Source organism: Choloepus didactylus, chromosome 17, assembly GCF_015220235.1.
Source record: "Choloepus didactylus isolate mChoDid1 chromosome 17, mChoDid1.pri, whole genome shotgun sequence".
In the NCBI taxonomy this organism is placed as follows: domain Eukaryota; kingdom Metazoa; phylum Chordata; class Mammalia; order Pilosa; family Megalonychidae; genus Choloepus; species Choloepus didactylus.
The window spans coordinates 37,777,193-37,838,140 of NC_051323.1; the positions used below are offsets into that span (position 1 = coordinate 37,777,193).

Genomic DNA, 60,948 nt, shown 5'->3' on the forward strand with positions numbered 1-60,948 from the left:
CAAGGGACTTCTCTGTCCTGGGAGGGGGAGCCCAGAAGACCGGGCCTATCTCTGGCCAACAGGTGAAACTGGGGGCCGTGGACTGGCCCTGTAAAGGGGCTTTCTGTCCCCTTTTCTCTCTCTCAACCTGAGCGGCTTAGTGGAGAAAGCCTCAGCCATTTTCAGCTAGCAGCGCTCTGATCCAGACAAGGGTGGAGACAGCAGACTCAGAGAGACACAGAAACCATATAAATGCAGGTGAAAACTCCCTAGGGAGTGTACCTTCCCTAAGAGGAAGGAGGTGATGTCCAGCTCTACTACCCGCCTTCCATTCAGAACCAGACCCCAGAGCCTCCAGGAAAACAGCCAAACAGAAACTAAGGAGGCCACACCTTCTTACACCAGTCAGGAGCTACAGGCTGACAGGTGCCACCTGCTGGGCAGGTTAGGAAAAGCACAGAGGCTAGAGATCTCACAGGTGTATCAATCTTCTAAGACACACTCTCAGGGAAACCTGATACTGAATATATCCCCCTTCTGAGACCTGAGCCCGTTCTGGTCTAGGAAAACCTAATTGGGGTAACCAAGGAAACCAGATGCCTAGATAACAGAAAACTACAACCTATACTAAGAAAAACAAAGTTATGACCCAGTCAAAGGAAAAAACTTACACTTCAACTGAGATACAGGAACTGAAACAACTAATGCTAAATCAGTTCAATAACTTTAGGGAAGATATGGCAAAAGAGATGAAGGCTATAAAGAAAACACTGGCCATATATAAGGTAGAAATCAAAAGTTCGAAAAAACAACTGGCAGAATTTATGGAAATGAAAAGCACAACACAAGAGATGAAAGACACAATGAAGACATACAACAGCAGATCCAAACAGGCAGAAGAAAACACTCAAGAACTGGAGAACAAAACACCTGAAATCCTGCATGCAAAAGAACAGATAGGAAAAAGAATGGAAAAATATGAGCAATGTCTCAGGGAACTGAATGACAACATGAAACACATGAATGTATCTGTCATGGTCGTCTGAGGAGAAGAGAAAGGAAAAGGGGCAGAAGCAATAATAGAGGAAATAATCAATGAAAATTTCCCATCTCTTATGAAAGACATAAAATTACAGATCCAATAAGTGCAGCATATCCAAAACAGAATAGATCTGAATAGGCCTACACCAAGACACTTAATAATCAGATTATCCAACGTCAAAGACAAAGAGAGAATCCTGAAAGCAGTAAGAGAAAAGCAATCAATCACACACAAAGGAAGCTTGATAAGACTATGTGCAGATTTCTCAGCAGAAACCATGGAGGCAAGAAGGAAGTGGGGTGATATATTTAAGATACTGAAAGAGAAAACCCCCCAACCAAGAATTCTATATCTGGCAAAACTCTCCTTCAAATATGAGGGAGGGTTTAAAATATTCTCTGACAAACAGAGAATGACAGAGTTTGTGAACAATATACCTGTTCTACAGGAAATACTAATGGGAGCACTACAGACAGGTAGGAAAAGATAGGAGTGAGAGGTTTGGAACACAATTTTGGGTGATGGTAGCACAGCAATGTAAGTACCCTGAACAAAGATGACTGTGAGTATGGTTGAAAGAGAAAGGTTAGGAGCATGTGGGATACCAGAAGGAAGAGGAAAGATCAAGACCAGGACTGTATGACTCAGTGAAACCTAGAGTGCTCAACAATTGTGATAAAATGTACAAATATGTTTTTTCATGAGGGAGAACAAATGAATGTCAACATTGCAAGGTGTTAAAAATAGGGAAGTACTGGGGAAAAATACAATCAATGCAAACTAGGGACTATAAATAACAGGAAAAAAAGTGCCCTATTGCTAATCATTGAAGTTGTCTTCAATTATTTGCAATTAAAATAATATAACACATGACTAGCCTTACAAATATGCTCTTTTTACTTGTACAGTTATTTCTGTAGGATAGATACCCAGAAGTAGAATGGTAGAGTAAAAATTATGTGCATTTACAATTTTGATAACTTTTTCAAATTGCTTTTCAAAAAGGTTTAATTTTTTGTATTCCCACAACATTGTAATAAAGTACCTATTTCCCCCTCTTGTCTTTACCAACATTATGTATGAGCAATCTTTTTCATTTTGTCCATCTCATAGGTGAAAACTTGTATCTTATTATTTTGCCTTTACTTGTTATTTGTATTTCTTGTGTGGATTGTCTGTTCATCCCCTTTGCACATTTTCCTATAATTCAATTGGATTTTATTGATTTGCTGGAGCTCCTTATATAGAGCTTTTTATATTTATGTGTTAGAAATATTAGTGTTTGTTATGTATTATAAACATTTTCTCTCACTCTTCCATTTATTTTTTAACTTTAAGTTATGTTTTGGTCATATCTACATTTTATATTTTTCTGAAGATAAATCTGCTGATCTGTTTCTTCATGGCTTCTGGATTTCAGGTCTTGTTTTGGATATTCCTAAATGCTGGTAAGGTAGCTGGAAAGTCTTAAGGAGAAAAAGAAGCCTTTAAAGTTTGATTAATTTAACATTATAAAAGGATAATCAGCATTTACTTGAAACTGCACTAGACATTCTACAATGTGTAGAAGCAAAACAACAAAAAATGCTTTTCCTGTAAGATTCACAAATTTTTGCAGGTCAGGGGGACAATGCAGTGTAGAAGCTGCACTGAGCCTTCCGTGCAGGCAAACATACTTGGGAGCACACGGTGGGGGCCAAACAGGAAACTGAGAGGGTGTCTTGACATGTTTATTTCATCATTTGCTCTGGAGCCAAAATCTAGTACTGGCTAATTCTGTCTTCCTTTATCTATTCAAGAAAAAGAAAAGAGAAATTAGAAATCTGTTGAGCACTCTGCGTTGGAAAAGTCAGTACTAATTCAAGCTCAGGTGTACCCCAGCTTCTTCTTTCTTGATGCAGCACACATTCTGGAAAGTGTGTGTAACATTCCTCTAACAGAACCAAACTACGAACCAGTTAACGTTTAAATTCTTTCAACAGAAACAAAATATCCTGTTAGTTTGGAAGGAATTAATTATTCCCTGAGAAAATAGGTGTAATTATTGGTTTTGTAAGCATTATTTTACCTTTATTTAAATGAGATAGTTTTCCTTTTTACTTTAAAATGCCATCAATGGCATTTTAATAAAAAAAAAGCAATTTTTCTTATCTCTACTTCTCAACCAGATAACTCAAATTTAACTATTCAAAATACTTTGTTTTAAAAAGACTTCTAGCACATGGGTATATAAGTACGTAAAATATCTCATAAGGGACTGAATGAAAAGAAAAAGAAACTTCCATTTTCAGCAGTCTCTTTCAGCATTTTAGGATTCCATCTATAAGAATTACAGAGAGTTTAGAGCAAGAAGTGCTCAGATTAGATGGCAAAACCAGTTAGTACAGAGAGTATCAAGTCTAAGAGAGAAAGGAGTGCTACAGGAAGCATGTTGGATACAGTGTAAGATAACGGAAAGGAGGCAAGAAACATTACTTCTGATCTCAGGTGTCTGTATGCCAATGCCTAGGTAATGGGTATTAAATGAAGTGAACTTGCTCACTCAGAAATAAATATGATCTCCTAGGCATTCCTGAGACTTGATGAAGAGACTCAATCACAGAACATAAGAATGGAAAAATACATTTTATCCAAGAGAAATAGACTATTAGGAAGATAAGTACATGATTAGAAATTAATAAACTGAGAATGATGCCATGCTGGAGACTATACAGGTACAGACAAGAGGAGAGAGGGTCAGAAGCAGCACAGAAGTGGGCAACACACTAATTTGCTCAACCAACTGGGAGACTAACTGCTTGACCACTGCTCCAAGTAACCTTGAGCCCAAAAGCATTGGTGTGGGTCACTGATGCCATAATAAGGAGCTCTGTCTTCATTCTGTGGGGAGTGTTTTAGTTTCTTAGCTGCTAAAACAGTGTGGGTTGGTTTAAACAACAGGAATTTATTGATTCATGGTTTTGAAGCAAGAAGAACTCCAAAACAGAGGCTCAGCAAGGCAATGCTTTCTCCTTGAAGACTGGCATTTTGGGGCTGGCTGCCAGAGATCCCTCTTCCTTGATTTTTCCATCACGTGGCAATGTATGTGGCAGTGTCTTCTCCTTTCTCAGGTTCTGCTAACTTCCAGCCTCTGGCTGCTCCCTGTGGCTTTCTTTCTCTCAACTTCTCTATAAGGCACCCAATAATAGGATTAAGAACCTTCCTGATTCTTTAGGCCACACATTAACTGAAGTAACCTCAACAAAAGATCCTGTTTACAATGGGTTCACACCTATAGAAATGGAATAAGATTACGAACATGTTTTTCTGGAAACATACATAACTCCAAGCAACCAAGGAGCCACTTAAAGTTTTTGAGGGGAAGATGACCTGATGGAAGCTGTATTTTAGGGAGATAAATTGTATTAGGGTGAAGATTGTTCTCTGAATTAGGGCAGCAGCAGGGGAAATTCTAGAAACTTTTATAGAGGACATACTTTATGTCTTGAAGCCCCCAGTAGGCCCTGGAGATACAAAGTGTAGAGACAAGTATAGTTAAGTGCTACAAGAGATATGCAAACTGGAAAACAATGGGATGTACCAGAAGGAATAGCTCATTCTGCTTGGGGTTGATGGAAAGGGAGCTTCAGAGAGAGTGCTATTTGAGCTAGGCCTTGGAGGAAGAATGAAACTGTATAGACATGGAGGAGTGAAAGGGTGGGCAGTCCGGGCAAAGGAACTCGGGGCATGAGCATGCCTGGCATTTCCTAGGAAGAGTGAGTAGCTCCCAGAGTGAGCACAGGGCACTGGGCTGAGGATGCAGCTGGCTGGGGAGAGGCCACCCAACCGTGAAGGTTTTGTAAGTATTTCTGGCAGCAATGAGAAGCCTTTAGAGAATTCTAAGCAAAGGATGAGGCTGATCAGACTTAGGTGAATTTGGAAAGACCAATTCCAGCAACAGTGCAGAGAATGGATAAGGTGTGAAAGGCTAAAAGCAGGGAGACCAGTTAGGAGACCATTGCCTGCAGATAAGGAGCAGAGTAATAAGCCTCTGAGCTAAGTAAGGCAGGGGCAGTGGAAATGGAAAAGAGCAGGCAGATGGAAGAAATGGAACTTGTTAACTGATTGGAGATGGAACATGAGTGTCTGAACCACTGGGTGACCTATGATGCCATTAATTAAAAGGCAGAAATATAAGAGGGGGATTTACAGGAGTGAGATGAGTATGATTTGGGATATAATGAGGTTCCAGTTATCACAGTACAATAAAATACCCCAAACTTAGTGGCAAAAACCAACAATCATTTTACAATGCAGTGGGTATGGCTTTGTCTGCCTCACAATCTGGAGTCTCAGCTGGAAAGACAGGATGAATTAAATGGCTAGAGCTGGAATGACTGGAGTTAGAGGATCCACTTCCATGATTTTTCACTCAAATGTCTGGCACCTTGGTGGGATGAATGGAAGGCTGGGTCTGCTAGTTGGAATGCCACCCTGTGGCCTCCATAGTCAGATTTCTTACATGTTTGCTTAGTGTAATGGGGCAATGGTCTTTTATGACCTGGTCTTGGAAGTCTCATGTCATCACTTCTGCCTTACTCCATTGGTCGCAGCAGTCACAAGCCCACCCAGATTCAAGACAAGGAGACACAGACTCCCCCTCTCAATAGAAGGGTAGAAAAGGCCATGTTTTAAAATGTCACAGTGAGTTTGAAAATAAAAACACAAGAGAAAATACGAGACACTGATAGAATCAAGAGATCTCAGCAACTGAATAATTTAATTATTAGGTTAAGGAGATGGTCACAGATGAACATGCTATACTGTTTTTGGTGCCTGAAAGGCTGCTAGTGCCCTGAATCGATGTAGGGATCATAGGAGGGGAGCAGATTTTGGGAGAGGGGAAAGCAGTAAGTTTGGATGCTGGTGAGATTCAGAAGGGACTATGCCAACAGTAGGAAAAGTGAGTCTGAAGATCAGAGGAAAGGTTTATCTGGAGATGTAAGCATGGGAATTATAAACAGGTGATAAGAAAAGCCATGGGAATGAAAGAGATGAGATTGTTCATGAGGGGAGTGTGGAAGGGAAAGAGAATTGCAAAGAATTCTGTGGCAGAGGACACACAATGGGAAGGATGAAGTAATGTACACTGAAATTTCCCCCATTTCCCACCGTTGCTGGTGATGAACAGGGTAGGCTCAGAGTGAGACTGCCTGGGTTTGAATCCAAGATCCTCTGCATATTAGCTGTTTGACTATAGGCAAGTTGCTTCATCTCTCTGTGCCCTACTTTCCTTGTCTTTTGAGGGAATGGTAATTGTCACCTACTTCAAAGGGCTGGTGAGGATTTGAGTTAAGGCATATCAAGTTCATGGAACAGTACCAGGTCCACAGTACCACTCAATAAATGTTTGCAGTTATCATTATCCACCCCCAACCCCCATGCATTATCTCATGTATTCCTAACTACGCCCCTCTGATGTTACTGTTAGCATTATCATCATTTAACAGATGAAGGAATCATGACCCCGAGGGGTTAGGTAACATTTTCGAGGCCACACAGCTGGAAGGTGACTGAGTTGGAACTCGGAAACCTAGTTTCCTGCTTCCACAGACTCAGCTCTTCCCACTGCATTGCAGCTGTTCCCCAAACACAAGCATACTCGGGACCCCTCCTGTGCCCACCCACACTATGGGATTAGTTTCCTGGCAAAGTCACTCTGTTCCTGGCGCTGATGCAGCCCTCCCAGGAGGTGCTGCCTCTGCCCTCGCCCACCTCCAGCACGTCTGAAATTTACCAGAAGCAAGATGTGGACAACTGTGACAGCAGGTGTGACTCCTGCGGGCACTCAGCCTCCGTCCCTGAAACCCGTGTCTGCTGCATTTGCCCTGGAATGGGTGTAGGGTGGGGTATAGCCCTTTCCTTCAAACCAAACAGAACCCAGGACTGGACAGATCCGTGTGTGCCCATGCCGCCCTCAAGACTTGAGCTAACAACAAGCCCAGAAGTTGCTGCTTCCTTTCTGGAGGGAGAGGCCAAGACGGTTGAGGGAAAGTGCCCTTTGCAGCCGGAAAATCCAAAAGGAACTGGAGTCCCCACGAAAAGCATCAACCACCAGCGGTGGCACCTTGCTCTGGTGTGGTGTCCTTCCTATCTCACCTGCCTCATCTTCTCGTTGGGTGATTAGAAATAAAAAAAGGAAATATTCAGAGCAGTGACATGCTTTTTCACTTCCTGTTTGAACAGCTTACAACATTGACATAACTGTGAGAAAATTAATTTATCAACTTATCAGAGACCCTGAAACTGCCCAGAAAAGAATGACAATATCTGCTGCTTTCTGTTAAAGGTCACCCTTCTAGGCTCTGAGGAATTTTTTCCTGAATTACAAAGAAGGAACAGATCAAATGCCTATTATAACACACTTCAGAAAACAAGGAGCAATCAGAAGTTCCATTCAGCTAAAGAATCTTTGAAAACCCTGCCTTGGGTGGAGCGACATTTGCTAACAATAAAAACAATTCACTTGGCATGCAGCCCTGGGTATGGCTGGAGCTGATCCTTCCCTCCAGGGACTGTCTCACCTCTCAAGAAGTTCAGGAACTCTGTTCTGGCCTTGGTGGGTCAACCCCACCCCCAAGATTTCCTTTCCACCCTCATTACAGAAGCTCAGAGGCTCACAACACAACAAACTTTCTCCGATGACCAGTGAGGCTACTTCGCCTTTTCCCACTATCACCAGGCAGAACTGCTCATGGATTTGTCTGTTTTCAACAATTTTTGGGGGGTGGGGGGAAACTGCCCAATTCAGATTCTGTAGGGATGGAATTTCTGGAAGGCAGACCCAAAAATCATCACATCCACTATGTAGCAACAAGTTAGAAATTCCAAATTTACTAGCCTTTACATGGGTTTAAAACAGAAAAAAACCACTAAAATTTTAACTGTTTGTAATGCACCTTTAAAAATTTATTCTGAAATAATTTCAAACTTTAGGAAAGCTGCAAACCTAATACAAAAATAGAATTCCAATATATCCCTACTCAGATATCCAGATTTACCAATTTTCAACATTTTGCCACATTTATTATATCATTCTCTCTCTCTTCTCTTTCAATCTCACCCAGCTAGCTAGCTATCTAATCTAAACCTTTGAGAGTAGGTTGCATATATCATGCTCCTTGACCATCTGCATTTCCTAAGAATAAGGATATTCATTTATTTAACCACATTAAGTACAATTATCAATTAAAGAAATTTAACATTAATAAAAAGCATACAGTATATATTCCAATTTTTTTTTCAAATGTCCCAATAATGTTGTTTGGGGCATTTTCTCCTCCATTGTTAGATCTAGTACAGAATTATGTATTGCACTTAATTGTCATTGACTCTTTAGTCCCTCTCTTTTAAATTGTTGTAACATATATACAACATAAAATTTCCCATCTAAACCACTTCCAAGCATACAATTCAGTGTCAGTAATCACACTCACAGTGTTGTGCTACCATCAGCACCATCTATTACAGAAACTTTTAAAGGAATTGGAAAGTAGTTTTTATAATTAACAGCTCAATGCTTTCCACCACACAGGTGGTAGGTACTTTACCTCCTTTTCCTCTTCTCCAAAATGTGATTTTGACTTATAAAAAAATAGCTGGTAACACCAAAATAAAATAAAGGAAAAAAGTTGGATAGAATTACTGTGTTTTCTTAATGTGTGAATTCACTGGTAATAATGTTAGAAACAAGATGAAAAGCAGGAACATCCCACTCAGCCATTTCCCAGTGGGAACACCCTTCAGTCACTGCTAGCACTGAATTCTTTTAACAATTCCAGCAACTTACTAGAGTTAAAGTAGTAAAATCTTTACTAGAGTAAAGAGAAATGTCAGCATGGCATTGATTTACAAACCGTCCTGTGGGCTTGGGAAAGCAAAATACATATATTTGAACACAATGCACCATTTAGTGGTATTCTTTGTCCTCCCTTCAAAAAGGTACAGCACTGTAACCAAAGGATTGCCCTAGCTATTTAAACACCAGTTTTTATTTGCATGTTAAAATTTTCGTAGAATCATGACTTCAAAATAAGATAACGAAACCCTAACTCTTCCTGTTGCCTCACAAATATTAAAGTATTTTCAAATCAGTTTTATTTTCCAATTTGGTCCTTAAGATCATCCATCACATAGGCAGAGCTGGTATAATTGTCCTCACCTCATGGACTAGAAAACATGTTTATCCAGATGAGATGATCCACTCCATGATCTGCCTGGGGATTAGAAATCAGATTTTTCAGCCTTTGGTCCAGTTTTAGGTCCAAGTTGTCCCTCCAGATATTTTTAGCCTTCTCAGAGGGGATTACTGTTAGATATGAATCAAAACGTCTGTATGTCCAAGACTTGTTTCACTTTAGACACATACACAAATTCCTGAAAAGTTATACTATACTATAACAATTTTCTTTTTGAAAACTGAGGATTTTAAGTACTTATGATGAGAGGAAAACTGCTTTGTGACCCAGTGTGACAGCTGAAGGGTCTTGTGACCAGGTGTGTTTCTTCATATGCATAATGTACGTGGCACCACACAGTAAGTAAGGAACATGAGAGTGATGGGGCAGCTCCTGGGAAAGTTGAGCTTGTTTTTTTATCATTAATTTTATTTACATACACTCCATATCCACCTTCCACCCTCCCCTGGTAACCTTTAATCTACTTTCTGTCTCTGAAGATTCGCTATTTCTAGACATCTTCTGTAAGTGACACAATATTTGTCCTTATGTGTCTTGCTTAATTCACTGAGCATTATGTTTTCAAGTTTCTTCCATGTTACAGCATGTCTCGGAATTTCATTTTCTTATGGCCAAATAAGATTCCATTGTGTGCATGTAACCATATTTTGTTTATCCATTCATTTGTTGATGGGTTGTTTCACCTTTTGGCTATTGTGAATAATGCTGCTATAAACACTGGTACAAAGTATCTTTTTGAGACCCTCTTTTCACTCTCTTTGGGTATATACTTAGAAGTAGAATTGCTGAGTTATACGGTAATTCTATATTTAACTTTTTGAGGAAGCACCATCTTGCTTTCCACAGTGGCTGCCCCATTCTACATTCCCACCAGCAATGCGCTAGAATTCCAAATTCTCCCCATCCTCTTCAACACTTGTTATTTTCCATTAAAAAAAAAAAAAATTAGCAATCCTTCTGGGTGGGAAGCAGTATCTCAGTTTTAAAAGATTATTTTTCATTGTGGTAAAATATATATAACATTAAAATCATTTTAACCATTTTAAGTGGACAATTATTTGACATGAAGTACACTGACAATACTGTGTAAATTTCACCCTGTTTCAGAATATTTTAATCATTCCAAACCGAAACTCAGTTTATTTAGCAATAATACCATCCTCCAATCCCCCACACCCCTGGTAACCATTACTGTGCTTAATGTCTCTATGAATTTGCTTATTCTAAATATTTCATATAAGAGAAATAATATATTTGTTCTTTTGTGTCTGGTTTATTTCACTCAACATGCTGTCTTCCAGGTTCATCCATGTTGTAGTGCTTTGTTTTACACCTCAATAATATTCTATTATATGGCTTAATATTATATTATATATAACCATTCATCAGTTGATGGACATTTAGGTTGCTTCTGCCTTTTGGCTATTGTGAATAATGCTGTGTACAATTAACTGTCTGGACCCCTGCTTTCAATTCTTTGGAGTATATATCTAGGAGTGAAATTGCTGGGCCATATGGTGATTCTATGTTTAACTTTCTGAGGACCTGCTAAACTACTTTCAACCATGGCTACACCATTTTACATTGACATTACCAATATGTGAGGGTTCCTATTTCTCCACATCCTTGCCATTTGTTATTTTCAGTTTTTTTTTTTTTTTTTTTTCAATTTCTAGTCATCCTAGTAGGTGTGAACTGGCATCTGACTGTAGTTTTCATTTACACTTCTCTTATGACTAATAATGTTGGACATGTTTATACATACTTATTGGACATCTAAATACCTTCTTTGTCTACTCAAATTCTTGGCCCATTTAAAAAAAATTGGGGTGTTTGTCTTTTTGATGTTGAGTTAGAGGAGTTACAGAAAAGTTTGGATATTGAACCTTATCAGATATATGGTTTACAAACATTTTCTCCCATTTTGTGTGTTGTCTTTTCACTTTATTCATAATGTCCTTTGGTGCACAAAAATTTTAAATTTTGATGAAGTCCATTTTAACTGTTTTTTCTTTTGTTGCTTGAGCTTTTAGTGTAAAGTCTAACCATCTATGCCTACTACAAGGTCCTAAAGAAATCTTCCTATGTTTTCTTGTAAGAGTTTTATAGTATTAGCTGTTATATTTAAGTCATTGCTCCATTTTGAATTTTTATATATGGTGAGAGGTAGGGGTCCTCATTCATTATTTTGCATGTGGATTTCCAGTTGCCCAGATATATTTGTTGAAGAGACATTTCTTTCCTAATTTACTGGACCTGACACCTTTGCCAAAAATCAATGGGCCATATATGTGAGGGTACATTTCTGAACTCTCAGTTTGATTCCTTTGGTATCTTTATCCCATCCTTGTGCAAGAAACATACATTTGGGTTACTGTAGCTTTGTAATGAGCTTTAAAATTGGGAAGTTTGAGTTCTCCAACTGCATTTTTCTTTTTGAGATTGTTTCAGCTATTTGGGGCTCCTTACTTTTCCATATGAATTTGATGATTGGCTTTTCCAATTCTGCAAAGAAGGCTGTTGAAATTTTTATTAGGATTGAATTTAATCTGTAGATATCTTAAGATGTAGAATTGACATTTTAACAATATTTAGTCCTTACAAGGACATGGAACATCTGTCCATTTATTTAGGCCTTCTTTGATTTCTTTTAGCAATGTTTTGTAGTTTTTCATGTCCTTGGTTAAATTTAATACTAGATATTTTATTATTTTAGTTGCTATTGTAAATATAATTTTTCTTGATTTTCTCATTTATCATTCCCCTCTAGCCCCTGGCTCCTTTCAACTAGCATAAAATAATTTCAACATTAATCTACATTGTAGCATGTATTAGTACTTCACTCCTTTTTTTTTAACTAGAGAAACTGTAAATTTACAAAACAATTATGTATAAAATAAGGATTCCTGTACACCACCCCACTACCAACACCTTGCTTACTATTGATGATAGCACTTTTTAATAACTGTGCTATTTTTTTAACAGTACAATTGTCTGTTGTCTGTTTCATCTTTGTCACAATTGACAAAAGATTGTTAACGTACTCCTATTGTTCATTATTTACATTGAGTGAATAATTTTTTCCAAATACCACTCTATTATTATCAGCTTGTATTAGTTTCATACATTTGTTATAACCCATGAAAGAACATTCTTATACCTGAACTATTAACTATAGTCCGTTTTCTACAATAGGGTTCACTGTGTTGTATATACACCCTAAAGTTTCCTCTTTTAACCACATTCACCTGTATAGTTCAGTGCTTTTGATTATACTCATAATAATGTGCTACCATCACCACCGTCCATTTCCAAACCTTAACAATCAGCCTAAACAGAGATTCTGTACAAGTCAAGCATCAACTCACAATTCTCTAACACCAATTTATTGCCTGGTAACCTATATTCTATATTCTAACTCTATGAGCTTGCTAGTTATAATTAGTTCATAACAGTGAGACCATACAGTATTTGTCTTTCTGTGTCTGGCTTATTTTACTCAACATAATGTCCTCAAGTTTCATCCATGTTGTTGCATACATCAGGACTGTGCCGGTTTGATATATTATGTCCCCCAAAACGCCATTATCTTTGATGTAATCTTGTGTGAGCAGATGTATCAGTATTGATTAGATTGTAATTCATTGAGTGTTTCCATGGAGATGCGCCCCACCCAACTGTGGGTGATGACTCTGACTGGATAATTTCCATGGAGGTGATACCCCACCCATTCAGGGTGGGTCTAAATTAAATCACTGGAGCCATATAAATGAGCTGACAAACAGAAGGAACTCAGTGCAGCTGTGAGTGACATTTTGAAGAGCAGCTGAGAGTGATATTTTGAAGAGGAGCTACAGCCAAGATGGACACTTTGAAGAAAGCACAGGTGCTGCAGATGAGAGACAGTCTGAAGATGGCCACTGAAAGCAGACTCTTGCTCTGGAGAAGCTAAGAGAGGACAAATACCCCAAGTGCAACTAAGAGTCACATTTTTGAGGAACTGCAGCCTAGAGAGGAATGTCTGGGAGAAAGCCATTTTGAAACCAGAACTCTGGAGCAGACACCAGCCACGTGCCTTCCCAGCTAACAGAGGTTTTCCAGACACCATTGACCATCCTCCAGTGAAGGTACCTGATTGCTGATGTGTTACCTTGGACACTTTATGGCCTTAAGACTGTAGCTGTGTAACCAAATAAGCTCTCTTTTATAAAAGCCAATCCATCTCTGGTGTTTTGCATTCCAGCAGCATTAGCAAACTAGAACAAGGACTTCCTTCCTTTTTATACCTGAATAATGTTCGATCGTATGTATATACCACATTTTGTTTATCCATTCATCAGTTGATGGACACTTGGGTTGCTTACATCTTTTAGCAATTGTGAATAATGCTGCTTTGAGTCCCTGCTTTCAGTTCTTCTGGGTAATTATCTAGTAGTGGGATTGCTGGATCATATGGCAATTCTGTACTTAGCTCCAGAGAAACTGCCAAACTGTCTTCCACAGCGGCTTTACCACTTTACATCCCCACAAACAGTGAATGAGTGTTTCTGTTTCTCTACATCCTCTCCAAACTGTGTAGCTTTCTGTTTCTTTAATAAGTGGCCATTCTAGTAGGTGTGAAATGATAGCTCATTGTGGTTTTAATTTGGATTCCCCTAACACCTAGTGATATTGAGCATCTTTCCATGTGCTTTTTAGCCATTTGTATTTCCTCTTTGGAAAAATGTCTACTCAAGTCTTTTGCCCATTTTTTAATAGGGCTGTTTGTCCTTTTATTGTTGAGTTGTAGAATTTCTTTATATATTCTGGTTATTAAACCCTTAATGGATATGTTCTTTCCAAATATTTTCTCCCATTAAGTAGGTTTTCCTTTCACTTTCTTGACAAAGTCCTTTGAAGTGTAAAAAGTTCCTAATTTTGAATAAGTCCATTTATCTATGTTTTCTTTCATTGCTTGTGCTTTGGGGTAAAGTCTAACAAACCATTGCCTACCACAAGATGTTGAAGATGCTTCCCTATATTTTATTCTAGTTTTATGGTCCTGGCTCTTATATTTAGTTCTTTGATCTACTTTGAGTTAATTTTTGTATAATGTATAATATAGGGGTCCTCTTTGATTCTTTTGGATATGGATATCCAGTTCTTTCAGCACCGTTTGTTGAACAGACTATTCAACTGTCCTAGCTGAGTGGACCTGGCAGCCTTGCCAAATATCAATTGGTGATAAATGTGAGGGTTTATTTCTGAACTCTCAATTTGATTCCATTGGGCAATATATCTATCTTTGTGCCAGTACCATGCTGTTTTGTCCATTGTAGCTTTGCAATATGACTTAAGGTCAGGAAGTGTGAGTCTTCCAACTATGTTCTTCTTTTTCAAGATGTTTTTGGCTCTTCAGGGCCCCTTAACCTTCCAAATAAATTTGATAATTGGCTTTTCCATTTCTGCAAAGCAGGCTGTTGGAATTTTCATTGGGATTGCACTGAATCTGCAAATCAATTTGGGTAGAATTGACATCTTAACAATATTTAGTTTTCCAATCCATGAACACAAAATGTCCTTCCATTCATTTAGGTCTTTGATTTCTTTTAGCAAGGTTTTGTAGTTTTCTGTGTACAGGTCCTTTACTTACTTGGTTAAATTTATTCCTAGATATTTGATTCTTTTCCTTGTTATTGTAAATGGAATTTTTTTCTTGATTTCCTCCTCAGCTTCTCATTACTTTAGTGTATAGAAACACTATTGATTTTTGCGTGTTGATCTTGTATCCTGCCACTTTGCTGAGCTCATTTATTAGGTCCAGTAGCTTTCTTGTAGTTTTTTCAGGACTTTCTAAATATAGCATCATGCCATCTGCAAATAGCAAAAATGTTACTTCTTCCTTTCCAACTTCTGGTTTTGTTAATTCTCCCTATGCCTTTTTTATTCTCAATTTATTTCCTTTCTGCTCTAATCTTTGTTTTTCCTTTCCTTCTGCTTCCTTTGGGATTAGTTTGCTGTTCTTTTTCTAGTGTTTCCAGGTGTACAGTCAGTTCTTTGATTTTAGCGTTCTTCTTTTTAAATGTAGGCATTTAGGTTTATAAATTTCCCTCTCAGGACTGCATGCATTGCATCCTATAACTTTTGAATAGTTGTGTTCTTGTTTTCATTCATCTTGAGATATTTACTGATGTCTTGCAATTTCTTCTTTCACCCACTGATTGGTTAAGGGTGTGTTTTTTAACCTCCATATATTTGTGAATTTTCCAGTTCTCCATCTGTTATTGATTTCCAGCTTCATTCCATTCTGGCCAGAGAAGCTGCTTTATATAATTTTAGTCTTTTCAAATTTATTAAGACTTATTTTATGACCCAACTTGTGGTCTAGCCTGGAGAATGATCCATGAGCACTTGAAAAAAAACGTATATCCTGCTGTTTGAGGATGCAATGTTCTGTTTATTTCTGTTGGGTATAGCTCATTTATCATATTACTCAAGTTCTCTGTTCCCTCATTGATCTTCTGTATAGCTGTTCTATTGATGAGAGTGATGCATTGAAGTCTCCAACAATTATTGTAGAGATGTCTAATTTCTCCCTTTAGTTTTGCCAGGGTTTGCCTCATGTATTTTGGGGCATCCTGGTTAGGTGTATAAATATTTATGATTGCTATTTTCTTCTTGATTGAGTGCCCACTTTTATTAATTTATAGTGCCCTAATTTGTCCCTTACAGCAGTCTTGCATTTAAAGCCGATTTTGTCCAATATTAGTATAGCTATCCCCACTCTTTTCTGGTTACTGCTTTCATGGAATATCTTTTTTCCAACCTTTTGCTTTCAACCTACTTGTGCCCTTGGGTCTAAGGTGAGTCTCTTGTAGACATCATATACATGGATCTCATTTTTTTAAATCCATTCTTCCAATCTGTGTCTTTCGATTGGGGAGTTTAATCCATTAACATTTAATGTTATTACTGTAATGGCAGTACTTACTTCAACCATTTCATCCTTTGTGCTTTATGTGGCATATGCTATTTGTTCTCTTTAACTCGTTCAGTTACCCTCACTGGTAATCTTCATTTCTACACTGTCCTCCAAGCCTTTCTCTCCTGTCTTTTCCTTTCAGCCTGTAGAACCCCCTTTAGTATTTCTTGTAGGGCAGGTCTCTTATTTTGAACTCTCTCAGTTTCTGTTTATCTGTTAATATTTTAAACTCTCCCTCATTTTTGAAGGACAGTTTTGCCGAATAAAGAATCCTTGGCTGGTAGTTTTTCTCTTTCAGTACTTTAAATATATCATACCACTGCCCTCTCACCCCCCTGGTTTCTGATGAGAAATTGACAATCTTATTGTGGTTCCCTTGTATGTGACAAATCACTTTCCTCTTGCTGCTTTCAGGATTCGCTCTTTATCTTTGGCATTTGACATTCTGATCAGCAAGTGTCTCAGTGTAGGTCTATTAAGACTTATTCTGTTTGGAGTATGTTGCACTTCTTGGACATGTATATTTTTGTCTTTCATAAGAGTTGGAAATTTTTCAGACATTATTTCCTCAAATAATCTTTCTGCCCCTTTCCCCTTCTCTTCTTCTTCTGGGATGCTCATGACATATATGTTTGTGCGCTTCGTGGTGTCAAGCAAATCCCTGAGATACTGCTCCAATTTTTCTAATCTTTTCTCTATTCTTCAGTATCTGTAAGACTTCATTGTCCAGTCTTCCAGTTTCTTGATTCTTTCTTCTACCTGTTCAAATTTGCTGTTGTAGACCTCTAATGTATTTTTAATCTCTACCACTGTGCTTTTCATTCCCATCATTTCTGTTGTGTTTCTTTTTATATTTTCAAATTATTCTTTATGCTCATACAGTGTCTTCTTAATATCCTTTATCTCTTTAGCCATATTTTCCTTCATCTCCCTAAATTGATTTAGGAGATTTTTTTGAACTAATCTTTGATTAGTTCCAAACTCTGTGTCTCCTCTGAAGTTTTAATTTGTTCCTTTGACTGGGCCATTTCTTCTTGTTTCTTAGTATGGTTTTTTATTTTTTGGATGATGTCTAGGCTTCTGATTATCTTTATGGGTTTACTCTGAAAGTCAGTTTCTCTCTCTTGCTTAGGGTTGTATTGTTGATTGGCTTTGTGTTAAGGCCTTCTTTGACACTTGGTTGAACTTATTCTAGACCTAAGAGTAGTCTGTGTATAACTGAACAGGTTTTTTCAGCTCTTCTTCATTTGATTCTTGCCTTGGATAGGCAGCACAATTTTTAAGATTCCCTTATTTGTGCAATTGTTTCACCCCCAGGAGAAAGCTTCCTTTCCTCTGTTTCTTCTCCAGAAATCTTGATCTCTTCTGTTTGATTTTGTTTTGCCTCTGTAATTTTGTTTTTACAGTCCTTTGTTGTTTTTACAGTCCTTTTATTGTTTCTAGCTGCTTTTGCCTGGAGGGCATGTTCTGGGAGGAGGATCACCCTGGAGAGGACTTTCCCAAGTATTTCTCAGCCAAAACAGAACCAGGGACCCATGAAGGGGGCACAGACTAGCTTCAAAGTTCCCTAGGGAGATTGTCAGGAAAGATGCCAAAAGACTTTCTGTTGCCCCCAAGAAGCTGCACTTTCCTGGTCTGCCCAGCAGATGGCACCCATGAGCAAACTGTTCCCCAGAGCTCTAGGGAGCACTCAGTCTTTAATCCTCTACCACCTCTGCCCCTGGCAATGGTGTGGTTGTATTAATGGCTGCTGCTGTCTTTGTTCAGGTCAACTTGAAACAGTAGCTCAGAGCTAGGAACCAGCAATCTGAGTTTGCTAATCAAAACTATGATCAGTGCTCAGCTGTGCTCCTCCCTGTTCTTTGGGGAACTCCCGCATTCTTCTCCATGTGCAGCAGCCAGCCAGGGGCCAATCCTGAGGTGACCCACCCCAAGAATGGGGGAAAAGCATCAGAGGCCATCTCCTGGAGACAGCTACCCAAAATTCTTTACTATAGTTTCTCAGCTTTTTCCTCCTGCTCTTCCCTAGATGCTGTACAGTTTACTTCTGGCCTCCAGAGCCTCAAACCTGTTGTTTCAAACAGTTCCTGCCTGTTTACTAGCTGCTCTAGAGGAAGGAGTTAGTACTGGAGATTTCTACACCACCATCTTCCTTGAAAGTTCCTGGATTGGCCGTTCATTCTTCTTTATGGCTGAATACTATTCCATTGTATAGTTATACACCACTTTGTTTATCCATTTATCATCTGGTGGACATTTGGGTTGTTTTCACTTTTGGCTATTGTTAATAATGCTGCTATGAACATTTGCCTGCAAGTTTTTTTCTGGACATATATTTTCATATTCCTTAGATATATATTTGGGAGTGGAATTGCTGGGTCATATAACACTATGCTTAACTTTCTGAGGAACTTCCAAACTGTTTTCCAAAGTGGCTGCACCATTTTACAATTTCACCAGCAATGTATGAGGGTTCCAATTTCTCCATATCCTTGAAAACACTTGTTGCCTTCTTCTTTTTTTTTTTTTTTTTCATTTTTACAGAGATTGTTCAGATACCATACAATTATCCAAATATCCAAAGTGTACGATCACTTGCCCCTCGGTACCCTCATACAGCTGTGCATCCATCACACTTAATTTTTGCTCAATTTTTAGAAACTTTTCATTACTCCAGACAAGAAATAAAGTGAAAGATGAAAAAAGAAAAAAAGAAAAGGAAACTCTAATCCTCCCCTATCCCTAACCAACCCCCCTCAATTGTTGACTCATACTATTGATATAGTACATTTGTTACTGTTTATGAAAAAATGTTGAAATACTACTAACTGTAGTATATAGTTTGTAATAGGTATATAGTTCTTCCCTATATGCCCCTCTATTATTAACTTCTAATTGTATTGTCATACATTTGTTCTGGTTCATGGAAGTGATTTCTAGTATTTGTACAGTTGATCATGGGCATTGCCCACCATAGGATTCAGTTTTATACATTCCCATCTTTGACCTCCAGCTTTCTTTCTGGTGACATATATGACTCTGAGCTTCCCCTTTCCACCTCATTCATACACCATTCGGTGCTGTTAGTTATTCTCACATCTTGCTACCAACACCCCTGTTCATTTCCAAACATTTAAGTTCATCCTAATTGAACATTCTGCTCATACTAAGCAACCACTCCCCATTCTTAAGCCTCGTCCTATATCTTGGTACCTTATATTTCATGTCTACGAGTTTACCTATTATAATTAGTTCCTATCAGTGAGACCCTGCAATAATTGTCCTACTGTTTCTGGTTTACTTCACTCAGTATATTGCCCGCGAGGTTTTGTCATCAACCCATTTTTTTTTAATATGGTTTTGTTCACACCCCATACATTCCATCCCAAGTAAATAATCGATGGTTTTCTGCATGGTCATACATTTATGTATTCACCACCTTCACCACTATCTATATAAGAGCATCTACATTTCTTCCACAAGGCAGGAGGGAGAGTCAAAGAAGGTAGAGAGGCAAAAGAAAGAGGAAAAAAAAAGACAGCTAGGAAGCAGCAAAAGAAAAAATAACCTTAAATCAAAGTAGGATAAAGAATCAGACAATACCACCAATGTCAAGTGTCTAACGTGCTTCCCCTATCCCCCCCCTCTTATCTGCATTCACCTTGGTATATCACCTTTGTTACATTAAAGAAAGCATAATACAATGATTCTATTAGTTACAGTCTCTAGTTTATGCTGATTGCATCCCTCCCCCAATGCCTCCCCATTTTTAACACCTTGCAAGGTTGACATTTGCTTGTTCTCCCTCGTAAAAGAACATATTTGTACATTTTATCACAATTGTTGAATATTCTAGATTTCACCAAGTTACACAGTCCCAGTCTTTATCTTTCCTCCTTTCTTGTGGTGTCTCACATGCTCCCCACCTTCCTCTCTCAGCCGTATTCATAGTTACCTTTGTTCAGTGTACTTACATTGTTGTGCTTCCATCTCCCAAAACTGTGTTCCAAACCACACACTCCTGTCTTCTATCACCCTGTAGTGCTCCCTTTAGTATTTCCTGTAGGGCAGGTGTCTTGTTCACAAAGCCTCTCATTGTCTGTTTGTCAGAAAATATTTTGAGCTCGCCCTCATATTTGAAGGACAGCTTTGCTGGATACAAGATTCTTGGTTGGTGGTTTTTCTCTTTCAGTATCTTAAATATATCACACCACTTCCTTCTTGCCTCCATGGTTTCTGCTGAGAGATCCACACAAAGTCTTATTAAGCTTCCTTTGTATGTGATGGATTGCTTTTCTCTTGCTGCTTTCAGGATTCTCTCTTTGTCTTTGACATTTGATAATCTGATTATTAAGTGCCTTGGCGTAGGCCTATTCATATCTCTTCTGTTTGGAGTACGCTGCGCTTCTTGGATCTGTAATTTTATGTCTTTCATAAGAGATGGGAAATTTTCATTAATTATTTCCTCTATTATTGCTTCTGCCCCCTTTCCCTTCTCTTCTCCTTCTGGGACACCAATGACACGTACATTATTGTACTTTGTTTCATCCTTGAGTTCCCGGAGACGTTGCTCATATTTTTTCATTCTTTTCTCCATCTGCTCCTTTGTGTGCAGGCTTTCAGGTGTTTTGTTCTCCAGTTCCTGAGTGTTCTCTTCTGCCTCTTGAGATCTGCTGTTGTATGTTTCCATTGTGTCTTTCATCTCTTGTGTTGTGCCTTTCATTTCCATAGATTCTACTAGTTGTTTTTTTGAACTTTTGATTTCTGCCGTATACATGCCCAGTGCTTCCTTTACAGCCTCTCTCTTTTGCAATATCTTCTCTAAACTTTTTGAATTGATTTAGCATTAGTTTAAATTCCTGTATCTTAGTTGAAGTGTACGTTTGTTCCTTTGACTGGGCCATAACTTTGTTTTTCTTAGTGTAGGTTGTAATTTTCTGTTGTCTAGGCATGGTTTCCTTGGTTATCCAAATCAGGTTTTCCCAGACCAGAACAGGCTCAGGTCCCAGAGGGAAGATATATTCAGTATCTGGTTTCCCTGTGGGTGTGGCTTAGAAAATTGCTCCACCCTTTGATGCCTCAGGTCACTGTGCTTTTCTGTCTAGCAGGTGACACCTATAATTCTTGACTGGTGTGAGAAGGTATGGCTGTGTTCCCCCAGGCTCTGGGGTCTGGTTCTGAATGGAAAGGGTCCCACCCCTTTCCTCCTAGAGAAGACAAAGCCCCCAGGTGGAGGTCATTAGCATTTCAATGGTCTCGCTCTCTGCTTGTGCTGTCTCCACCCTTCCCAGAGTCACAGCCCTGGAAACTGAAAATGACTGGGGCTTTCTCCACTGAGCCAAAAAAGAAACAGATAGTCCCCTTCAGACCGAGTCCAAGGCGACCCTCTGGCTCTCCCAGGTCAGTCGTCACCCAAAGCCTCTGTCTGTTTTTTGGGGATTCATACCTGTAGTGAGCAGTTCACACTCGCTACTTAAAACCCCAGTTGGAGCTCAGCTGAGCTGTATTCACTTGCTGGGAGAGAGCTTCTCTCTGGCACCATGAGGCTTTGCAGCTTGGGCTATGGGGGAGGGGGTCTCACAACTTGGTTCCGCAGGTTTTACTTACAGATTTTATGCTGTGTTCTCGGGCATTCCTCCCAATTCAGGTTGGTGTATGATGAGTGGATGGTCTCGTTTGTCCCCCCGCAGTTATTCTGGATTATTTACTAGTTGTTTCTGTTTTTTTGTAGTTGTTCCAGGGGGACTACTTAGCTTCCACTCCTCTCTATGCCGCCGCCTTGCCCGAGACCTGTTGCCCTCTTTTTGTCTTTAGCCATTCTGGTGGGTGCAAAGTGGTATTTCGTTGCAGTTTTTATTTGCATTTCCCTAATGACTAAAAATACTGAGCATCTTTTCATGTGCTTATTGGCCATTCGTATAGCTTTCTTGGAGAAATGTCTGTTAAAATCCTTTGCCCATCTTTTTATATTGGGCTGTATTTTTTATTGTTGAGTTGTATGAATTCTTTATATATTCTGGATACAAGTCCCTTATATGCTTGCAAATGTTTCTCCCATCCATGGATTGACTTTTCATTCTCTTAGATGGTGTCCTTTGAAGCACAAACATTTTTAATTTGAATGAAATAAAATGCATTTGTATTCTTTTGTGGTTTCTACTTTTAATGTTACATCTAGGAAACCATCATCTAATCCAAGGTCATTAGGATTTATATCAATGTTCTAAGAGTTTTATAGCTTTCACTCCTACATTTAGTCATTGATCCATTTTGAGTTAATTTTTGGGTATAGTGTAAAGAAGGGGTCCAACTCTATTCTTTTTATGTCATTTTTCAGTTTTCCCAGCATCAATGCCTAAACATTCTATTCTTCTATTGAACTGCTTTGTCACCCTTGTCAAAAATTAATTGATCATTAGTGTGTGAGCTTATTTCTGGAATCTCAGTTCTATTCCATTGATCTGTAAGTCTAGCCTTTTGCCAGTACCACATTGTCTTGATTACTGTAGCTTTGTATTAAGTTTTAAAATCAATAAGTATGAGTCAACTTCCTTTGTTCTTTTTCCAGGTTGTTTGACTATTCTGGGTCTCATATTTCCATATAAATTTTAGGATAAGCTTCAATTTCTGAAAAATTGGTAGCTTTGGTTTTGATAAATACTGTGTTAAATCTGTAGAATAGTTTGTGGAGTACTGCCATTTTAACAATATTAAGAGTTCTGGTATCTTTCCATTTATTTAGATCTTTAATTTCTTCCAACAATACACTGTAGTTCTCAGTGTAGAAATCTTATACCTCTTTTTTTAGAGTTTATTCCTAAGCATTTTATTCTTTTTGAGAGAGAGATGGAAATAGGGCAAGTTAAAATACCACAAAGCTTACTGTTCTCACAGAGATTCAGAATTTTTACTTTAATAAATGTTCTTTCAATGGCTGCAAACCTCTGGTTAATTTCCTGAGTTCTGAAATAGTTGATTTTGACAATTTTATCAGCTTTCTCATTGCTTTTATGGAGGAGCAGATTTTCAGAGGTCCTTATTCCACCATTCAAAGTTGCATCATATCATGTTCTTATTTCTACCCATTATCTTCACATATTTAGTTTACTTGCCTGGCTTCAGAAGGATTTTTAGTCTGAGGTAAGATCTAGAGGCAGATGACTGGCAAAAAGATATGAGAGAGAAGTTACTTGGGCCACAGGAGCATCTTAATGTTTCTCAAGGATACTACAACAGACAGATATATGAGCCAAAATTGCCATCATTGATGCCAGAGGTAGAGACTGGTACAAATAAAGTGTTAGAAGTTGTTTCTCAATGATTTGGAAATGGGAGAGCAATGAAGTGCCTAGTAAGGCATGCTTTTCACATTTGTTGGTAGAGATTCAAATCATGAGGACTATCAAACTCCAAATCTAGTGATGACAACTACATTTCAATTCGTTAACTTTAATCAATTCATAGCAATATCCTGGAGCTCAGTGTTAAGAAGGATTCCGTGGCTTAAGAAAGTCATATGTGGCTTCAGTGCTAATCACTGTATCAGTCAGGTCCAGCTAAGAAATAGTGGCCACTCAAATGGTGAATGAGAGAGTTTAACAAAGGGATTAAGTTAGGAAACTGAGGGCAGAGGAAAAGGAAGCCAATAAGGGAGGATGCTATACCATAGAACAGAAACAATGATCACTACTCCTAAGCCTAGGACCTTTAATAGGATTGATTAAGGAAATGAGAGTTTTGCTGACAGATGTAGAGTTCTTCTTTTAGACATTTCTGAGTACCATAACTGAGATTAATTATAATAGAATCAAATTTTTCTCCTTAAAAAGTTCAGCTTTTTTTGATTGAAAATGTTTGGGAATGTTTTAAGAGCTAAACACATATAAATTATTAATTTCTTCTATCAAACATTTCAACTCCATCTAACATAGTGAGAGACTCAACATTCCAAAGATGTTTCACTATGGACTTCATTATCTTGCTTAACCCTCACAACAAATAAATCAGCACTGCACAGCTTGGGAGTCCCCAAGATTACCCTCATTGTGACACCAATTTCAAGTTCATAGGTTCCCAAAACCACCCTCAGGATTGATAATTTGCTGGGAGGACTCACATAACTAACTGAATACTGTTATACTCATGATTATAGTTTATCACAGTGAAATCCTTCCCTGTGTAGAGGGAAGAGGCACACAGGGCAGGGTCCAGGAGAGTTTCAAGCACAAGTTTCCAGTTGTCCTCTGCCAGTGGACACTAAGTTCTCACAGCAATAATACCTGGCAGTACTCAGAATATTGCCAACCAGGAAACCCCAAAAGCCTTGATGTCCACAGTTTTTATTGGGGCTAAGTGGCTGACCTTAGTCTCCCACCCCTCCAGAGGTCAAGCTGATACCATGTGGCTCAAGACCTCATACCATAAATCACACCATTAGCATAGACTATCTGGTATGGCCCAAGACCCCTAGGTAAACAAATATACCTTTATCAGGTAGGGTAAACAAATATACTTTTATCAGAGTTTATATCATAGGAGATGAAGGCAAAGGCAAGACCTCTCTTTGGGCAAGATTATTGCTTTATTACACAAGCAGGTATTAGGGATATAGAAGCTTAATATTTAAAAAGATTGGAAGAAATCCTGCAGGCACGCATATATCTGATAGGAATTTTCCTTTTGTTCTTCTAGCTATTTTTCAGTGTATATAAGAATTATTGTACCCAAAATTATGGGTTATGTAAGGGACTTTCAAGGGGATTTTGACTTTACAGCCTGACTTTTAAAAATACCTATTCACTACTAATTCCCACCATAATGAAACACGTAAGTAGTTACTGTTGCTGCTACCATAAGGAAAGAAAAGCAAAACCAGAAGCAAACAAACAAAACTGAAATTATTTTTACAGAAGAACTTAATCTGGAAATTGTCTGTTATTGCCATATTTAAGATTTTAGCCTTGAAAACTGCTTTAGGTCATAAATTTATTCAATTCATTTGCTTGTGAGTGCAAAACAAAGAGCCAAGAACTCTGGAGACCATTTTATGATGTCTCGTTTTGGTGCGAATTTGACTAAGGAGGAAATGATGTGACCTATAAGGTTACTTAAAAGTAAAATATTAGGTTTTCTCAACCTACATGATTGAAAAAGCTACTTTATAGAGTATATTGAAGAAAATAAGTTTATAACAAGGAAATTAATTATTACAAGTAAAACAGACTTTCTCCATTTCTCACATTCCCTTTTTCAAAAGCGTTCAGTGTGGTCATCCATCTTTGACTTCGGTGGGCACATAATTATACTTACTGGACTTTGCCTTCCTTGCTGAAATATTGTAAATCATCTTGATATCTTTTATCAAACAAAAGCATTCTCTACATAAACCTTAATAAATTGGCAATGAATTTCTGTAGTGGAAAGGTTTTTCTCCTTTTTTACATTTTGATTTATGGCATGCCTTTTGCTAGGAGGAAAGCAATTCTAACTAATGGTTTCATCCAGCCTATCCTCTTTACAGCATGACTATAAATACCCAACACAATATCCTCTTACCAGTATATTTTTTTTTGTATGACACATTAGTAATAAACCTTTCAAAGTTTGCCTTAAAACAAAAACAAAAACAAAAACAAACCAAAACACCCTTCTTGTACAATAGAGCAGACTGATGGTTTTCAGAATTTGGGATTTCACACACCAGGAAAATTACCAAAACTTTTTGAGAATGAACAGGGAATTGTCAAGTAGTTTCTTTTGTCAAACAAAAACATTACAAAGAAAAAAAATCCCCTGGAATCTAATATGACCACTTCATGAAAAAAAGATGTCTTCTTATAGTTTCTACATAGGCTGCTCAATATGATTTACTGGTTTATTTGCTTTGTCTGCTTCCATCATACTTTTCCTGTCTCTAGTTCAATATCAGTCTTCTAAAATTGCATCTTTTAGTAGTTATCTCAGTGAGGATCTGTAAGTAGCTAACTCTACTAGCCATGGAGACAATTTAGCATAGTGCTTAAAACTATGGTGTTTACAACAGAATGTCTAGGCTTGAATCCTGATTTGGCCACTTACTGTGTGACCTCAGGCAAGCTACCTAGTCTTCCTGTATCTTAGTTTAATCATCTCTAAAGTGGTGATAGTAATAGTATCTACCTCAGAGGTTGCTGGGAGAGTTGAGCTAAAATATATAAAGCAATTAGAACAGTACTTTATACAATTGTGTTATATAAGTGCTTGCTATTATTAATCTGTGCATATCTTAAAATGTCCATATTTTACCCTCATTCTTGAATTATAGTTTAGTTAAGGCATGAATTCCAGCTTGACCATTGCCTTCAGCATTTTCAAGATATTATTCCATTGTTTTTTCACATCTATTGTTGCAGATGTGAAGCCTGCTGCCATTATGATTATCTTTCCTTATAGGTAAGAATCTCTTTTCTCTCTGGTTTGCTTTTAAGGCTTTTTCTCTTTACGTTTTTTGCTCTGTGGTTTCACTATTATGTGTCTATCTGTTAATTTAATTTCATTTTTCTAACTCAAAATTCAGTTTACTCTTTCAAATTAAAGACACATATTTCTTCCATCCTAGAAAATTATTAATCATTGTATAAGTTAGGACTAAGTTCTGCTCCAAGTGATTCTTAAAAACCCAAATCATAGTGGCTTATACAAGATAGGGAAGCTTATTTCTTTTTCACATAAATTAGGCCATCCCAGTGTTTTCTATATCAGGAGTTCAAGGACGCTTCTATATTATTGTTCCATCATTCTCAGCAAGATAGCCACTCAAGCTTAAACAATTACATCTGCATTCCAGCTACCAGAAAGGAAAAAATGCATAAAAAGGGCCTACCTCCTTTCTATAACTTCTGGAGGTTGCACATGCTGTTCTGGTTTCATTCTAGAACACAGTCATATGGTCAACACAGCTGCATGGGAAAGTGGGAAATAATGTCTTTATTCTGTGCAGCCAAATTCCCAGCTAAAAATAGGAAGTTCTATTACTAAGGAAGTGTGGAAGCTTGGTTAATGGGGAACAAGTAGTAGTTTCTATCATAGCCATTTTCATCTCAGATTTCTCTTATATACCCTCTACTACCTCCTTCTGGAACTCTGAGTAACTCTGTGTCTCTTCTTTCAAATATTTTCTATAGCTTTGTCTATTTGCACTGTATTCTGGGTGATTTCTTCAGTTCTGTCTTCCAATTTACTGATTTTCTTTTATGATACATTTAGTCTACTGAATTAAGTTTTTAAAAACGACTTATTTTTTATTTCTAGAATTGCTACAGTTTTTTTTCCCCCCCCAAATATGCTATTAGTTTTATGGTGTTCTGGCCTATCTGTATGGTTTTTATTTTATGTCTTGAAAAATTCTGAATATACTTACTTTATAGTCTGTTTCTTCTATTATCTGTAATGTTTGGGGTAAGAATTCTGTCAATTCCCTCTCCTGGAAGTTTGTCTTCTTGCGTCTTTGTAATTTTGTGTGTGTGGGGGGGGGGGGGGGGGCGGTGGCCATCTTATCTCGGGTATTTCTTTCCATGGCTACTCATGTTTAGGTTTGTAAAGTGTTACTATGGGGCACTTTCATATTTGCTTTTACCAGGGCCCTTCAAGTTTACCTGGTCTGAACCAATTTTTCAGCTGCTTTCTTGGTTTGAGTTTCCTGCACTACTCATGAATGTAAATTCGTACCCCAATCCTACGCACAGCTCAAGGTGGGATGTGTGTCATCTGGGAGATGTATTTCCTATTCTCAGCCTAGGATAATCAGTCTGCTTCCTCTCCTAATTTTAAGGCAAATGAGAGAAGATTTTCTAGAATCCTTTCACAGCAGGACAGCTCTTCTAGCATCATGGCTCCATGCTCAGCTACAATTCCACTGAACATGCAGCCTCAACTCCCATTACAGCTCAAGCATTAAAATCCCAGGCCCCAAGGTTCAACTTCTGGCTCCAATTCTCCAGTAGTCTATTCAGGCTCACCTCTTGCTCACAACTTTTTTTAGGTTAGTGTCAATGTAGTTACTGATCCACAGGAAGATCAAGGACCCCATGTATCACCAGACAAATCATCATTTTATCCTCCTGGCTATATGTTCCAACCCTCTCCTCCCTCAGTGAACAGAAAGAGCTTATACTGATAGGGGCCTGGGAATATCATAATCAAAGAAGAGTAGACAACCAAGAATTGTCAAACATTTGAGAAAAAAAGTACAATGCCAAGGAAGTGAGGCATCAAATCCAAGAAACTAAAAAATTAATAGAGTTAAGAGTACAAACAGAAGACTTTAAGCATAATTATAATAAGAGGGTTAAAAAAGGCTATTATATCTATAATTTAGGAAGAGTCTTATGTGCTAAAGGAGCAGGTATTGAGCTTGGAAATTTAAAACATGATCCACAAAGGTTTAAAAAGTTTTTACTGGACTGGCACAACAACAGACATAGCTAAAGGGCAGATTAGTTATTAGAAAGTTACAGTCAATGGATTCTTGCAGTACTTGAGAAGGATTATTATAGAAAAGTTAAGAGACATGGAAGATAGATCCAAATGTCCCAACAGCTAATAGCTGTTCCAGAAGGAGAGAAGCAAGTATATGAAAGAAATAGAAATAAGAGAAAAATCAACATAAAATTTTCTAGAGAGGAAGAAAGACAAGCATCTTCAGATTGAAAGTGTCTACTGAGTTCTATTATATCTGCAGGTGTTGGGATTTTAATAATTCTCTTTGTTGTACTGCAGACTCTTGCTGAGGCTGGTTTCCTTCCTTGTGCAATTTATAATTTTTGTTTATGATCTTATCTTCAGCAGAGATTGTTTTGTTCTGTGTATGTGGAAATATCTCTCTAGAGAGGTTTGCATTTGCTTCTGTTAGGCACCTCAGCAGTATCACCAGTAGGATTAATTTTTATGTTATTTTGGCATTATGCGAGAAGTCCTACATATACATTCACACTCCAAACTGGGATGTGGCACAAGCTTTGGGTTTTACTTTCTCACAGAATGTTTATTCACTATTTATAGCTTAAGGCAGGGACAAACTTTCTTGAGGTCTGCTTTGTCAGACGGATGGAGTGCTTCTAGTCTGCTCTGTGCTGAAGGGTCAGCCATCCATGGGTTTTGGCTGTTTGCAGGGTTTCAATTCCAGTTCTCTATTTTGAAGGCCATGAGGTTCCATTTCTAGTCCCTAGCCTTTAAGACCTCTTTCCAGATCTGTTAACAAACCCTTCCATTCCCCGACACACCAAAGCTTGTATTTGTACTGCTCAAATTTATAGACCCTCTATACTACAGAAAACTATGTAGCTATTAAAATAATGAGACAGCCTAAACATATTGGCAAGGAAAGATCTCCAAGATATATATTGATATGTGAATAAGTATGTTCTTTATTTTGGAACATGAGGATTTCTCTGCTTTGTGAGCTTGCTAATCGTTTGTTTGTTATGTTTTATTCAGCATTTCCAGGTGTTTGTAATGAAAGGGGATCACTACATTAGCCTTAATTTACCATGATGTAAAAACTGGAAGTCTTCAATATGCAAATACATAGTAAAGGCACTCTCATTCTTTTGCAGTATGTTAAAATTTCTTCAGTGGAAGATAAAGGAATGGAGATAGAGCTGTAATGTTATCAATACTTCAGGTAATAGTGAACAACTGATAATATTCCCATGGAAATACTCTTGTGAATCGAAGGAATACTCACCCTCTTTCCACTTGTGTGCAAGGTAACACAGCTTATACCAGATACATTGTGACACCCCAAATGCACCACATAGAATAGCTGATAAAATTAATACATACCAACTTATTTAAATAGCAAAGGTTGAGCTAGTGATAGAAATGACCTAAGTAAAATAGAAAACAATTTAGGAAAAATATTCTGATATTCTAGGCAACCAATTGTCCTGGGAGAAATTTTTTTTAGTTTTTCATACTCTTAATTGTATATAAAAGAGTTAAAAGTTTTAGAACAGGAGGCAAATTTAATTTTATAGGAGAACATTATTCTTAAATTGAAATTTATTATAGTAATAGTGATGAGGCGATTATATAGATCATTTTTAAGTAGTCATGATGTGGCAGGCATGATGATGAGTGCTCTATGTGCATCACTCAAAAACTATATGAAGCCACTATTATCCTAATTTTACAGATGTGGCACCTGAGGTCTAGAGAGGTTAAGTAACTTACCCAAGGTCACACAGCTCATGTGTAGTGAAGCCAAAATTCAAACCTTGGTCCCAGGAATTACGCTTTTATTTGAAGAAGGTAATTTATCCTGATTTATCCTGATTTTTTATTGGTAGACTTAGAGGCTTGTGCCTGGAGAGAAGAATGTCTACTGTAGGTGTTTGAAAGACGCCTGAAATTTTTTCCTTTCTCTCAGGACTGCTGGGGCATGCCTTGGCTGCCTTCTTGACGTCTGTTTCTGATAAGTGAGTTTTAGTCTCTAATGGCTCTTGGGAATTTTGTCGGCAGAGACTGGGTGACATCATTCTGCTTTCCGCTGAGTTTCCTTTCTCTGTTTTTTTGGACTGTTCTGATGAGCATGAACCTGGAGCATTCAATAATACCTCTGTTCCCTTAGGAACTATTGGCCTACTCCCTGGTTTTATCTCTGTCTGCACAAAAGCTCCATGTCGCTGGAAAGGAAAACAAAGTTTATGTTAACCAAGGGAACACAAGCTGTTGGAAGATGCAACTGTGAACTGAGTTCACGAGCTAGTTCAAGTGCTGGCGATGCAGGCACACACTGCTCTGCTTCTTCATTGGCTGTCACCTTAGTCCAAAACTAAAGACAGCAGCATAAACTTACTGGTGACCCTTTTAAACAAATTATGAAATAGGGTGCATCAGCAAATAAATAGGAAGGAAATAGCAGAAAGTCAAAGAAATAGTACCTTATTATCTCCCCTTCTCAACTTTTCTATCACTTGGATTATGTAAGATTATTCATATCAAGTTTCATTTCTTGCTCCAGAGGTTGCTATGGCTACAATAAAAACTACAGTTTATAGACCTAAAGATTTATGATTGCATCTCAAATGTCTGTTTGTTCCAACAAAAGACTTAGTTATAGTGAAATATGAAAACAAACATCTGTAGTTGGAAAACCTCCAACAACTGACTATTATGCTTCTATTTGGCTTTATAAACCTTATATGATCCCCTTCACACACAACGCACATTAAACACATTAAAAAGTTTATCAAACTGCTCTGATATTACTGTAAGTTAATGATTTCAATAAGTAAAACAAATTGTAAAGACTGTAATTTAACATTATGACATTATTCTTTAGTTTGTACACATGTGGCATGTGACTGAGATTCTGCCTATGACTGTGTTTTCAGTGTTTTGTTTTTTTAATCAGACTTTCAAAAAGATGATTATGACCTAGGAAGACTTAAATTTCTACTATCTTCTATGTGTCCATAAAGCACTAAATAATTAATTTCAAATACTGTCTCACCTTTCCCCGTATAGGCTCACTGAAAATTTTCCTGGCATCATACTGATGTATAAAAGAGATGCGTTCTATGTAATTGCTTTGCGGTTCTGCTGATGCATCAGGAGAGGCAAGTGGAACTAAGAAAAAAAGATTATTGTGAAGTGAGGGCAAAAATTAAGATCTGTAAGTGGAAATATAATCAGTATTCATTGTATTTACGATCTATCAAAAATGCTAATGAAACTAAATTCTTTAATATGTAAGGTTACTTACACACATCTAAAGAATAAATAAAATGGATGCACCATTCTTTCTCCATGAAAAGAACCAAATAAAAATGACCAAATTAGCCCCACATGTGGAATTACTGGTAATTAAAAAAACTAACATTAACACAATAATGGCTTTAAAAATCTGTTAGACATGTTTCTTACACAGATACCAAAGTTTTAGGAAAGGCGCATGACAACTTATTTTCCAGTACTAGAAAGGGAAAGGAGAAATTCAGAGTAAGTTGTTCTCAGCTAGCACTAATATAATGAACTAACTGCAGGGCTCCAGGGCTGCTGCAGTTGTAGATGAACACAAAAGCCTTTTCATTTCATCTAGTGAAAGAGGTTCTGAAAGTCTGTACAAGTACTAACTGCTTTTAACAACATTTAAAAATATTCTTTCATTCTGGTTGATGTGTATATAGGGGTCCAGCATATTCTCTCTACTCTGTGTATGTTTTAACATTTTAAATAATTTTGACAACTCACTTTATTTTTACTTTCAGCAGACAAAGTTAAGTAAGGAACCAGAGCAATTCCTGGTGGTGTTGCTGACAATTCAAAAAGTTTGGTGGGATAATATTTTGACAAGGAAAGAATAAAAAATTTCTCCCTTATAAAAAAAACATGTCCATTAAGAGTTTATGTATGTTTAGCATATCTATAGAAGAATATACAAGAAACTGACAATGGTTGCCGGAGGGGGAGAGAATCTGATGGCTAAGGAAAAGAGAGGTGGATAGAGGTAGATTCACTTTTCCAATTTATTCCTTCTGTACTTTTTGAATTTTGAACAATATGCATGTGTTAACTATTAAAAAATAAAATTTTAATTTTGAAAATTGCACCTTTAAAATTAGTGCAAATACATAAGAAGAGGAAATATGTTAGTAAATTCACATTTATTAAGCTTTCATGAATTCAGTTCAATATTTGGACATTGATATAAACAAATTTTACTAGCAGGAATGATGATTATCCAAATATTCATACACTACAAGATATAAAATGACAGTCTTTTTCCAGTTAGCAGGAAAAAAATGCTAATTGATAGCATTTTCTTGATTTCTAAATCAAGAACAGCTACTCAAAAATCATTTTCTACTTAATTACCTTTCTAACACAAAAATGGAAGGTACCAAATATAAATAAAAATCTGTGGACAAAAACAATGAAATTGAGAAAGTTCTATCCACTAATAACTGGGAACAGACTACCATTTTTGAGGGTGAAATGCCATGGTCCAGCTCACAGAACATTAGTGTTTTCAGAAACATAGTTTGATAACATCTTGGATAAAATGAAGCAGCTCCACATTTAGGTATCAATCAGGTGTGATTAATGGTGTATCCAAAGCACAGGCTTTGGGGTAAGAGACATGTTTGTGAATTCCAACTCTTCCCCACTCCTAGCTGGGTAACTTTGGACAAGTCACTTAACTTTACTGAGGTTCAATTTCCTCCTCTTTAAATGATGATAAGAATAATTTGCTTTCAGAATTGTAAGGACAGAGATAATATTTAAAAAGCCTCTAGGATGCTGGGGTCAAAATATGGAGAATCTTTGACATTAGGCAATGGACCAACTCCTTTGTATCCTGACAAATTAACCCTGGGAAACCACTGAAGGAAAAGGGAGGCATGACTCTTAGGAACTAATTTTTAAAACAAACAAAACTGTACAAAACCCCTGGAGAGACCAACGGCTTTAGTGAACTGGTATGAAGGGTTGGTGGCAGCTGGGGATGGCACACAGGGAGGTCAGATATAGCCAAGGGAAGATAGGTTGGGGAAGAGCTTTTAAAATTTGCCTTTGACTTTTCTCCACATTACTTCAAGAAGACCATTGCTTGCCCCAACATCACAGATACTAGAAGCAATTGCCTAAACCATTTTGTGTCAACTTAGGAACACCAGAACAGTGCAGAAATCCCCGGAGGATAAAGATGATGCTATTATTAAGATGAAGCAAGAGTCACATGAAAATGTATTAAAATAATACAAAAATGAGAATATTAAAGATTTAAAAACATAATAGCTGAAATTTTAAAACAGAATGGAATAATAAGATTCATGAAGAAGACCTGATTGAGAAAGTCTTCCAGAAGACCACAAGAAAGGATAAGAAATAAAGATATAGAAGAGAAGCTAAGAGATATGAAAGGTAGAAGTAGAAGTACCATCACCAAAATTCAGGAGACTCGGAAGAAGAAATAGAGGGGAAGTATTTGAAAACATAATGGAGATAAATATCCAAGAATTAAAGAAAGATGAAAGACACCAGATTGAAAGAACTCACAGAATATCAAACAGGGATAGCAGTGTGAAAACTGTAGTGAGGCAAGTGAGGCACATGGGGTGCAAAATTTGAGGAGGCACTTGCATATTCCTGAGAGTGATTTCTTAAATTTTGCACCCTATCCATCTCTCTTGCCTTATTCTATTCCCAATTCTTCAAGGTAGATAAGGAAAAACCCATATTTAAGACACTTAATAGAGATAGTTAATGTCATCTGAGACAAACAAAAAATTTGAAAAGCTTTCACAGAGAAAAGGTAGAGTACCTATAAAGGAGTAAGAAGACTGATAAGAAATTTCTCATTAGCAACATTGGACACAAGATGATAACTGAGTAATATTTTTAAAATATTAAAGGGAAAAGAACTTTGAACCTAGAATTTTGTCTCTGACCAAGCTCATTTAGCAACAAAACCAAAAAAAAACAAAAAACAAAAAACAAAAAAAAACTATTGGGACACAAAGGCAGCCTCAAAAGATTTATCATTAAACAGACCCACTTTGAAAAACTTCTGAGGAAGGACTCAAATAAGGATAGGAACAAATCAAGGAAGGTGCTAAAGAAATATAAAAGAAAATAACTAAAAAAATTTTTTTCTTAAAAATACAAGGACCAAAGAACAGAAAAATAGAAAATTAAACCCATAACAAATCAGAATATTTTGAAAAAGAAAAAAGATAATAATTGGAAAGGAAGAAAGAAAACACTCATTATTTGTAGGTAATATAATTGACTGTATAGAAAAACCACTAGAATCAATAAATTATTAGAATGAAGTTTAAAAAGGTAAACATATAACAAGATAAGTGTATGAAAACCAAACACATTTCTCTAAAATAGCAATAACCAACTAGAAAACATAATGAAAAATAAGATAACACCCCCAGTAGGAACAAAGCTATACAGGATAACATTTACAGAAATGTAAAAATAATCCACAAGACCTCTACAGAGAAAAGTTTTTAACTCCATTAGAGTCATAAAGGTAGATCTGAATAAGTAGGCATTGCATACTCTTGGATAGTCTGAGATAGTATGCTATTATAAAGTTGGCAATTTTCCTAAACCTATAATGTCAATTCAAATCCAATCAAAATTCTAGCTGGAGTTTTTGAGAAATATAATAAATTTCAAAGTTTAAAAATAAATGTCCATAAATAGAGAACTCAACCCTGAAAAATAAAAGCAAAAACTGGGGACTTTCCATATCAGATATTAGCATAATTAAAATCCATATGATAAACACATTTTGGTACTGAGTCAAGAACAGAAAATTAACCTAAGGAATGCAGCAGAAAGCTCAGAGGCAGGACCCATTCAGATGTGGGAGCTTAACACAAAATTAAGAATGCCACATAAATCAATGAGGAAAGCAGGGATTGTTTAGTAGATGGTGTTCAGTAAACTGACCTACTCCATGGAGAAAAATGAAAAAGTTTCCCTATTTAAGACTATATATAAAAGTAGACTCTAGACTTAAGGATATAACTATGGAAAATAAAATTATAAATCAAGGAAAGAAAATGTAGAATGTTTTTGTGACCTAAGGGTAGGAAAACCCTTCTTAAACAAAACCCCAATGCAAAAACCGTAAGTGAAAACTTGATAAACTTGATTACAACAAAATTTAGGATTTCTGATCAATAAAGGATGCCATGGACAAAGCTCACAGAGAGACGGCAGATTGGGAGGAGGTATTTGCAAAGCCAAAGCAAAAGGAACAGGATTTCTATGGGAAGGATAGAGTAGGAACCTCCAAAAAGTTGCTTCTCCATAAAAGCAATATAAGTGGTAAAAATTGTCAAAAATAAACTTTTCTAGAACTCTGAAAATTAACCAAAGTCTTTTAACAACCCAAGGAACATTTTTCAAGATAAATGGCTGAATCTTGGTAAGAAAAGAGCTTTGTGATGTTTTAACTTGCTGTGTTCCCATCCCCTTGTACCTAGCTCCATTGAAACCATGAAAACTGATGCCCTGCCATCATGGTGAAAACCAGCAGACTCACAGTCACTGAAAGGGACAGAATAGGTTCAAAGCTTCCCCAACATTCTCAGAGAATTGTCATTATTTATTTAACCCATCTAGGAGTTCCCCAGAACCCCCATTCATTGGACTTGTTTTTCTTTGGCATAACGCAGACTTCGCTCAGTGTGAACGGCCTTTCGTACAGCGGTGCTTGTCAAAAAACGTTTTAGTCAACAGCAATTGTCGAACATCGCAACTACCTAAGGTGGCAATAACATTAGAGGCTAACAAAAAACTGACCAAAAAACACTTAAAAGGAGAAGCTGAGGAATGAGATATCCATAAGAAGCCTTGAAAAGCCTCTATTACTGGAAATCTAGAATGCCACTTGCATGTGCAGGGGCTATATAAATGCCCAGGAAAAGAAGTGAGAAGGTTGTAATATCTCACTTCTGACTGACCCTGATGCTCTGTGCAAGCAGGAATTGAGGGCTAAAACAGTGTTGTTAAGCACCAGCCAGAGCATTGAAAACATACCCCAAACACACACAGAGTCCCTTGACAAAGGCCAGAACTCACCAGCGCAGGGCATTCAAGGAAATCTGCGTTCAATCATTAGCTGACCTGTAAGCTAAATGATCAGAGATTCCAATAACCACATGACAAAGAAAACAGACATTACAGAATTAATTTAGTTAAGTCCCAAAACAAACAGCAACAACAACTACAATAGTATCAAACAGTAACAACAACAAACCCTGGGAAGGGAAGGACTCTGATTTCCAGAGTTGCCACATTATAATTTTTAAAACATCCATTTTTCAATATATAATTACGACACACAAAGAAACAGAGAAGTATGGCCCATACACAGGAAAAAAAGGCAGTTAATAAATCTACCTCTGCAGAAGCCCAGATGATGGACTTACTAAATACTTTGTCAGTCATTTAATATAGGGTCAAAGAACTTAAGAAAACCATGCCTAAAGAACTAAAGAGAGTCTGAGAATGATGTTCCACCAAATAGAAAATATCAATAAAGAGAAGAAAACTATAAGAAAGAACAAAATAAAACTTCTGGAGTTGAACCAGTATAGTAATAGAAATGAAAAATTCACTAAAGGGGCTCAAGAGTAGATTTGGGCAGCCAGAAGAATAAGTGAATGTGAATATAGAACAATCTAAATTATCCGGCCTGAGGAACAGAGAGTAAAAACAATGGAGAGAAATGAACAGAGCCCCAGAGATGTGTGGTACCCTCAAGTATAGCAATATATGCTTAATGGGAGTCCCAGAAGGAGAGGAGAGAGACAGGCAGAAAGAATATTTGAAGAAATAATGACCAAAACTTACCAAATTTGATGAAAAACTTTAATCTATACACCCAAGAAGATCAACAAACTCCAAACAGGGTAAACTCAAGGACATCCATATTTAGACACAGCATGATCAAACTGCTGAAAGCCAAAGATAAAGAGAACAGTTGAAAGCTGCAAGACAGAAGCAACTTATCAAGTACAGGGAATCCTCAATAAGATTAACAGCTGATTTTTCATTAGAAACCATGGAAGCCAGAAGAAAGTTGGGACAACGTTAAAGGTGCTGAAAAGAAAAAAAATATTGTCAACCAAGAATTCTATATAGGGCAAAACTATCCTTCAAAAATGAAGGAGAAATTAAGACCTTTCCAGTTAGACAAAAATTGAGGGAGTTCATTGTTGGTATACCTGTCCTATAAGAAATGTTAACCGGAATCCTTCAGGCTGAGATGAAGGACACTAAATAACACCTCAAATCCACATGATTAAAGGTAATTACAGTATAAATGTACACTGACAGTATAAATGTAACACTTTTTTTCCATATCTGATGTAAAAGGCAACTGAAGAAATCAATAATCATTAAACTGTGCTGATGGGCATATAATGTGTAAACATCTAATTTGTAAGGCAATAACACAATGGAGTGGGGAAGGAATGGAATTATATAGGAGAACAGTCATTTCATACTATTGAAAATAAGTTCATATCAATCTGAACTAGATTGTTATAAATTAAGAGGTTAATTGTAATCCCCCAAACAGTCACTAAGAACATAACTCAAGAAATATAGTTAAAAAGTTAAAAAAAAAAAAAACCCAAGGGAATTAAAATGGTACAACAGAAAATATCTATTCAACACCAAAGAATGAAGTTAGATCCCTATATCCCAGCATCTAAAAAAATTAACTCAAAATAGATTAGAACCCTCAATGCAAGAAATAAAACTATGAAACTCTCAGAAGAAAATATAGGGTTAAGTCTTCTTTACCTTTGATTAGGCAATGGTTTCTTTAAATATGACCCCCAAAAATACAAGCAACAAAAGAAAACAAAATGGACCTCATCAAAATTTAAAATTTTTGTGCTTTAAAGGAAACTATCAACAAAATATAAAAACACCCACAAAATGGTAGAAAATATTTACAAATCATTTATCTGATAAGGGACAAGTATATTAGAGCACAATATTCCTCTTTAGACATGGCATCATCAAAAGTATAAGCAGCACCAGATTAAAAAGCCAAGAAATGCTTGAAAAAGACGAGTAGGAGGAAATTTTAGAAATCCTTAAAAGCACTTAGAAGATGGTAATCAAGCAGAACAGGTGTCTGAAATAGCCCAGAAATAGTTACAGTGGTTAGAATAATATAATGGAACAAAATTTGGGAAAAGCAGGTGTCAAAGAGTTTGAGAAAGCATTTGAAGGACATCAGAGGTAAGTACACAGGAATTAGATGGCTGGACAAGGAAGCTTTCAACATTCAGACAGCAGTCTGAGGGGTGAAGTTCAGGAAATGAGGCAAGTGGTTTGAGCACCAGGGGATTCCAAATCCAAGCAGCAGATCTGAGAAGGAGACAGAGGGCATTAGCCAAATGTATTCTGCCCCAAGCTGGCTGTCTTACATGCTTCCAACCCAGGTTAAAATCTAATACCAGAAATTTTCAACACCTGAAAAATTTATGCTGCTCAGACTACAAGTTCACATCCATCTACTGTGAAGAAAACTTTAAGTATGATGAATTTAAGTTACTATATGGAGGTTTTAATGAATGAAATGCACACAGCAAAATTTCTATCATCATGAAAAGCTCTCTATAATGATCTCAGTAGTACCTAGCCATCTACCAGGTTTAATACAAACAGGATAGCACTCAATTTTTGTTTTAGGATAACAAATAAAGATTGGTCATACAATAGATTATTTTTTCAAAACAAATACTTTAATAAAATTTAAAACCAATATTCTAGGATAAACATTCTACTTCTAAAATAAATGACTGGTAAATCTTTTCAATTCTGAGAAGGTTTGAAATCAAATATTGAGATGATAAAGTAAATAAAATCAAACCTATAATTTATAATTTGTTATTTAATATATTCTATCAGAAGGGAAATTGATATAATAGTTGCTGGTATTGAGCTAGCAATTTTTGGAAAATATGATTAAGCTTATAAACAGTATTAGAATGTTTAGGAGAATGGATTTACTATATTGACAGGTTTAATTTATTAGATTTACAAGAATTGCTTAAGTTTTGGGGAAGGTTTCGATTGTTAAGGTTTTAAGTTTTCTTTGTCAGGTATTTTAAGTGCTTAAGAAGAAAACAGAATATAATTAAATCAACAAGCTCAGTTTAAAATGTTAGTGTAATTTAATTGACTGTATTTGTGAGACCTAAATAAGAGGCATTTCTTTTTGTTCAATTTGAATTAAACATTAGGAAAGAAGTAAAAGTTATTATTCTTATATTTTACAATATTTAAAATGTAAAGGCTTAAGGAAAGAAACAATGTTTTTATTTGTAAGGTTGAAACTGGAATATTAACTTAAACCATAATGAACTGCAAATAACTTTCTTATACAAAGTCCCCTTTTGAACATTAGGGGACTGAAACAGATTACTCTCAAAGAATTAATAATTGTACTACCTGCAGATTTGACATAACAATAGGATCCAGAAGACAACGGAATAAAATCTTCAACGCATAAAAGGTAAATGACTGTCAACCCAGAATGCTATACCCAGCTATATTTTCATTCATTTTAAGCGGGCAATTTAAAGACATTTTTTAGACAAAGAAATATGGGGAATTTACTCTTGCAGTGAGAACTGAAAGAACTATTAAAAAACAAGGTGGCAACTTTGTGGGATTGAGAACATCTCCTTGACCAAAAGGGGGATGTGAAATGAAACAAAATAAAGTTTCAGTGGCTGAGAGATTTCAAATGGAGTTGAGAGGTCACTCTGGTGGGCATTCTTACTCCCTATATAGATAACCCTTTTTAGGTTTTAATGCATTGGAATAGCTAGAAGTAAATACCTGAAAATATCAAACTGCAACTGAGTAGCCTTGAATCTTGAAGATGACTGTATAGCAATGTAGCTTACAAGGGTGACAGTGTGATTGTGAAAGCCTTTTGGATCACATTCCCTTTACCCAATGTACGGATGGATGAGTAGAAAAATGGGGACAAAAAAACTAAATGAAAAAATAGGGTGGGTGGGGGAGATGATTTGGGTGTTCTTTTTTACTTTTATTTTTTATTTTTATTTTTACTTTTCCTTGTATAAGGAAAATGTTCAAAAAAATAGACTGGGGTGATGAATGCACAACTATATGATGGTACTGTGAACAGCTGATTGTACACCAAGGATGACTGTATGATACGTGAATATATCTCAGTAAAACTGAATTTAAAAAAACAAAACAAAACAAAACAAGGTGGCTCCAGTGAATTAAGTATTCACATCCTCAGTTCCCATGTGAGCTGCCATGTAGCAATCCAGCTATTGGCTGGAGAAACCACATGGAGAGGGAGAGGCCCAGTCATTCTAGCATCTCAGATGATTCCAGTTTTCAGAGGACCTGCTAGCTGAATACAGACTGCCAGCAAGACAGCCGAAGAATCATGAGCAAATAAAATGGTTCTGGCTTTTAGCAACTAAGTTTTGGGTGGTTTGTTATACATATAACTGAAACAGAAATACTTTAATTAAATCATGAAGTACATTTTAAATAGTGACCCAGAACTACCCAGAATACAGAACATAATAACTTTTAAGAAATTATTCCTGTTGAGTGAAACAAACCAGATACAAAAGAACAAATATTGTATGATTCCTCTGATATGATGTAATTATAATAAGCAAATTAATGGAATCAGAAACTAGACTATAGGTAACTAGGGACTGGGGTTGGGTAGAGAATAGGCAGTTAATTCTTAAATTACACAAAGTTTTAATTTGGGTTGATGGAAAAGTTTTGGTAATGAATGACAGTGACAGTAGCAAAACATTGTGAACATAATTAACTGCACTGAATTATATATTTGAATGTGGTCAAAAGGGGAAATTATAGGTTGTATATATAATACTGGAACAAAACTTAAAATAAAACAACACTGGACTACACAACACAATGAACTCTAATGTTCATGGACTATAGTTAATAATACAATTAAAATAATGTTCTTTCATCAACTGTAACACATGTACCACACTAATTCAAGGTGTTAATAAGGTGGTATATAGGAGCTCTATATTTTATCATGTTTTTCTGTAAACCCACAAGTTCTCTAATGAAAAAAATTGTTTCTTCATCGGAACTAATATAGAGAAATGAAAGGTAATCTTAGCTATTATAGAGGGAAATTCCTAACTCAGAAATTACACCTATTAAAGTTAGACATAATTATACTGTGTTTACTTTTGCAAACATATCAAGCCTTAAAACAGAACAAAACCAAACCCAGAATAGTGAAACACATCTAAGAATGAAAACACCAAAGAAGATATTCAGATTCTCAGTAGCTAATGTACTTAAGAATTCAAATTGGACCCAAAGCAATTACTTGAAAGAAGCCTTGTTAGATAGGAAGTATAAAAAATAAGGTGAAGTCCATGAAGAATGTTTGAAATCCACTCTCTGTTTCTTAGAAACTTGATCTAATTAAAAGAAGAATTTTCTAAACAAGGATACACCAAGCAGTTGGTATCCAGCCATCTACACTTTACCAACAAAGCTAGGATTTAGTCAAACCCACAGCTTGGCTCCTCATATTAGTGAGAATTTAGCAGCTTTTACTTTGCTTAGCTAACTTTTTGTCTGTCTGCTTAAAAACATTTATCACTAATTTTTTTCTATTAAAAATTTCACTTTTCTCAATAGTATTGAGCTCATATAAAAAGATTATTAATGTAAAAATAATAGTACAGATTTTCAAAATACAGTAAAAAAGGAAACTTGAACATAACTATAGCAAGAAATCACAATTATGCTACACCTTGGTGCAACAGGAGCAACACAAACTAAAAATTAATTTTATCACTAAGTCTGAATTTGCAATTCTAAAGCCTATTACAATATCAAGTAATTGGTAAAGAGCCAAAGTTTCATTTAAGTATGAAATACCTACATCACAAATTAGATAAGCTGTTCCAATTTGTAAAGTTTTATTTTACAAAACAAAATGCAAACACTTATTCTTATGGGAACCCAGATGTGATGGAGCAAAGCCATTTGTTAAAATGACCATGGATGGCAGCCAGGAAACTGTGTGGTGGTACAAGACATAAAGGGCACTTTCATTGTCAGCAGATGATAACATTGCTGAAATGCCAAAGACCAGGCGTAATTAAGTGGGCTAATGGAACAGAATGACTATAAAATGACTTTTAATTGGTATTAATGCATGTTTATATACACATTTTCTGTTTATATGAATATATATTAAAAACCTGGCATATATAGACAAGTTTACAGGCATATGTTTCAATGCTACATTAAAATATTTTCATTATTTTAATCATTTTCATCTAGTACTCAAACACTAATATATGAATAAACTGCAGTCCTAGATGGTATGGTATATGTTAGTTTAGATTACACTATGATTTTAAATTGAATGATGTGTTGAATGATGTGTAATTATTCATTAAACCAATAAAAAAACAGATAATTCATGCCACAATATTACAGTAAGAATCAGGAATTGGAGCCACCAGATACCTCTGAAGCAGGGGTTCAAGTGGTACAAGATGAGGCTGAAAACAGCATTGCTTGAGAGTCTCTAAAAGGAGGAGTTGGACTCAGGTTTTCTGCCCTCAACTCAACCAGGAGATTGTAAAATTCCTCTCTAGAAAAATTGACTAGCTCAAGAGAACAGACCTACAGACACTGACTTTGGCAGATGTCCTTTGAAATGGCTGTGCTTCTGCCTGACTACCCTAGAACAAAGCCTACCTCTTTGGTCTTATCTTCTACTACTCTTCTCACTTCCTTCAGTGAACTACAGGAGAAGTAACAACTCTTTAAACCAAAGGATTGGGACCTGATTAGTCGGTAATCAAAACAGACAGCTCAAGCAAAATCATAAAAATGATATATAATATACTTGGATATTTTAACCAGTTCATTCACCAAATTTTTGTTGGCATATTAAGGCATTTCTTTTGAGGAACTATCCATTGATTGAATCCTACTTTGTGTTTCTTGCACAAATCACACCCTTAATACATCCTTTCCAGTTTCCATTTCTTAAACAAGGAATGAAAACTTAAAGACACATGAAGAAATGAGTGCAGAATCCTTCAAGATTTTTAAAATTCTCCCCCACCTCATCTTTTGAAATTATTTTGCCAGCCTTTTTTTTAATGCTTGACCTTTTATCAATATTTCCAATGCATTCAACTTTGAATGCTTTATAGAAGCAGTTTCTTTTCCTACACAAATTTCAATTCCATAATTTAATCAAATTATAGAATTACTATAGCAAGTACAACAGGCATAAATCAGTTTGGAAACAAGCATGACTTCCAGAGAGCATTCCCTACCTCCTCAGTCCTAATTATATGCTCCTTCCTGAAATCCCTAGGTCATAGCATGTAGGGAGAGCAATAGGAGACTAGGCAGATTTGGCAGATCCAATAGGGCCATGTAGGTGAGGAATTTGAAATATATTCTACTGGCAATGAAAAGTAACTGGAGGACCTAAAGGAAGAGAGTGATATCATTTGTGTTTTAAAAAGATCCTTCTGACCATGATATGGAAAACAGACTATGGGAGGAAGCCAGCAAGCAGAATAATAGTGGCAGTAGTACAGTGGTAATAGTGGCAATGGAAAAGAGAAGATCTGGGATATATCTGGAGAGAGAGATGTCAAGATTGGTAGAAGGGGAGAAAAGGGAAGAAGAAAGATTTCTAGGTTATCAAACTTGAGCACCTGAGGGGTGGGGGGTGGGATGACGTGGCATTCACTGAAAAACCTATCAGAACGACATGCTAAGTACTTGATTGCATATGGAATTTGATGCTCAGTGAAAAGGCTGGGGCTAGAGAGGTAAATCTGGCTATTAAACTTGTTCCTTTGAACTTCTGTTTAATCCACATTGAGCAGTATCTCTTGATTCCCTGAAGGAACTCCATTTTTATTTTTCTCTTGTTAAGACTTATAGCATCAACATTCCATTTTGTAATCATATTTACATTTTCCATATTTTGTCTCTAGATTGATCCTAAAAATTGAAAACTAAATAGCATTCACAAAATTATATCATTACATAAATTTTGTTCACTAAAGGACCAAATATTGTGCTAGGATTACATTTCGTTCTCAGTGGGTTCAATGTCCAGTGCCAGTCGAAGGAAAATGATTCTAATACCCATGTCAAATATATTCTTTCCTAGGTTAGAAATTATGTCCTGTGAGAAATATGAAAACATTGCTCTACTGTGCCCTTGCATCAGTGCTGACAAAAGTCTAATCCCAGACTGGTCTTATTCCTTAGGTGGTGACTTATTTTTCTTTCTCTTTCTGGCAGCTATTAGAATCTATTCCTTACAACTGGTGTTTCATAACTACATGATGATTTGTGGGTGTGAGTCTTTTTATTCCTTTATACTTGAAAGCATTTGGTGGGCCCTTTTGATGGCTCTCTTTTACATTAGTAAGCTTTCTTTTTATTATTCTAGAAGTGTAGAATACTGGTTATGACTACAGGTACTGGAGTCATTCTATCTGAGTTCAAATACCAATTATTACCTATTGTGCCGGTTTGGATGTATTATGTCCCCCCAAACGCCATCCTCTTTGATGAAATTTTGTGGGGCAGACATATTAGTGTTGATTAGGTTGGAACCTTCTGATTGAGTGTTTCCATGGAGACGTGACTCAATCAACTGTGGGCAAGACCTTTGATTGGATAATTTTCATGGAGGTATTACCCCACCCATTCAGGGGAGGTCTTAATTAAATCACTGGAGCCATATAAAAGAGCTGACAAACAGAAGGAACTTAGTGCTACAGCCAAGAGAGACATTTTGGAGATGGCCACTGAAAGCAGACTTTTGCTGACACTTTGCTCTAGAGAAGCTAAGAGAGGACATAACACCCCAAGTGCAATGTTTTGAAGAATGCACAGGAGCTGAGAGAGGAGCTGGAACAGAACCTGGGATCAGTAGATGCCAGCCACTTGCCTTCCCAGCCAACAGAGACACTATTGGCCTTCCTTTGGTGACAGTATATGTGTGTTAATACCGTAATTTGGACATTTTCATGGTCTTCAGATTGTAAATTCGTAACCAAATAAACCCCCTTTATAAAAGCCAATCTGTTTCTGGTGTTTTGCGTAACGGCAGCATTAGTAGCACCTATGTAGCCTTAAGTTATTGCTTGCTTTCTTATCTGAAAAATGATAATATTAATCCTACTAATATATTATACCTCATAGGGTTGGTGTGAAAATTAGAGTCAATATTGAGAATGGTCCAAAAAGTGCCTGGCAAATTGCACGCCCTCAATAAATTTTATGTTTTGATAATTATCTCCCTTTTATCTTCACTCTTTTCTGCAGCTCCTGGAAAGCTGGTCCTTCCAGACTGATCCTTTGTGTAGCTTTTATTCTCTCACATTTTCTAGATTTTCATTTTGCTGTTTTATGCCTTTGAGATATTTCCTTGACTTTATACTCCAAACTTGAAAAAAACAATAATTTGGTATAATTCTGTTCTTTGATTCTTCATTCATAATTAAGAACAGGATGGGGGACTGGCTTGATTTACTAAAGTAACTGGTGTGGTAGTTGACATCTTGTTAAGTTTTTCCCGTGTATAGGACAGCTAACTAGGAATTTGATGCCTCCAAATACTAGGGAGCATTCTACTCGGGGATACAAAAATCTATCCTAGCAATCATAATTCTCCACTGGCAGATGGAACAATTGAGGTTTTTGTTTTGTTTCACATTTTATTTTTGCCATGGATAAAATACTGGGCTCTAGCAGTCTTCATACTGGGATGGGGGTAGTGCTCATGCTTGGAGCGGTTATTTAACAAATTTCTAAGTAACCCTCTGATTTCTACTCCCCTTTTCATTCCTGCCTTCTACTATGCCTGATGACCAAGCCTACAACTCATTTGAGGTTTTGTCAAGCACATTGGTTCTTCTTCGCTGCATTTCCTTAGAGGTATTCTAGGTTGCTGTTGCTTTTCTCTCTCTCTTATCAAAGATTCTTTTCCACATTCCAGAAAGTTTGCAACTTTTCCTGTTTCCTTCCTTGCATTCTCTTCACCTTTATGGGTTTATTACTTTGATATCATTTTAATAGGGTCTTGGGAGTGAGGGAAGACAGATGTTTGGGCTCAGTGTAACATCCTGAACCAGAAGTGGAAAGTTCATTACTTTTCTAAATGAGAGGCATTGGTAGAGATTATCTCACAGTTTGGTCTCTCTTCATTAACTACTACCCTTGAGGTAGAAATCATGCTGAATATGACCATTTTCTAACATCCAGACCCTCAATCTTGCTTTCCTTTTAATCTTTACCTAGACTGGCCAGATCACAGAGGCAAGAAGACTAAAATTAAGTGAGGGACTCTTGACCTCTAAAACTATTCCTCTGTTGTCTATTTTCAATCCTTTGTTGTCCTCTGTCATGTATATTTGATGTTCAGCTTATGTATCCTCAATATCCCTTGTCTGGGGATGAGGACCAGAGTGGATGCTCAATAATACATTTTTGTTTAGACTTGATTCTATACTTGCTTAAGTAAGATTTGGTAAATACAACTTCTCAGGTAGATATGACTAGGATATGGATTAAGACAGATACAACTTGAATAAAATGTGTAATATGACATAATGTTCATTATGAATTTTAGATCTGAAAATGTCTTATTGAAAAGTCTGTGTAACAGTATTTCCTAAATTATGTTTTGTGGGACACCCATTACATGAGAGGTTCTTCTGAAAAAGAGTGAGGTGGTGTGCCAGTTTGAATGTATTATGTCCCCCAAAACGCCATTATCTTTAATGCAATCTTGTGTGGGAAGATGTATTGGTGTTGATTAGATTGTAATTCTTGATTGTTTTCATGGAGATGCGACCCACCCAACTGTAGGTGATAACTTTGATTAGATAATGTCCATGGAGGTGTGGCACCGCCCACTCAGAGTGGGCCTTGATTGGTTTACTAGAGCACTATGTTAGCTCAGACAGAAGGAGGAAGCTTGCTACAGCCAAGAGGGACACTTTGAAGAATGCACAGGAGCTGAGACAGGAGCTGCAGTTTACAGAGCCATTTTGGAGATATTTTGAAAGCAGACTTTTTCTCCAGAGAAGCTAAGAGAGGACAAACACCCCAAGAGCAACTGAGAGTTGACATTTGGAGTGAAGCTGCAGCCTAGAGAGGAATGTTCTGGGAGAAAGCCATTTTGAAACCAGAACTCTGGAGCAGATGCCAGTCACGTGCCTTCCCAGCTAACAGAGGTTTTCCGGATGCCAATGGCCATCCTCCAGTGAAGGTAATCCAATTGTTGATGCCTTACCTTGGATTCTTTATGGCCTTAAGACTGTAACTGTATAACCAAATAAACCCCCTTTTACAAAAGCCAATCCATTTCTGGTATTTTGCAAAAATGCAGCATTAGTAAACCGGAACAGGTGGTCAATGAGTGGGGGAAACATGGCATTCTTTATTCCTCTTCTTGGAAAGCTGTGCTCACAATAAAGGATTTCAGTTCTGCAGTGAAGAAACCTGTTTATAAATTGTTTTCACCAAGCTTATTTGACCACTGCCCCCCGCCCCCACTTTTTTGAGCAGTATTATAAACGTCATAACAAAATTTGTGTCCCTCAGGGCATACTTTATGAGATATTGCCATAGAGTGTTGCCTACTCTCTTAGAAGTTACGATAATTTTCTAAAATATGGTGACAGCAACGAGCAAAACACTACTAAGTTTCTGATTTGAAGGCTAATGTCACTAATTAGTACAACTTCCCTTATTTTATTAAACATGTTTGGAGACAGCTGTCCACTAAGAACGGAAAAGGAACAAACTGGTCAGTGGCTGCACTTACTGTATATTTTTTCAACTTCTCTAGAAAAGTAATTTTCTCAGGAGTTGCCATTACATCTAATATATCTTAATTTGATAGCAATAACTTGAGATAATGAAGAAGAGGTTTATCACTGCTAACCTTACCGATTCCACAAGAAGGCTTTTGCATCCTGCTGTGTTTGACTGGCAAAACCAATGGACAGGTTGGTTTTTGGAAGTCACTCCTCTGGGTGCTCTTAGTGTCATAAGGTGGTTGAAAGAGATGTTCCAGTGCCTTACCATGAGACCACCAGTCACCCTTTATAGAAAAAAAATTAGAAACGCAAAATTGGATACTGTAGGCCACTTTCATAAGTTGCTTGACATCTATGAGAATTTAGTAATTCGACTCAACAAATTATGGGGATGTTCCAGTGTTAAAATAGTTTTGAAATCTAGGAATAAATTTCTTTTCACAAAGACTACATTAATTTTTTAAAAGGTGCCTAAAATGAATTATATTTTTAGCTAAAATAACATTATTTTATCTTCTGTTAGCAAATGTAGTAAAAGTCCACTTTTTGTGCAATTTTATGATATATATGTATAAGCATATGTATATATTAAACATGTTTTAATCTAAAAAATTATGTTCTATATCTTTCATTAGGGCCATACAAATAATGGCATTATTATTTAAAGTGGTATTTTTCAAAGCGTTTAGTACATGATCCACACCACGAAATACATTTTATGTCATACCAAGAGCACACAATGTATACACATATAAAGCTGCAACAAAAGTTTCACAAAACAATATTTTCCTACATATAATGAGGTCTGATATTTTTCTAATCTATTTCTTTTATTTTATTGCTTTTCTCTTCTATTTCATTTTATAATGCTAGTTGCAAACCAGTAAGTTGATTTATAACTTAATAATGGCTCAAAGGGGAAATATTTCCAAGGTTATTGAATATTTTGGTCCTAAAACTTGGCCTAAGTACATAGGATGGGGAGCACTGATAGATTCTTCATTAGCACATATAACCATTTGATCTCTGAGAGATTCCAAACAGAAAATAAAAACTGGCTGATCAAGTAGAAGCAAGGGAACCTTGGGAAAAGGCAACTGTGACACCTAGGAGCTCTTGGATATTATAAGGGAAAGAAAGTAATTTTGGGTAAAATTAAATGCCTACCTTGGGCTTTAAGGAAGCAGACTCGCCTTACTAAAACTAGTCAACTTGATTTCATAGTCAAAGACTTAGAAAAATATATTATTCACAGGAGATGAATATGAGATTTTAATAAGTGAAATTCCCAAAATACAATTGAGGTTACATTAATACAAAATAGAGGTATCTAAAGAAACCTCTGTGGCTGCACAGTTAAAAGACAGAAACAAAAGACAAGAAATGCACAATATCAAATTTAAAAAGATTTAATGGAGTCAGCTTGTCAGAATATTGTCAAGAAGCTCAGAAATAGAAGAAATTTGTGAAATATGCCAAAGGCAGCAAAAATAGGGTTTTTTTGGGGGGGGGGGATCCTGTTGGAAGCAAAAAAATCAAGGAAAGGCTGAGCATTTGGAGAAGAGTGCACTGTTCACAGCTGAAAGTCAGAGCCACTCAACTCCTATTTTGCTTTAGGTTATGGGCAATTATTTCCAAACCGAAAAACATGGAATGAGCATGTACCAAATTAGGTAATAAGCCTAAATAGTTGAGGGGAGAGTTAGACCTCACTTTGTTACTTTAAGTGGGCAGTAGTTCTTAGGCCAAGGACAAACTGTAACCTGGAGTAAGCAGATGGGGTCATAGAAATGATTCTTAGTAACCAGAGAATTTGGCAGAATAGGAAAGAGAGAGGTCTCATTTTCCAAAATGGGCTGGAGGTGAATTACAAAAATTAAAACAATTTTATAGAAATCCTAGGAAAATTCTATAACTGATCACTAAACAGATGGTGCCTTCTCACTATCTGGCTAAAAGTAGCCACGTCTTGCTGTTGCCAGAATACCCACTTCTAGCAGCCATCCTCCACTCCACTTCACAATGATGATAGTGCTGATTATGTCCCAAGGTCTAGGATTTATAGGCTTTATATAACTTAGTCTCATCACAATTTTATGAGATAGGTGCACCCACCTTACAGATGAGAAAACTGCCAGCAGGTTAAGTAATTTGCACAAAGTATATGACTAGTATGAAGAGGGCTGCTATAATTCAAGGCCCGGCCTATCTGTGCATCCCCTAATTTCGGTGCTACACTTCTGCATCCAATCTGCTGTGGACACAAAACCAGATAAGCACAAGCTAACAAATCATTTCTAAAGAGAAACAGACACTTTGTGTACCCTGAGAAACTTCTTCTATTAAAGAATTTTAAGGCATATACTTTATATCATCTACTTTTATTGATTAGAAACGTTTTTCTGCTAGCACTCAGGACTAGAAAAGCACTATGAAATACCTAGTGGATTTTAATTTTTTCTTAAACAAGAGTGTGATGTAAAAGCTATTAGAAGTCTTCTATCCTTAAAGCAAAAATATCAGTTCATCTTTCAAGGAGACTTATTTTGAATTGGGAATTTTACTAAAATGTTCTCTTTAGTTTTACAAATATAAAGAAAATACTGAACAATTTTCCCTAAAGGAAAGTGATTGGTGACTTTAAGACCCTATAGTTGGAGAAAGGTTCTGCTTAGTGTTGTAAATTGAGTGTATCTTCATTCCAACAGAATGAGACATTAAGGTTAAAAAAAATATTGTTTTATCTCTCCTATTTCTAGATAGGCTGCCCTATGCCTGAAAACTATCATTTGTTCCTGGAAGAGAGTGTGTATGTGCCCATGCACATGTGCTTGCCTTTTTGGTCCAAGCATTTGCTCATAAGAGATTATGAGATTAAAGAAAGAGAGATAGAGGCTTGTTTTTTGTTTCCTTCACTTCACACTGAAAGGAAAGGCTAAGAAAAAAAATTAAAAGGACTGCTTTGTGTAGCACCACTTACACTGGATTGTGGGGGTTTTACACAGCTATTTATGACTAAATAAGCCAACCGGGAAATGTCAGCTCATGTGATTGCTTTGTCTAGGCTTTGGGGGTCAGATAACATCTTGTGGATTGTGGAGAGGGTTTTGCCTATAGAGAGAATTGTTCCCAACTTCCATCTTTGGACTCAGAGAGATGAAGTCCTCTCTCCCAGCCCAAGGGCTGCTTCCTTTTCTGCCCAGGATGGCTGTCCCTTGGGCTCCAAGGCAGGGAGATGCCTGAAGATTCCTGATGATGGGGCTCCCACTAAGAATCTGCCAGTGGAAGACCTCAAGGTGCTACACTGTGGATCCTCAGCCACACTTGCAAGTCATTGTAAGGTACTGTCTTTGCTGTACTTTGTTATCTCCAATACTGTTATTTCCCCTTCTTTGGGAATTTAAGGGAGAATCCTCTGGGGAGAAGTGGTAGAAAACTTCCTGGAGAAGCCAGTTAAGAAAATGCAAGAAGTGCTGAGCGGGAGCACCAGAGCAGAGGCCACAGTGGCCTGCCAGGGTGGCTGCTGCAGCCAATGGGGGCCTGCATAACACAAAATCATACTCTGGGGATTCCCAAGGACATGTGGACATCTGACAACACTGTACATAGACAATTACATTTTATCAGTAGAGCTCAGTGGCTTTAAGAAATGGAAATGCTGTCACAAACAATAGGGTGATCAAGGTCTTACCAGAAAGATGGTACCTAAGTTCATCCCTGTTTTGCTCTAGATACCACAAGGTGTGTTGAAAAAAAATTTTTTTTAAAGCAATTCTATGTCCTTGATACAGTTATTCCCAAATTGTGTTCTGTAGAACACTAGTTCTGCAGTATATTAATAAATGCTACATAAAAGAGGTTTCCATAAATAGATCTGGGAAATAGTGAGATAAGTGAAGTTGAAAAAGTTTATCACAGGATTTCTCAGAACATTTATATAATAATGTGACATGTGAGACTCCAAAAAGATATATAAAAACTTATTTGACTTTGGAACTTTATTTTATTGAGCAGCTAGATAAAGGCTAGTGTTCTCAAAAATACACTTTGGAAAATGTCAACCTAGTATAATCAGTCCCTTTTGAAGTACCATTATTTAAAAATACAAGCCAACCAAACTAATTTTCATTGGAAGTGACTGAATGAAAGACTCCTTTTAACTTTTTCTAGTACCCCCAAGTTTATGTCCCTGAGTAGAACTGTGTGATTATTTCATTTAAAAATCTTGTAATTAAATAAAACCAACCCATCTGCTGTGGAGTTCTAAAGATATTTTCTTAGCAAATTACATAAATGATATGTAGTTTTAAATACTTAGGCAACTTTATTTCCTTTGCTCTTATTTCAAAGCCATTAACTTGTTTTCTAAGCAAGCTAACTTGTAAAAACAAAACAAAACAAAACAATACAAAACTATCATCTTAAATAAAAGAACAAAGTTTACAAATATGTGAAATAAGCATTCTTTAGTACTCCTTGGGTACCTGGAAATGAGTACAAGCCTTTTTCTTTTTTTTTTTCTTTTTTTTTTTTTTTTTTGATATGAACATTCCCCTCCCTGTACTTTCCTATCAAACACGCTTTTAACTCTCTGATGCATCTGGGATCTTTCTCTGTAACTTTCCTCATTCATAACCACTATAAGCTTCAGCCTCTCTTACAAGACTTTTTACTTCATTTCAAACTTATTTTCACCATCTTTTAAAAGGTCTCCGACTCATTTATCTTTTAGCAGTAATAAACAGTGATTCTACTGCCACTTGCTCTGTCAGCCAGTCTTGCTGACAGAAGCATGTAACACCTTTGTTCATTTTTCACCTAAAAACTTTTAAAAGAAAATTAGTTGGGATTAAATTTTGAAATCTATGCACCTTATATTTCTATTCTGGAATCAACTTCTTTTCCTTACTTTCTCCATGGTAACAACAGGTTCAGTTAACAGTCCACTTGAGATTCAACCCCAAACTTGGGCTAAGGAGTGTCATTCATTAGCTTTTGTAAGAAATCTGAGCACTTCACTATCACGGATTTCTGTACCAGGTGTATTTACCCAGTATAAGCCTGGTCTAACAATAAGGATTGATTTCTTTTAAATCCAAAGTAATTGCAAAGGTAAGTTTATAAATCTAAATAGCCTTACAACTGCCCTTGTAAGGCTTTATTGCCTGATACGACAGCATATTCGACCACAGGAATTCCTGCCCCAAGGGGATCTCACATTCACACACAGTGCACAGTGCGCTGTTTAATGACAGTAACAGTTGATATTATCACTGGCAAGAGCGCTCACTAAAAGCAATTAAGTTAAATCACAACTATACCTAACTCAGCCTGCTGCCAGAGGTGAGGAAACAAGTAGGGCAAGGCCAACATGGCCATGATTGTCAGAGAACATTTAGACGGCACACTTTTCCTTTTACAAATGTGAAGTTGGACAAAAGCTATATGAGAAATTATTACCTCTGCTCTGGCATAGATTGAATACCATCTCTTGAAATCTCACTGGCCCAGCACTGTACTAGGTCCTCCATCCTGCTCTCAGTGGAAGACTGTGGGCTCTCTGGTCTCCAGTGCAGAGAGCAGTAGACTAGGATCTTACAGCTACTAAGAGCTAATGTTTACTAAGTACTTCCCATGGAGCATCCTTTCACGCATCATGAATGCTCTTCTCGCAGGTCACTACATGCTCCCTCCCTCACTCTCTTCAGGTCTTTATGCAAATGGCCTTCTCAGACCACCTATTTACAAGGGGCTACTCTGCCTCCAGCATTCCCACTTACCACCATGTAACAGACTATATACATTTTATTTTGTTGATTGCCCCACTAGAATGTAACCTACATGAAGATACAAAATGTTTGCCACTTATTTTGTTCACTGCTGTAACCCTAGTCCTAGAACAGTACCTGACTGAAATATTTTATTTATTTGAATCCTTACAAAAACCCTACGAAGTGGCAATGCCAGATGCACAAGAGAGCAAGCCTGAACGCAAGTGCATTTCAAGTCTCCGCTTGCATTCTATCTATTAACCTTGGTCAAAGCAAGTCACATGGATGACCCCAGTGAAAAAGGATGGCACACAATCCCATCCACAGTGAGAAGTACTACAAAGTCACGGGCAAAATACATGGGTATTGGGTGAGGGAGAGACGGGATTGGGGTCAGTATTGCAATCTATACAACAGTAAAGAGTGGTTCTCTGGCAGCCATTCATAAACCACACGACTCCTACAGTCCACTCATGGCCAACAGGATCAGGGTGGTTACCTAACCAAAGCTACCCATTTAATTGTATAGAGATGCAAAAAAGTCTTTCCTTTTTAAGTAAGAATTAATATTATAGCTCCCTTGTAAGTTCAGCTTTTTAGTTGAAGAATTATTTTCACTCTATTTTCCTTAATAACACCGTTCAAAAAGAATCCTTTTAATGAATACCTAATTCCAATTATCTCTTTATTCATTCAACATTGTTTATCTATCATCATTATTGTGTTATGCACATAAAACTACCAAAATATTGCCTCTCCTTTCAACAAATTTAGGAAAAAATAGGCAATAAGTAACTTATAATACAAAGTGATACATGACTATAATCAGATTCAGGCTAAGTTCTACAGGATTTTTTACACAAACACAAATAATATATTTTGAGCACTGTGTCAAATGCTCTACACTTTGTCTGTTGTAATCCTCAACAAAAAAACAAAGTATATATTTTTATCCCCATTTAGCAACAAAGGAACTGAAGCCTGGTACCTTTAAGAAAGTTGCTCAAAGTTTACTCAGCTACTGAACATCACACCCAAGATTCTGAATTCACATCTTGCTAATCTCAGAACTCAGGTATTTTCCATTAAGCAAAATTATCTCCCTAAGACAGAAATCCTTTCTCTATAATAATATTATCATGATTCACTGTGAAATTTTAATATATTATCTTTTTAACATTAAATTTAAAAAAAACTAAAAATCTATATGGAAATATATCAATTTAATATTGCAGAACTTTCTGAACTGGTTACATTTTTACCCAGTTTTTTTTATGTAAAGTATTTAAGCTCATCTTTGTATTTCATTATATAAAATTCTGTGTGTTGTCAGTCCATATTAAAATTCTTCACAACATAAAAAAAAAACACAACCCTATGAAGGAGACTATTACTATCCTTATTGTAGAGATAAAGAAACCGGAGCTTAAAAAGAGTGACTTGCCCAAGACCATATAGCTAGTGTATGGTAGCAACAAAAAGGAATGAAGTAGTGATATATGCAATGCATGGATGAGTCTCGAATGCATTATCCTGAGAGAATGAAGCCAGATTCAAAACCTACATAACTTATGATTAAATTTATATGACTTTTTGGAAAAGGCAAAACTACAGAAAACATATCAGTGGTGGCCAGGTGCTAGAGTGTGGGAAGGAATGACTATCAAGGGGTGCAGGGGAACGTTTGGGGGTGTTCTATATTTTGTTTGTCATGGGATAACATGATTATATGATATGGGATAAAATTCAAAACTTACAGAATTGCACACTAAAAAAGATAAATAACTTTTACTGTACATAAATAGGGTGGGCAGAATAACGATCCTGCAAAGCTGTTGTGCCAGTTTGAATGTATTATGTCCCCCAGAAAAAGCCATATTCTTTGATGCAATCTTGTGGGGCAGACATAATAGTGAGGATTAAGTTGGAACGTTTGGATTAGGTTGTTTGCATGGAGATGCGCCCCACCCAACTGTAGAGGATAACTGATGGGATATTTCCTTGGAGGTGTGGCCCCACCCATTCAGGGTGGGCCTTGATCCGTGGAGCCATATAAATGAACTGACTCAAAGAGAAGGAAATCAGTGCAGCTGTGAGTGATGTTTTGAAGAGGAGCAAGCTTGCTAGAGAGGAACGTCCTGGGAGAAAGCCATTTTGAAACCAGAACTTTGGAGCAGACACCAGCCACGTGCCTTCCCAGCTAACAGAGGTTTTCTGGACGCCATTGGCCATCCTCCAGTGAAGGTACCTGATCACTGATGTGTTACCTTGGACACTTTATGGCCTTAAGACTGTAACCGTGTAGCCAAATAAACCCCCTTTTTAATAAAAGCGAATCCTTCTCTGGTGTTTTGCATTCTGCAGCATTAGCAAACTGAAACAGCTGCCCACATCCTAACCCTCAGAACTTGTGGCTATGTTACTTTACATGGCAAAAGGGACTCAGCAGATGTGATTAAGTTAAGGGTCTTGAGATGGTGAGATTATCCTGGATTATCTGGATGGGCCCAGTGTAATCACAGGGGTCCTATTAAGAGGGAGGCCGGAGTGTCAGACAGAGAGAGATTTGAAGATGCTGTGCTGCTGGCTTTGAAGGTGGTGGAAGGGACCATGAGCCAAGAAATGCAGCCTGCCTCAAGAAGATGGGAAAGGCAAGAACATGGATTCTCTCCTAGAGTCTCCAGAAGGAATGCAGTCCTGCCTAACCAGTGAGGTGGGTTTTGGATTTCTGAACTCCAGAACTGTAAGAGAACAAATTCGCATTGTTTTAAGCCATTAAGTTTGTGGTAATTTGTTATAGCGTCAACAGGAAACTAATACAGTAAATTATACTCCAACAAATCCAACTTAAAAGAAAAAAGGTAATCAAATACATTTTAGTGTGATATAGTGAATAAGAGTGTGGTTTGGCTAAAAAACCTCTTTGAAGTTATTGTGCAAATTAAAGGATCTAATTTATATAAAGCACTTAGCTCATTCCCAGCACTTTATACACTTTCAATAAATGGTAACTATTATTTTACAGCAAGTACGAATTACTGAGTATCAAGGGAAATTTTTATATTTGACCACGTGTCACAAATACAATATTATAAAATAAACTACTTTATTAACTCTTAAAATGATTATTTAGATTTCTTCCTTATGTATATATATACATAAAAGGAGGAAATCTAAATAATGTATATATGTATGTATGTATGTGTGTGTGTATATATACATATATATATATGGCTTACATGTCCATATTATCTGTGAGAATAATTTCAGATCACTGCTTTTAACTCAACTACTGGTTTATAAAATGTACTACTCATATGTGTCACATCCTTTAAATAGACTGTGACCAAATTATCCTGCAAAACAGCTTTTGAATCTAAATCTATGTTTGTATAAAATGAACATCCATCCAACCTGCTTTTCTGGCCCTTTTTTGGGATCCATGTAAGGAACTGGTTCATTGAATGTTCTTGCATTTGTATTAATGAATTTAGCATAATATACACGTCCTCTCCTGATGCATGGTTTTGAATGTTGTATGCTTTTTCCAGGTTCTTTTTCATGTTTGATTTCTTCCTTTTTTTCTGTAACATACATTATATCAGCATCTTCTATTTTACGTCGTCTGAAAAACACAATTAAATAGTAAATCATTTATCCCAATAAGTATTTCAGTACTTAGTTATATAATTGCATAAAATAAGATTCAAGTATGTTCTGAGCATCAGTCAAGACAATTTAGCCTTTGTTAAAAGTTACAAAGGGCTTGTGCTGCTAAAATCTGGTAGGGTGTCTTCTTATTCTAAATTATATGAGATAAAGGGATTTGTGTTAGTTATGATTATTCATTACAATATACCAGTGCCCAAGTATACAAGCAAACTCCCATTTGCTTGGAATAAAGAAGGAGAAGTGATTTAATAATGTTCACAAATCATGTTTGTGGAATGTATACATGTAGCTATGTCACATTGCTAACCTTAATTCATCTTTAAAAATTTTATTTCCAAGAGATGACTTTTTTCCCCTTTAACTAGTAAACTCAGCCACCTGGAAAAGGATAACTATTTAATTTTAAAAGTTCACCTGGTAAACTTATAAAACCTACAAAATGAGCACTGCTATTTATCTTTATGAGAGAAAACTATTGTGCAGACCTCAGAACAACCAATCCAATCTCTTATCACCTAATGCTTCCAATAACTACACTGGTACAAAAATGAAAATTATTGAAATGAAAATAATTTTAAAGAAGTATTTAGGAAGACATAGTTTATAATTTTTTCTCCTTTTGCATAAGCAGTAATACACATTATAAAAGGCAGTCTTTTAAAATTTTACATATTTAAAAAATAAAGGTAAGAAAAAAATATATGAAGTTGAATACTTTTTATTAGATGTTTTAAAAATCAAAGCCCTGACAAAGGATGGTGAATCACTAATATTCCAAATTTATAGAAAAAATGGGTAGTTTTGTTTAGCCTTGTAAACAGCTCTTAAAATACAAACCGTTTTCTACTTCAAAGCCAGAGCCATCTCTTCTGTCACGCCATTTTTCAACTGAAATCCTCAAATGGCTTTCCATTGTATTTACAACAAAATGCTCCTTCCTTATTGTAGCTCTAAGGTCCTATGTAACCCTGCTCCAGCTAACCTCTTCAATGTCACCTGCAGCCACTCTCCCCTCATATGTTATTCTCTAGCTGCCCCATGCTGAACTTGCCAATCTCCTTCCACCTCAGTGTATTTGCACAAAAATCTGTTCCCTCTGCCTGGAGGGCCCTTCCCTAGCTCCTTGCTCCAAACTCATTATCATTTAGGAATCTGCTTAAACATTGTCTCCTCAGAAGCTTTTCCTAGATTTCTGCTTCCCTACCCAAAGTAAGTCTCTATTTTAGCACTTTGTTCATTTCTTTTATAACATTTAACTACAATTTATAATTTTTATAATTAACTTTTTGTTTTCTTGGTTTTAATAAGCACTGCAAACACTCCTTGCTAGTCATTAAGTTCTACGAAGATGGAGGTTATGTCTGATTCATCACTATGTACCTGACATCCAGACAAGTGTCCTATTCATGGTAGGTAAATTGTGAATAGATAATTATTTATGCATTTCTTATAAATTTGCTGGAATTGTTTTTACTTTTCTTTGATTATTTTCCCTATCTCTACCCCAACACACATTTAAACAACATTCAGCACTATTGGATTCTAGTTCCCTGCTTCTCAACAAAATTTGTTCTCTGCAAAAGATAAGGAAAAACTACTGATACTTAGCCTGATCAAGGTGGTGGAGTGAGATGCCTCAGAGCTCCACCTCCCACAGAAGCTTTGAACAAGCAGTAAAAACTGACAGATGCATCTTTCTCAAAGTTCCAGACAACTGTTAAAGAACTTCAGTAACAGGGTGAGTGCCAAATCAAGAAAAGGGTCACTTAAAAGTGGTAGCATTTTTGGGTGCCACTCTTTAATGCTCGGCCTAGAGGCCATACTCCCAGGGTAGATTCCTGATCCCAGTACCAGAGGGAGCAGAGTAACCCTTGTGCACATCCTGGGAGTATGTATGTCTGGCCCAATCTGTCTGGTGGTGACCAGAGGGACTTTCCATCCCAGAACTTGCCCTGCATGTAGAAGGCAGCTCACAGACCTCTCCTACAGAACAATTTGGGAGAGTAGTCAAGAGGCTACTTGGGGCAAGGGATTGTTGGCTATGGGACATACAGTACACTGTTCTGGACCATGAGGACACTATTTCCTAGAGAAGAAGGGACATTGGTATCCATATAAATGGAAAATTCCTAGGGTCACACTGCATGGCCAAGACAAGGCACATGTCCAAGATAAGACACATGCATAGAAAGATCAGGAAGGCCCCTATATTGTGGCCTCAAGCTATTCTCCAAACTCATTGTATGGGTAAGCCATGAAGGAGAATACTCTCACAGATCAATCTGCAAAGAATGGGAAAGGTGTTTTCTTTCTTTTTCTTTTTCTTTTTTTGTTAAATAAAACAATATTTAACAAAATATTGTTTTGTTGAATGCCAGGAAAGCATTCCTTTAATGCTTTCCTGGCATTCAAGGAAAGCCCTATCACAGCACTACCTAGATATAAGCTTAAGAAACATGCCTCAGCGTCTAAATTCCAGCAATATCATGTTAAAATAACAAAATTTCTAAGTTTCAAGAAAAGATTACAAAACATACAAAGAAACAAGAAACGATGGCTCAGGCAAAGGAGAAAATTATAGCACTAGAAACCATTAATGAGGAGGGCCAGACCTGGGACATAATAAAGACTTTTAAAAAATGGTACAAATTATGCTCAAAGAGCTAAAGAAAAACATGGACAAAGAATACAGGAAATAAGGAAAATGATAGATGAACACAAAGAGAATATCAATAAAGAGATGAAAATTAAGAAAAGGAATGAAACAGAATTGAAGACCACAATAACAGATACTAAAAATTCCCTATAGGGGTTCAACAACATATTGGAGCTGGAAGAACAAAGAATCAGTGACCTTGAAGATAAGACAATTAAAATC

At 36.7% G+C, this 60,948-nt stretch overlaps 1 protein-coding gene across 1 annotated transcript; it reads right to left on the bottom strand.

Moving 5' to 3' along the window:
- Positions 1 to 30,283: 30,283 nt before the first annotated feature.
- Positions 30,284 to 57,903, bottom strand: C17H2orf73 (chromosome 17 C2orf73 homolog). Its single transcript, XM_037807383.1, has 4 exons — positions 57,813 to 57,903; positions 48,758 to 48,911; positions 31,713 to 31,828; positions 30,284 to 30,882 (listed from the first exon to the last, which is right to left on the bottom strand). The coding sequence occupies exons 1-4, from the start codon at positions 57,840 to 57,842 to the stop codon at positions 30,514 to 30,516; spliced, it is 669 nt and encodes a 222-aa protein (XP_037663311.1). The 5' UTR covers positions 57,843 to 57,903; the 3' UTR covers positions 30,284 to 30,513.
- Between the last annotated feature and the right edge of the window lie 3,045 nt (positions 57,904 to 60,948).

Coding starts and splice junctions, on each gene's coding strand:
- C17H2orf73 (XM_037807383.1), bottom strand. CDS start 57,842: ATGGATCCCAAAAAAGGGCCAGAAAAGCAG. Junction 48,912..57,812: donor AAAAAGGGCCAGAAAAGCAG/GTTGGATGGATG, acceptor TTTTCTATAAAG/GGTGACTGGTGGTCTCATGG. Junction 31,829..48,757: donor AAAGCCTTCTTGTGGAATCG/GTAAGGTTAGCA, acceptor TTTTTTTCTTAG/TTCCACTTGCCTCTCCTGAT.